Source organism: Eubalaena glacialis, chromosome 19, assembly GCF_028564815.1.
Source record: "Eubalaena glacialis isolate mEubGla1 chromosome 19, mEubGla1.1.hap2.+ XY, whole genome shotgun sequence".
Taxonomy (NCBI): Eukaryota; Metazoa; Chordata; class Mammalia; order Artiodactyla; family Balaenidae; genus Eubalaena; species Eubalaena glacialis.
This window is the reverse complement of record NC_083734.1, coordinates 10,486,258-10,553,538: the sequence shown is the minus strand read 5'-3', so window position 1 is coordinate 10,553,538 and position 67,281 is coordinate 10,486,258. Positions and strand designations below refer to the sequence as shown.

Genomic DNA, 67,281 nt, shown 5'->3' with positions numbered 1-67,281 from the left:
CACGCACAGCAACGAAGACTCAACGCAGCCAAAAATAAATTAATTAAAAACAAAAAAGATGTCAGTTCTCCCTAAATTGATCTATAGATTAACACAATACCAATAAAAATACCAGACAGATATTTTTAGAAATGGACAGGCTGAATCTCAAATTTAAATAGAAATGCAACGTATCTAGACTACCCAAACCAATCGGGAAAAATAAGAACAAAGTTGAAGGACTTATAATACTTGACTTTTAAGACTTACTACAGAACTAACTAACTATAAAGTCTGCCTACTCTATTATTACATATTAATATATATTAATTTATGAAATAGTAATATATATTATTAGCAGTATGATATTGGCATAAGGATAGACATATAAATCAATGGAATAGAGTACAGATATAGACCCACACATATATAGTCAATTGATCATGAACAATGATTCTGAGGTAATTTAGGATAGTCTTTTCAACAAAAGATTAGTCTTCTCAACAAAAGGTCCTGGAATAATTGGATATCCATATGCAAAAGAATGGATCTCAACCCTTACCTCATACCATACACAAAAATAACTCAAAATAAATTATAAACTTCAATATAAGAATTGAAACTATAATACTTTTAGACAAAAACATAGGAGAATTTTTTTCTTTATTTTGGTTTGGGTAAAGTTTTCTTAGGTGAGACATAAAAAATATCAAATGAAAAAATTGATAAATCAGACTTCATCAAAATTAAAAAGTTCAAAAGACACTGTTAAGACAATGAAGAACAGAGTGAAGTAAGTCAGAAAGAGAAAAACAAATACCGTATGCTAACACATATATATGGAATCTAAAAAAAAAAAAAAAAAAGGTCATGAAGAACTTAGGGGCAAGACGGCAATAAAGACACAGACCTACAAGGGAATGGACTTGAGGACACGGAGAGGGGGAAGGGTAAGCTGGGACAAAGTGAGAGAGTGGTAGTGTATATATGGACATATATAGACTACCAAATGTAAAATAGATAGCTAGTGGGAAGCAGTCGCATAGCACAGGGAGATCAGCTCTGTGCTTTGTGACCACCTAGAGGGGTGGGATAGGGAGGGTGCGAGGGAGGGAGACGCAAGAGGGAAGAGATATGGGGATATATGTATATGTATAACTGATTCACTTTGTTATAAAGCAGAAACTAACACACCACTGTAAAGCAATTATACTCCAATAAAAACGTTAAATAAATAAATAAAAATCCTCAAATTCTACGTAAAAAAAAAAAGACAATGAAGAGACACACCACAGACTAGGAGAAAATATATGTAAAATGTATATCAAACAAAAGAATTGTATCCAGAATGTATAAAGAACTTTTACAACTCCATAATAAGAAGACCAACAACCCAATAAAATAAAATAGGCCAAATATTTTAACAGACACATTACCAAAGAAGATATATGAATGGCAAATAAGCACATGAAAGGATGTTCAAGATCATCAGTCACCAGGGAAATGCAAATTAAAACTAGAATGACTAAAACTTAAAAGACTGTCAATACCGAACTGGAACATTGCTGGTGGGAAAGTAAAATGGTACAACTACTTTGGAAAACAGTTTCACAGTTTCTTATAAAGTTAAACATATAATTACCATATGACTCAGCAATTTCACCCCTAGGTGTTTATCCAAGAGAAATGAAAACATGTATCCACACAGAGACTTGATGATGTATATTCATAGAAGCAGTAAATCATGTTCAAAGCAGGATTATTCATAAAGCCAAAAACAGGAAACAATTCAAATGTACATCAACAGGTAACTGGATAAACAAATTGTGGTATTTCTATACCACAGGATATTACTCAGCAAAAAAAAAAAAAAGGGAATGAACTGAAGATGAAATAGATACACTTCCTCCTCTACTCCCCACTAAGTACAGCTAAAAACTATGGACATTATACACAAAACAAACGTAAGAAGACTCTAAAAGGTAGACATAAGAAGACAGACCAGCTAGGGACCTTGGGACCTCAGAAACAAGGCAGTGAGTTCCCTGGGTTTTCTTTTTCTTTTTTTTTTAATATTTATTTATTTATTTGGCTGCACTGGGTCTTAGTTGCAGCATGTAGGATCTTCATGCAGGATCTTTAGTTGCGGCACAAAGGATCGTTAGTCGCGGCATGTGGGATCTAGTTTCCTGACTGGGGATCGAACCTGGGCCCCCTGCATTGGGAGCACGGAGTCTTAACCACTGGGCCACCAGGGAAGTCCCTTCCCTGGGTTTTCCTTAAATTTATTTATTTATTTATGGCTGCGTTGGGTCTTTGTTGCTGCAGGTGGGCTTTCTCTAGTTGTGGTGAGCGGGGGCTACTCTTTATTGTGGTACGTGGGTTTCTCATTGCGGTGGCTTCTCTTGTTGTGGAGCACGGGCTCTAGGCGTGCGGGCTTCAGTAGTTGTGGCACGTGGGCTCAGTAGTTGTGGCTCCCACGTTCTAGAGCGCAGGCTCAGTAGTTGTGGCGCACAGGCTTAGTTGCTCCGCGGCATGTGGGATCTTCCCGGACCAGGGCTCGAACCCGTGTCCCCTGCACTGGCAGGCAGATTCTTAACCACTGCGTCACCAGGGAATTCCCCTGGGTTTTCTTTCGACCTCATATATCTGAACGGTACAGAAGCTGCCAACCTGGGAACACCAATGGACACAAACAAAATAATCCCCAAGAAATCTCTCTGGCCAAAGGCAGAGGAAAGGGGCTAGCCAGCAAGACAGAAAACTTTTAATCATAATCACTCTATCCCACCAAACACCACGGAAAGAGCCATAGCCCCATCACCACCCTCATCAGCAAATGCTGAATGGGGAGCCTGGACTTCCATTCTTGCCTGGCTGTAACAAGGCACCTCTAACTACCGCTGCTGGGCTGGTATCAGAGAAGACTGAGTGGAGACCAAGGACTTTCATCCCTACTTGGCATTGATGAAGCCTCCCTTCCAAAACGTCAGGGGAGATCACATGGGGATCATAGACTTCCATCCCCACCCAGCGATAACAAGGTGCCACTCTCCCTCCCCACCAGAGTCAGAGGAGGCTAAGTGCTTTGGCAGAGTGGATTAAGAAACATGACTCAACTATATGCAAGAACACTATGCTGAGTGAAAAAAAAAAGCCAATCTCCAAAGGCCATATACTGTTTGATTCCATTTATATAACATTCTAGAAATGACAAAATTACAGAGATGGAGAACAGATTAGTTGGTTGGCAAGGGTCAGAGATGTTGAGGGGAGGAAGGAGAATGTGAAACCAGGGAGATCTTTGGGCTAATAGAATAGTTCTGTATCTCACTTGCAATGGTGGTTATACAAAACTACACATGATAAAATGGCAGAAAACTATACACACCCATTGTATTAGTGTCAATTTCTGGGTTTTGATCTTGTATTATAGTTAACATTAAGATTGGAGCTCTCTGTCCTATCTTTGCAGTTTCCTGTGAATCTATAAATATTTCAAAATAAAAAGCTTTTTTAAAGGAATGAACTAATAATACCTATAATAAAGTGGATAAATCACAAAGACATTATGCTGAGTGGATAAAGCCACATATACAAAAGAGTATATGATATATGATTCCACTTATATAACTCTAGAAAAGACAAATCTAATCTATGGTGACAGAAAGCAAACCAGTGGTTTCCTGGGGCTAAGGAGGTTGACTGGTGTGGGGCACAAAAGAACGTTTTTGGGTAATAAAAATGTTCCATATGTTAATGTGGTCATAGATATAAGGTCAAAACTCATGGGAATGTATGTTTAAAATTAATGTTTTTTATCGTACATAAACTATATCTCACTAAAGTTGATTTAAGATCACTTCACAATAAAATGATAAAAGATCATCAAATCATATAACTTTATGAATAAGAAAAGAAGAAAACATTTTAATGTACAGTAAGATATTCAATTGTATGTTTTTGTTATAAAATATGGCATTCTTGCCCATTTGAGTATAAGATGGCTGAGAAAGTCAGATCCAATTGTAATACCCATATGTACACAAAAGCCTTGCTAACATCGACACTTTGCCTGTATATATCCTCCAAAGTAATATTCATACATTGTATACCCTCATATTATCCTCAAAGACTGAGGGCTGGAACCTTAAAGGCCCATTTGTGTTGATCAATTACTTCACTAACTGTGTAGAAGTGTATCCCACCTGAAACCAGAAAGTGACCACAGCTGCACAAATATAATGGAGGGGAAATGATGCTTCAATAGAAGGATTTCTTGATATAATCCACCCTGATTATGAGAGAGAGGGTGAGATCTAGCCACCTCCTGAAACAGTCAGCTTAGTCAGTACACAAAAGTACGGAGTCACCACCAAATAACCCCAGACAGAATGCCCAATTTAAAACTTTTCAAATTTCAAAATACTGACGACAAAATCTCTATACTATCTTCACAATTTTCCTGTAAATCTAAAACTAGTATTCTAAAATTAAAAGTTTATCTTTTAAAAAGGACTTACTCCTTTATAAAATAAATCACTGAATATATATATAGTGTTGACGCTGTGGCCTGAGCAGGAGTTGTGACATTTTTGGAACATGAATCGGTGAAACCTTCATGATGTTACCGGCTTTACATGCCACTTCTTGATGTTGGGTGGAGAACACAAAACTGCTCACAGATTAGTGCTTTAGAGTGGATTTGTGGAAGAGAGATTTAGAAAACCTCACTCAAAATACACCCCCCAAAACATACTGGTTAACTATTGTCACTGCCCACAAAAATGTTTCCAGATGCCAGGAACTATGGAAAAGATAACAAATATTACTATGAAATTAACATAAACTAGTTGGCCAGTGGACAGGTGTTCTCTACCTAGTGATGAAAAGATTTGGAATATTATCTGTGAACAAATACAACTGGAATGGGAGAGGCCACATCACAAAAAAGGAGACCTACTTTTTTTTTATTGAAGTATGGTTGATTTACAATGTTGTGTTAATTTCTGCTGTACAGCAAAGTGATTCAGTTATACATACATATATTCTTTTTCATATTCTTTTCCATTATGGTTTAATCACAGGATATTGAATATAGTTCCCTGTGTTATGCAGTAGGGCCTTGTTGTTTATCCATCCTATATATACTGGTTTGCATCTGTTAACCCCAAACTCCTAATCCTTCCCTCCCCCAACCCCCTCCCCCTTGGCAACCACAAGTCTGTTCTCTATGTCTGTAGTCTATTTCTGTTTCGTAGATATGTTCATTTGTAAGAAGACCTACTTTAAAGTAGTTCCTCTAGGACAGCTGGTGGACAGAACTGCCTTGCCACCCCTCCTAAGCTTAGCAGGCGGGCACCAGGACAAAACCTCACCACCGCCACATCCCCGCCAAAAACAAAAAACAAACAAACAAAAAACCCACCACAGGGCTTCCCTGGTGGCGCAGTGGTTGAGAATCTGCCTGCTAGTGCAGGGGACACGGGTTCGAACCCTGGTCTGGGAGGGTCCCGCATGCCGCGGAGCGACTGGGCCCGTGGGCCACAACTGCTGAGCCTGTGCGTCTGGAGCCTGTGCCCCGCAACGGGAGGGGCCGCGGTAGTGAGAGGCCCGCGCACCGCGATGAAGAGTGGCCCCCGCACCACGATGAAGAGTGGCCCTCGCTTGCCGCAACTGGAGAAGACCCTCGCACGAAACGAGGACCCAACACAGCTAAAAATAAATAAATAAATAAATAAATAAATAAATAAATAAATAAAGTAGCTATTAATTAAAAAAAAAAAAAAAACCCACCACAGTTGTCCAGAAAAAAAAAAAACAGAAAATTTCTACTTCCAGTTATATATAAGGGGGAAAAAAGAAATATTAACTAGTGAGTCAAAGTGAAAATATAAGGCCAGTCACTGGGCAGCCTTCCCATACCCAAATGCAGTGGCTTTTAAACTAACAGACTCACCCAGAGAGGTTCTAGAAATAGGGAAAAAGCCAGGAGATGCCAGGCTCCCACCCCTGAGAGGAGAAGGTCCCAGCAATTAAGAAAAGAGTACCATCTGGAAACGGACCCTAGGAAGATAGTGAGAAATCCACATCCAAACTCACACAGATCGTGGGCTGCCTGGGGAGAACACCGCTCACAGGCTGGCACATTGTTTTAAGTCACTATCTCTTAGACCCAGATCACAGGCACCCAGGTGCTCCAGCCTACAGACTGTGTCACTGCCTTACCCCTTGCATTTTTCAGGATTCTTTGTATCCATGTAACAGAAAGTCAGTTCAAAGTGGTTTTTAAAAAAGAAAAAGATGTGACTTCCCTGGTGGCACAGTGGTTATGAATCTGCCTGCCAGTGCAGGGGACACGGGTTCGAGCCCTGGTCCAAGAAGATCCCACATGCCACGGAGCAACTAAGCCCGTGCGCCACAACTACTGAAGCCCATGCCCTAGAGCCCGTGCACCACAACAAAGAGTAGCCAGCCCCTAGTCGCCACAAGTAGAGAAAGCCCGCGTGCAGCAACAAAGACCCAATGCAGCCAAAAAAAAAGGAAATGACAGGACTTCCCTGGCGGTCCAGTGTTTAGGACTCCATGCTTCCACTGCAGGGGGCATGGGTTTGATCCATGGTTGGGGAACTAAGATCCCGCATGCTGCGTGGTGCGGCAAAAAAGATAAAAAAGGAAAAGACATTGATGACATTGATTCGTTCCTGTAATTTGAAAAGTCAGGAGCAGTCATGTGGCTGGATCAAGGGGTTCAAACAATATCATCAGGTCTCAGTCTCTCTCTCTCCCTCCACGACCCAGCTTTGCTCTCCTCTATGTTGGCTTTATTCTCTGTTAGGCTTTCTCTAAGTGGAGCGCACTGCAGTCAACAGGCCTATAGTCTACAAGCTTGGGAGCCATGGTGGAAACACAGAGACTTCATTCTCTGCATTTCCATCCAAGTCCCAGAAGTAAGCATCTTTGGCTCTGATTGGTCCAGCTTGGGCCATGTGTCCACCTCTTAACCAATCACTGTCCAAGAGGATATGATACTCTCCTTGACTGGTGTTCAATGGGTCACTTATCAGTAGACAAGGATCAAAATCATTAGGCAACCTGAGATTCACCAGCAATCCACAGTTGATTAAGAGCAACAACAGTCAACACACACACACACACACACACACACACACACACAAACAAAACACACACCCAGGAATCTCTGGCAGACTGAGCAGACTTTCAGATTTTGCTCTCCTCAAGATAATAATAACAAGTACTAACCCATTACACTTAAAAAGCTTCCCTGAGGAGTCTGGAGTTATCATGAGCTAATATATGTAAAAAAGCACTTAGAAGAATGTCTGGCCCAAAGTAAATACTACAGAACTGTTAACTGTCATCTTGGAAGAAGGATCCTGGAGACGGAAAATCATCCTAATAGGCAGGGTGGAGGTAAAGAATAGTTTAATCTAAATATTGAAAGGAGGGACTTCCCTGGTGATCCAGTGGTTGAGACTCCACACTTCCACCACAGGGGGCACAGGTTCGATCCCTGGTCTGGGAATAGGATTCCCTGGTCCAGGAATAGGATCCTGCATGCCATGCAGTGGCGTGGCCAAAAAAAAAAAAAAAAAATTGAAAGGGGTGTAACCTAATTTTGTAACAAACTTTAAGAATCACAAGACTGTTTTAAAATATCTTTTTGGTCATCGCTACTGGGGGATTTGGTAGAGAATAAATACCCAATACTGATTACAAGATGATGGACTGATAGATGCTGGAGTCCACCCTCCTACAGCAAACTCAACCCATAATGGAAATGAATCTGAAAAAGAATACACACACACACCCCTGAATCACTTTGCTGTATACCTGAAACTAACACAACATTGTAAGTCAACTATAGTCCAATTTTTTAAAAAAAGAATAAATAAAATAATAGATAATTAAGAAAAAAAGTCAAATGGCTCCAGGGTATGTATGAGGCAATCAGCACAGATCCCCAGAAAGGCTCAGAAATTAGAGTACCAATGATCCCTGAAGACAGGGGTGTAGGTAAGACTGAACACAGTAAGACTGACTGAAAATCTGTATGAGAATCAAGCAAACGGCCCCCATTAATCCTGGGTTGGGTATGAGGGTACTGGGGGTCAAGTTAGCCAGAGAGAAATTTCTGGTGGCAGAAACAATTGCAAAAAATTTTCAGGGGACTCCCCTGTTGGCGCAATGGTTAAGAGTCCGCCTGCCAATGCAGGGGACATGGGTTCGAGCCCTGGTCCAGGAAGATCCCACATGCCATGGAGCAACTAAGCCCGTGCATCACAACTACTTAGCCTGTGCTCTAGAGCCCGTGAGCCACAACTACTGAGCTCGTGTGCCACAACTACTGAAGCCCACGCCTAGAGCCTGTGCTCCACAACAAGAGAAACCACCGCAATGAGAAGCCTGCGCGCCACAACGAAGAGTAGCCGCCGCTCCCCGCAACTAGAGAAAGCCTGCGCGGAGCAACGAAGACCCAACGCAGCCAAAAATAATAAATAAATAAATAAATTTATTTAAAAAATTTTTTTCGGAATATATGTAGATGCCTAATATTAAGTCTTACAACTGATCCTGTCTTTATTTAAAATTTTAATATTTTGTTGATTGTGGATTTTTTGCATTAATTTTGATTTTTTCAAATATTTCATTAAAATACTATTTACCTTGATTACCGGGTTTTGGAGTGCACCTTAAATGTTGCACCCAAGGTACATGCCTCACTCACCTCACCCTAGTCCCTGCCCTGGCTATTGCCTTTTCAAACCCTCAGTACAAATCTGTTACATGGAACAGCTTTGGGTTAGTGATCACTTTATTTATTTATTTGTGTGTTTATGTATTTGGCTGCACTGTGTCTTAATTGCGGCATGCAGGATCTTTTAGTTAGGGCATGTGGGATCTATTCCCTGACCAGGTATGGTACCCAGGCCCCCTGCACTGGGAGCGCAGAGTCTTAAGCACTGGACCACCGGGGAAGTCCCTAGTGATTGCTTTTAAATATGGTTCAGCACAGGGTAGAGCAAAGAGCTTCATCAGCAGTAGATAAGACATGAAAATTATCTGGAAATCAGTGTGATTAAGAGATCTGAATACTACAGGATTATAAGGTAAACATTAGAACAAAGAGTTTAGGCTGGTTTAGGGGTGTTGGCAGGGATCCCACAGAAGGAGTAGAATTTGTGTATCCCTTGTACCCTCTGATGAACCCCACAACTCATTTGTCCCTTAACCTTTGTTTCTCCAAGATGGAGTGAGAAGTCCGAGACTCCATGGGTCTGGCCTTGCAGTTCAGTCCTGAAAAGAGAGGCCAGGGGTTGGAGATTGGATCCCTGAGAAACAGAGATTAGCAGTGGGGTCTGGAGGAATGCCCAGGATTAACCTCTCAACCTCTTTACAGAAATGTTGAGAAAAGCCAGCTTCAGAACAAGTAAATCCAAGTAGTTTCAAGATGTCAATCTCATGGAAACGGAATCTAGGAGGCCTTTCTTAACACCATGTTTACGTAAAATGCTAATTGGTAACATACAAGTGTGGGTCCATACCTGTTCTACCACTGATGTTGGGGAGATAAGAACGAGAGAAGGGCTCACGTCAGCCTCTGCCAGACGGAGCCTCAGAATAATGTTCTGGATCATTCCAACCTTTGATTTTTCTTGTATCAGCAAACAAGCAGAGTACTGCTAGGGAAATCACACCCCAAGTCATGTCTCTGTACCTTTTTTTCTATGATTGCCCCTTTACAAAGCCTTTAAGACACCTTTTTTTCCTAATTGCTTTCTGCCCCTACTACATGAGATTTTAATACCTTAGTGTATCTGTTTATGTATGTGGCTCTTCGAAGGGCCACACGCCATTGTAATGTCTACAGTGTTGTGGCCCCACCCCCTGTGAGCATGCATGATCCACAGCCAGTTCCTCCCCACGTTTTCTGGATTTTATTTCCTCCCTCGGGGTCTTCCCCTCATCACTTAACAACCCCATTCTCCGGCATCTCAACTTCTACCTCTCACGGTCCCTACTGGTGACCCATCTCCAGCCGTGGCCCCCTCTCTGTTCCCTTCCCGGCCTTATTTCTCGAAGGGCACGCCACACTCTGATCTGCATTCTGCCTCTGTCTCTACCGAATCTGTTCTCCATAATATCATAAATGAGCTCTGCGCCCCTCCCACACACATACTCTTCCACCCAGCAATCCCATGTAAAAGAAATCTTACCAGCACGTGCCTAGGAAATACCAAAACTGAATGCTGTGTTTCACCACAGCTCTTTCTAACCAGCCGAAGATTTTAAATGGTTATGAATATTGAGTAACACTGCTATGCCCAAGCCTTAGTGAACCTAACTTAAGACTCCCTTGGAATGATGGGACTTGTCTTCAACAACCGTGTACAAACCTGTGGACTCTCTCCAGTCTCTCCAGGGTACAAGCTTGCAACTTTTAATCAGCATAAACATTATGAACAGCCCCTTTCTAGCAGTTAGAAATCCCTGACTTATGCCCCTCCGTGAACGAGTCAGTCAGTGTCTCCCCTGGTGGGTTCTTCTGCCTGACAAGAAAAGACACTCGGCTCTGTGGACTGCTTTTATCTATTCGTTTTATTTTGTTCTTGTTTTTGTTTTTTTATTTGGTGGTATTTTATCCTTTGTACCTTTTCTTGGACTCTAACCCATAGAAATAAAACCACCAAGTAGGGCTTCCCTGGTGGCGCAGTGGTTGAGAATCTGCCTGCCAATGCAGGGGACACAGGTTCGAGCCCTGGTCTGGGAAGATCCCACATGCCGCGGAGCAGCTGGGCCCGTGAGCCACAACTACTGAGCCTGCGCGTCTGGAGCCTGTGCTCCGCAACAAGAGAGGCCGCGATAGTGAGAGGCCCGCGCACCGCGATGAAGAGTGGCCCCCGCTCGCCACAACTAGAGAAAGCCCTCGCACAGAAACGAAGACCCAACACAGCCAAAAATAAATAAATAAATAAATGTAAAATGTCAAACTATACAACTTTAAAAACAAAAAAAAAACAAACCACCAAGTACATAAGGATATAAGTACAAACATGCCCTCTGTAGCATGTATCATATGTCAAAAAAAGTGGAAACTGAATGATCATCAGCAGAGGAGTGGTTAAAACCACTGTGGAGCACCATGCAGCTGTTAAAAGAACGAGTCCAAGGAATTCCCTCCCTGGCGATCCAGTAGTTAGGACTCCGAGCTTCCACTGCAGGGGGCACAGGTTTGATCCCTGGTCGGGGAACTAAGATCCCACGTGCTGCACAGCACAGCAAAAAAAAAAAAAGAATGAGTCCAAGGTATAACTACTGAACTACAGAAATGTCCATGAAACAGATCTCTTAAGTGAGAAATGCAAGCTGCAGGGCAAAGTGTACAGTATGGCACAGATTTTTTTAAACAACCAGAGCCAGCCACTCCTAGAAGTGTATTCATGATTGAAGATGATTCCATGAACCCACAGAAACTTGAGCAGACTCTTTGGGCTTGACTTGGGATCGGGGCGGCAGAGGTGGGAGGGAGAGGGGGACAGACAGCAAGGGGGCAAGGCTCTGCCAGTTTTCTTCTCTCTGTAGGTACATGGCTCCCTGGGAGCAAACCTTCTTTGACTCTCCTCTGAGACTTAAGTGTCCCCTCTCCAGCACCCTTTGAGGTCCCACAAAGGCTCTCTCCTCCCCATCACACCCTCCCCATCTCCCACCCCTACCCCAATACTCCCTTGGTCGGCAGAGCTGGTGGATGAGGAGGAGGGGGCAAATGGACCTCAAGGGCCCAAGACACTACCTGGTAGGAAGGAGATTGAGACTGGAATTCTTTTTCACACTGTTTAATATTAAGTAAGTTCTCTCTGAAAGACTGAGAAGGTTCTAACAGAGATCCAACAGGAGGAAAGAACCCTAAAGTTCCCGAAAGGGAAGCCTCTGTGAGCAAAGTCATCTGGTCAAATGACCAGGCTCAATACCAGTGCCTAAAGGTTTAAGGGGCTGAGGCTGGACATGGCCCTAACCCAGGCCCCTGGCACCACAGTCACAGTGGAGGACCTTGCCCAAACCTGTGTGAACTAAGACACGGGTCCCCAGCTCCCAGGCCATGGACCAGTACCTGTCCGTGGCCTGTTAGGAACCAGGCCGCACAGTAGGAGGTGAGCGGCGGGCGGGCGAGCGAGCGAAGCTTCATCTGTATTTAGAGCCGCTCCCCATCGCTCGCATTACCACTTGAGCTCCGCCTCCTGTCAGATCAGCAGCGGCATTAGATTCTCATAGGAGCGCAAACCCTACTGTGAACTGTGCACACGAGGGATCTAGGTTGTGCGCTCCTTATGGGAAATCTAATGCCTGATGATCTGAGGTGGAGCTGAGGTGGTGATGCTGGCGCTGGGGAGCGGCTGCAAATACAGATTATCATTAGCAGAGAGGTCTGACTGCACAGAGACCATAATAAATCAATTGCTTGCAGACTCATATCAAAACCCTATCAGGGAGCGGCAAGTGAACATAAGCTCAGGGCTCCCACTGATTCTGCATCATGGTGAGTTGTCTAATTATTTCATTATATATTACAATGTAATAATAATAGAAATAAAGTGCACAATAAATGTAATGCTCTTGAATCATCCCGAAACCATCTCCCCACCCCGCCACCCCGGTCCGTGGAAAAATTGTCTTCCACAAAACCGGTCCCTGGTGCCAAAAAGGTTGGGGACCGCTGAACTAAGAGTTGGGAAGCCCGACTGTGCATCACTGTTGTGGCCTAGGCAGTGGTCCCCGTGGCATTAGAAAATGACCCATCAGATTGTGTAGGAACAATGTTTCCCTAGTTCCACCAGTGAACAAGAACAGAAGCAAGTAACAGCAGTCAGAGCGGGGGGCGGGGGGGGTGAGGAGTGCTGGGCTTCCTGCACATAGGGGCAGGGGGTACTCAAATTACTAAGTGGAAAAACATGTGATATGTCTACCCTGAAATCAGAGCCTATGTTTAGTTTAAAGTTACACAGTTTATAATGCCGTGTTTGTATGTCCAATTTGTCCTCAAGGAACAAACACAAATTTCTCTAGCCCCGTGCCAAATATGGGCTCCAAACACTCATATAGCGGGGACAGTGGAGTTATCCTCGAGCCGACCGAAGTCTGAGCCGCACTGGCACAGGAGGAAGGAAGGGGGTGAAATTATTCTTGTGTTTAGAAGAACACTTTAACAAGACTTTGCGGCTATGAAATGCAAGGTCCGTCTCCCTCACCCACAGCCCCTGGGGACTAACCTAGTGAGAGAAGCTTTGATCAAGAAGTTGAATCTGGGACTTCCCTGGTGGTCCAGTGGTTAAGACTCCATGCTTCCACTGTAGGGGGCACGGGTTCGATCCCTGGTTGGGGAACTAAGATCCTGCATACTGCAGGGCACGGCCAAAAAAAAAAAAAGGTATTAAATCATTTTGCAAAGAGAGGTCATGGGAATGTGGGATGAAAAACAGGGCCTTGGAAGTCTAGAAGAAGAGGAAAGTCTAGCTTTGGGGTGCACACATGGGCTTCCCTACTGCAAAGGGCCCAGCAAAACCCAGCCCCTAGTCCTTCCTGTGGTAAACAGAAGAACAAACTGGTAATTGTACGGACCAATAAACATTTTAAAATAAGAGGCTTAATTCTCCCTGTTGAAAATAAGAGACTTCTCCCCCCACCCCTTTCTTAGAGCACTAACTTTAGAAAACTTGTAAGCTCTTTCTCTGCCTCTTTGAAACGTAAGTCTTTTTAGAAGCTAAACCAGCCTCTTGCAGCTTTAGGACCCAGGGATGTCTCTCCCAAGGCCCTGGGAGCCATCTCTTCGAAATGGAAATATCAGGAGAGAGAGCATCCTTATCTCCCAGTTTCTATGGGAGGGTAGGACCCTAACTGAGGTGGGCTCCTTGCTCCAAGTTGCAAAACACCTCCTGTCATAAAGATACTTTGTTTTTCCTGCAATTAAGCCTATTAATAACACAAAGGATCACCAATTACCGTAAAGTTAGGATGAACGAGAACGGTGTGTGACAAATGGTGTTCTCAAGCCTCTTACTTGAGGACTAGTTACTGCTTATCTTGAGAACATGCGTGTAATGGCTGTATCTGTTTGGCTCTATAACAGGGTGAGATACTTTATCTTTACAATCTCTTAGCAGATGGCCTGTGACGCACATCACATTCTGGTAATGCTTATTCAAATATAAAACTGTTTTCTCTCCTCCACTACCTTTGTGGAGAGGTTTTCCTGGGTTGGGAAATTTTGTTTTTAATTATATTCCTCAACATAATGCATGTGCTTAAAACGGAAAAAAAAAAAAAAGTGGGAAGGTCTTGAGATGTAAGACCCCTAAATGGGACAGACATGGAAAAGCAGTGGGGAGAGACAGAGGAATTTCTAAGAGTGACGCTGACACTCCACTGAAAATTGTTTCCAAAATGTAAATAATAGCATAATAGCAGCAAATACATACAGACACTACTGTCAGGCATCGTTCTAAGTGCTTTACACATTAACTTAATTAGCTATGTAGTAGCTTGGATTATTGTTCTTAATTATTCACCCCCCACCCTGCCTCTGAGTACTCTCCAGTGGGCAGAAAAGGTATCACGGAACAGCAGAAAAGCAGGCTGAAGTTTGGACTGGTTTTGGAAGTAGGTATGATGCAAACTCTCTTTTCTAGCTAAAAGTGACCCTTGAAGGGCATGTGTGGAAAGGCCAGATTCAGCTACTACATAAGATGGGAATGTGAGCCACTCTATTTGGATATTACAGGATATCTAAAACTGGAGGAAATTGGGGGCCAGCATATGGCAGACACCAGCCCTGAGCACTGAGGATGTAGTAAGCAGGAGTGGGCCCAGAAGATAAGAAGGGGAAGGGCACTCAGTAAGGATCAGACACTTCCATAAGGTTTGGAGGCTGGGAGGCAGGACTGGAATCCCTCATTCCCACCAATGACCAACATGTCATTTTTGAGGGTCTGGCTCAAGAAAGCAGATTTACCTTGCCCTGGCCTAGCCCAGCTGCCAAACACATCCACTGTGAGCCAATGCTTAAAATGACTTGGGTCAAGAAGACCTGGAGAGGGACCTGCAAGAGGCTTCCTGGGTGGGTGGTAAAGCCTGAGCTCTGAATCATCCTTCTCACATTTACAAAGTCCCTAACCAGCACTGGCCCCACCACTGCTCCCTGGTTTCCTGCCCTGAGAGCCACAAAGGACCAGGAAATAGCAGGGGCGGGGTGGCGGGGGCAGTGAGCAGTATAAAGACAAGAGGGAAGATGAAACAAGTAGAATTTCATGACTAATAAAATCTTTACACCTAATTTTTTAGAAGGAAATTGAATTCTGGTGGGGAAAGCAGACACCACGGTCGGTGAGGCCGGAATAAAAATTTACCTGGAACATACAGAAGGGAAAGAGGCTGCATTCATTTGGAAGGGACAAAGTCCATGGGAATTGCCCACAGATGCTGGGTCCCCTAAGTGACTCTATACTGCAGCCTAACACCTGGTCCCTAACATTCTCAGCAGCCACTATGAAGGTTGGACAAAAGGAGGCTTTCACTGCCCTGCCTCAGTTAGGCCTCCCTCAGTATCTGGTGTGCCCAGGATCCTAATCCAGCCATGTTTGATATGAGGTTGGGGGTGGAGCTGAGGGGGCAAGTCTTTCAGCTGTTACTTTTCCAGGTTTTAGGCAGCTTGGGGCACCTCTGGTCATTTATTGAAGGACTGGGCTCAAATGAGGTATAAATCAGGAACTGAAGACTTACTGGGCTGCACTGGGTCCAGAGCAGGACATTCCTCATGGGCCCATCACAGCCTAGCAGGCCGGCCTTCCAGGGCTCAGCCCACGGTCTTTCCCAGGTCCCAGCCCAGAAAAGCGGAGGCTTTCTCCTACGTTTGGAAGACTGACTCACCCCCTCTTCCTCCTAGCTCTCCAAAAGGCCGGGAGACCTCAGGAAGTGTCCTCATCCTGCTCCCTTCAACTCCGAGGCGCCTGGCCCCAGGCCTCCCCCCGGAGGTCCAGAGAAACCCCGGCGCTTCCAGGCTCTCGGCCTCACCCAGGCGGGGGCCCCTTCATCGCCCCGCAGCTCCGCTCGGCCCGGGAGGGACGGCCCTTCCCCACAAACGGCTCTGCGGCTCGCAGGTTCGGGCTAGTCTGGGGCGGGGACTGGGAGCGTCTGAAAGTGGTGAGGAGGGCGGGGACGCGGGCCCCTCTTTAAAGGCCCGGGACCTGAGGCGCCTCGATACCGGCCGGCGACCCGGAGAAGCGCGCCCCATCCGGCTCCCTTCGCCTAAGCCGCCGGGGCTGCCATGGGCCGCTACCGCATCCGCGTGGCCACCGGGGCCGCACTCTTCGCCGGGTCGCACGACCGCGTGCAGCTGTGGCTGGTTGGGGCGCGCGGGGAGACGGAGCTGGAGCTGCAGCTGTTGCCGGCGCGGGGCCAGGTCAGCGGGCGGAGCGGGGACAGACCCCGGCCGGGACGCGGGAGGACGGCGAGGGGCGGGATCCGAGGGCGAAACGACTGCGGAACCGTGCCTGCTGGGACTTCCAGGTGTTGGGACGCCCGGGCGGCTGGGCCAGGAGAGGATCGGAAGCCAGGACCCGGGCTGAGCGCATACCCCTTCTCCCTTCCCGCCGGCCCTGGTCCTCGCAGCCTCCAACTCCTTCTCCAAATGACCCCAGGCCAGTGTCAATATAGGATCAGAAGTCAAGTGGGACGCTCCTAGGAATGAGGGAGCGGGGAGAGCTCAGTTAAAGAACCGATGAAGGTGCTGAGACTCAGACATCAATTCAAGACACTGCGGGCCACGCGCCGCGCTCCCTCTTCCTCCCGGTGCGATGGGGCGTCAGACACACCGCGCAGATGTCCGGAGGACGGAACGAGGGAGGCTGTCTTTGGAGGCCTTGTCAACGGAGGCTCCACAAAGGTCCCCTCCTCTCCTGTCCCCACCGCACCTCTGACCCCCAACCCCACCCCCGGCAGGCAAAACGGCCTCTCCTGGGACCCTGCTACTAACTCTCCGGGTTCTGGTCCCACAGGAGGAGGAGTTTGAGCATGACATTCCCGAGGACTTGGGGCCACTGCAGTTCGTGAAGCTGCGCAAACACCACTCCCTGGTGGACAACGCGTGGTTCTGCGACCACATCACGGTGCAGGGCCCTGTAGCCTTCGAGGAGGCCGCCTTCCCGTGCTACTGCTGGGTGCAGGCCGACAGCGTGCTGTGCCTGCCCGAGGGCACCGGTGAGGGGCAGTGTCGGGAGAGGGGATGCAGGGCCTGGGGAACTGCTGGGGAAGGGGCGGGGGAGGGCTGCGGGGGGTCAGAGGGCCTTGAAGAAAGTGAGTGTTCAGCAGGTTAAGTGTGGAGAAGACAGGACATGGGAAAGAGTTATAAAGCACCAAATTTATACATAGAATAAAAAAGCCTGCAAGTGGGGCTGGACAGGGACATAAGTGATGTGCAGATCCCACCCTCCAAGAAGATGAGGACACAGGATGGGAGCCGCAGCAATGATGGGAAACAGAAGTATGGGATGAGGAACAAGTTAGGGCAGGGCAGGTAAGGGTAGCACATGGAATAGGGGATGGGGGTGACCCCTAAGAGGAGACAGCTAAGGGAAACAATAAGCAATATGACTTGGAGAGCTGGTTTGGTTGGGAAAACACGGAAGAGAACCACGAGGGACAGGGTGCACACTGACAGTGGGTAGGGATGAATGAGGACAGCAAATACAGAATTTGTTACCGTGGGAAATAAGTAAGAAAGATGATTACAGAGGCAAACGAGGGCAAGGGCAAGTAAGGATGGAAACATGAAATACATCACTTTGAGACAGGTGAGTAGAAATGCGGATAAGAACAGGAACAAGTTGATAATATAGACTCTGATGGTAAATCTCAGAAGAGTGAAGTCAGGGAAAGAAAGCAAACAGCTGTTCCTAAAGCCTTTTGAGGACGGTTGAGGTGTGGTAGGTGAGGTTCAGGAGATGTGAAATTAACCAAAGCAATATATAGTAGAAAACAGATACCGGCATATGAGTGATTGAGATTTTATCACCTTTTTTTTTGGCCACGCCACATGGCTTGCGGGATCTTAGTTCCCTGACCAGGGATTGAACCCGTGCCCCCCGGCACAGTGGAAGCACAGAGTCTTAACCACTGGACCACCAGAGAATTCCCAAGATTTTATCACCTTAATTAAGGTGATTTTTTTCCAACCATAGATACTGATGAAATAGGATCAGGTGGCGAAAGACGAGTTAAGGGACAAGAAAGGGTGTCAAACATGAGACTGTTGTCTCGAGACAAGAGACGAGGGTTGAGATTAGCGAAACCCAGAGTGCAAATTTGGCAATGATAAGATAAATGTGTCTCAGGAATCAATGGAGTGAGGCAAGGCCAGAGATAAAAGCAACAGAGCGTGACTGAACACATGGCCTATGACGGCAAAAAGGAAGATGAGGACAAGCAGAGGAGAGCACAGGACCACACAAACCGTGGCCAATTGTCTTAATGTCTCCCCAGCCTGCCTGGCAGGAAACAACGCATTGGACGTGTTCCAGAAACATCGAGAGAAGGAACTCAAAGAAAGACGTCAGATATACTGGTGACCACCCACCTACAGGGCCTCTCAGTGGTACCCCCCATCACTGACCTGGACACCCTCCCTGAAGCCTTGTCCCCATCTCCTAGCTGGGCCACATGGAAGGAAGGGTTACCCCTGACAATGGCTGCGGGCTGTGAGGACGATCTACCTGCAAATATGAGATTCCACGAGGAGAAGAGGCTGGACTTTGAGTGGACACTGAAGGCAGGGTGAGAACAGGCCTGGAGCTCAGAGTGGGGAAAGGGCTGGGAGATCCAAAAATGGTGGTCAATGGTGAGCGGCTGAGGGATTGGCAAATGGGTTCATGGCTCGATTCCTGTCCTAGGGCTCTGGAGATGGTCCTCAAACGCGTTTACACCCTCCTGAGGTCCTGGAACCACGTGGAGAATTTTGATCACATCTTCTGGGGCCAGAAGAGTATCCTGGCTGGTCAGTGGTTCCCCAGGTCTCCATAACTCCTTGATGGCCCCTTTTGATGACCCAACCTTCACACTCCACAGCCCCTCACGAGACTTCCCAGATGAGAATATATTGTGCTGGGTCATTTCTCAAAGGCCCCAGATGAAAAGGCAGGGGCTGGATATGGGATGGTCACGTGCCTGGATCGCTGGGGTAGGGCCTGGAGGAGGGACATCCCGGCTGTGTAAACAACCTCCTCCTACACTCCACCCCGACCCCACAGAGAAGGTTCGCCAACGCTGGCAGGACGATGAATTGTTTGGCTACCAGTTCCTCAATGGCGCCAATCCCATGCTGCTGAGACGCTGCACCTCTCTGCCCTCCCGGCTAGTGCTGCCCTCGGGGATGGAGGAGCTACGGGCCCAGCTGGAGAAAGAACTCCAGGTACCCCTCCCACCCTGTGCTGTTCTCTCCTTGGCGGTGTGGCCAGAAGTAGTGAAGGGCAGGGACCAAAGATGAGTCAAGGAAGGGAGGCTGTGGTAACCTACAGCCCCTTGGTCCAGACTCCAGTGCTAGAAAAACCTAGAGGTGATAAAGTATGTAGGGAAAACTATGAGGAGCTCCCGGTGTGGAGGGGAAACAGGATGGATTCCCAGGGTGCAGATGGGGCCAGAGGTGTTAGCAGGGACAATGACATTCCCTGGCTGACGTCAGTGCTCTGGACACCAGTGTTCACGGGCAGGGAGAAGGGTAGAAAATGTGCCATCAGGTGGGGAGAACTGCGGGGGTTACTTGGGTTTGGAAGAAGTGAGCTGCATGTGAGGAGGACGAGCAAGGCGGGATGTGAGCGTGCCCTGTGCATGTGTGCGCTGGACTCGGCGGCAGGGCTGGGCAGGGGAACCTCCGTGGATTACTTGGCAGAGAAGGTGAGTTTTAGGGAGTGAAAGAGTGTTTGCTGAGCTGGTGACAGCTGAACACAAGGTGTTCAGATCATCGAGGGATAGTGGGGAAGGGGCCTGGCCATCTCGACAAGGGGACAGCTTGCACACTGGACTGAGCAGGCCTGGTTCTAAAATCGGATCTGCCACCACACATCCCTGGGCAAGATGTCTACCCTCACTAGGCTGTTTCTTCACTTAAAATGAGAGGAATCGGGCCAGATGCTCTGGTTCTGCCGATAGGACTCTGCAACCGACGTAGGATGATGGCAAGAATTCAGATAAAGGTCTTGAATGTCTTCCGCCTTTGCCCTGGCCCTCTCGGGTTAGACTTTGAACTCTAACGATGGATACATTCCTCCTTTCCCCAGAACAGTTCCCTGTTTGAGGCTGATTTCATTCTCCTGGACGGAATTCCAGCCAATGTGATCCGAGGAGAGAAGCAGTACCTGGCTGCCCCCCTCGTCATGCTGAAGATGGACACCAGTGGGAAGCTGCTACCCATGGTCATCCAGGTGGGGCGCCCTGGGCATCCGCCTCCCAACACTGCTTTCTGTTCACCTCCGCCTCTGCTCCCAAGGAACCAGCGCCCTGGTTCTTGACTCCCAAACTCCATCCTCACACAGTGAGACCTGTTCTCGTGTCACTCCGCTTACAGCCTGGTTTCTCCTGACTCACCCAACTGGCAGGACTTGTTCAAGAGTCATAATGGCCTTTTGGAGTTCTCATCCTACACCCGATGGTTCTCGAACTTTAGTGTGTATCAGAATCACCTAGACAGCTTGTTAAAACACAGCTTGCTGGGTCCCAGCATGAGACTTTCCAATTCAGTAGGTCTGGGATGGGGACTGAGAATTTGCAGTTCTAACAAGTTCCAAAGTGATGCGGATGCCACTAGCTTGGGAACACACTCTGAGAATCACTATTTAATCTCTCAGTCCCCTCTATCTTTTCTCCCACTGGTCTCAATAGTTAGTTAACAAATACTGTCAATTATCTCACACACCCAGCTTCCCCTTCCATCCCCCACCATAACGCAGACCCCCATCATGTTTCTCCCAAACCACTGTCAGATCTCCTCCCTGGACTCCCTGCTTCAGACTCCCCCGCATTCAACCCAACAATCATGGTGCTCGCACAGTGCCACAGCTAGTGAGAGGCACGGTGGGAGGGGCCTCATTCCTCCTCCTAGATTATACCTCCTGGATGCGATAATCGTACTTACTCATTTGTTTCCCCAAGATTGCTGGCCATAATGTCACACATAAAGTGGGAGTTCAATGAAGGCTTAATTTCTCTTTTTCCCAGATCCAGCCTCCCAGCCCCAGCTCCCCGACCCCACCACTGTTCCTGCCCTCAGATCCTCCACTTGCCTGGCTCCTGGCAAAGTCCTGGGTCCGAAATTCAGATTTCCAACTGCACCAGCTCCAGTATCATCTGCTGAACACCCACCTGCTGGCTGAGGTCATTGCTGTGGCCACCATGAGGTGCCTCCCAGGGCTGCACCCTGTCTTCAAGGTACAACCTCTACCCTCCATGTCCCCCTTTACTCAGACCCTAGAGAAAGGAAACAGCCCAGTATCAAATGATATTGCAGCAGCAAAAAAAAATTTTTATCACTGTGAAAGAAAGAGGTGAGAACAGAAGGAAGACTGCATCAATATTTTGAGACTTGTGTTTCAATTAAGTCAAGTCACTTAAGGTTTCTTCAAGACATATTACTAAGGAAACCCTCTGAAATTCTCAGAGATCTGACAATCTAGCAATGGGCCTAGAGTACAGCCGGAATATTGCTAGTAAAACAAAAGCCTTGTTCCTGCTTTAGGAGATTTACGATTTAGCCAGAATGACAAGTGGTGCCCATAAGAACTACCCAGAGAACAACAGCTGGATCTAGAATCTGAAACCACAAGAGACAGCTGATAAACACTAGAGTATTGATGGAGTACGTTCCACCCCAACTGAGTTTGCTAAGTAGGAGCAGGTCAAGAGGCAAGGAGAGCGGCCCAGCAGGCTGCTTACACCCGCCCAGGAGAGAGGTGGAGAGAGACATGCGTTTGGCAAGGTGGTGACGGGAACGAAAAGGAAAAAATCAGAATTGGGGAAGGGATGGAATAGTAGCTGCAGCAAGCCTGGATATCAGAAAGGTCAGAGGTCTAAGCTCCCGCAACACCCAGAAGCCCAAGGGTGGGTATTGCAGACTGACCTAGAAATCCTGTAATTTTATGAAAGAGTGAGCTCAGCATCTATTGCTCGGCAGAAGGCAGCGACATAAGGCTTGTGCTTGAGTAAAAATGTCCTCAAAATCTTGATGACACTTTAGATATAGGGAACAAGACAGAGAAGGGATGAAACTGATACAAGCTTATGAACCAGAGCAATTGTCAGAAACAGGGAAGCCAGGAGAGAAGCCAGTTGGGAAGCAAAGATGAGGTTCAGTTTGAGGTACAGGGAGTCGGAAATGTTGGTAGGACATGCAGGTGAGCACCTGGCAAGGAGAACGACTGAACTGCGTTTCAGCCGGGGGCCCCGCCCGACCCCCAAGCCTGGCCAGCAGTAGCTGTGGCCTCTCGGAGTCTGGGGTGACACAGACAAGATGGAGACCAGTGTGATGAGCAGAATCTTGGATTTTACTGATCTCAGGGCGCTCCTGCACCACCGTCTCCTGCTCACCTTGAAGAGGCTAAGCCTCTAGGCACACTGAAAATCCCCCTTTACGAGTTCAGCCCTCTGCCCAACTATCTCCATTCCCACAGCGACGTCATGGCAAACAGCTGTATTGTTATCAGTACACGCAGGAGAGCCAGGCCAGCAATGTCCCAGAGGTGACCTGCACAGGCTCTGGATTCGGACTGCCGGGGTCTGAATCCTGAATCCTAACCTCTGTACTTCCCAGATGTGAGCTCAGTGTCCTCAGGTCTAAATGGGGATGACGGGAGGCCCATCGTGGGGTTGCTGAAGGCTGAAACGACCTAATAGTGTGACACAGGCTAAAAGCTAGAAAAAATTAGTTCCTGCAATGATTTATTAAGAGTTGTTTGTCCCAAGGTATCTCTGCTCCTCATGTGGACTTTGGGCTTTCCATGACACTCAGCACCTTTCATGAACTTTCTGAAAAGTTTCAGTCCAATGTGAGCTGCTTTGACCTCTTGGCACCAGAGTTATCTCTGCCTCATGCCCTGTGTCCAGCAACAACTCAGATAAATACCAACGCTACGTGAAACCTGTAAATAAACTGGGTGGAAATGACAAAATAGTCTGAGATAAAAAGAAATGCATGTGAGGATGAGATGGCCTTTTTTAATAGCTAAGGAAAAGCTATTTCTTGAAAAGCTATAAAAATAGAGGGGACCTAACTGCCTAATTGGGGGTGGGGGGAGATTTGACGACAGCCCCTCTGCTGCTTACGTACATAGCTCAGTATGGCTCCTCTATCTCACTAAAGGTACCCACCCCCCAAAAAACCAACAGTGAAGCGACCAGGGGATGGAGGCGTGGCTTTGGTAACGAGTAGAGAGGCTAATTTAAGCTGTGAGATTGTAAATGACAGAGTATAAAAGCAAATCAAAAGGGGCTGATTCTCAAAGGCCACCTACACCCCAGGAGGAAATCATAAAGATAAGCGATAGGGCTTCCCTGGTGGCGCAGTGGTTGAGAGTCTGCCTGCCAATGCAGGGGACACGGGTTCGAGCCCTGGTCTGGGAGGATCCCACATGCCACGGAGCAACTAGACCCATGAGCCACAACTACTGAGCCTGCGTGTCTGGAGCTTGTGCTCCGCAACAAGAGAGGCCGCGACAGGGAGAGGCCCGCGCACCGCGATGAAGAGTGGCCCCCGCTCGCCGCAACTAGGGAAAGCCCTCGCACAGAAGCGAAGACCCAACACAGCCAAAAACAAATTAATTAATTAATTAATTATTTAAAAAATGGAGCAACTCTATATGATTGCAATTAAAAAAAAAAAGATAAGCGATAACAGCTAGTATTCAAGGACTTCTGTGTGGACTAAAAACTCTTCATACATCACTCACATAAGCATCACCGCAGCCTCCTGAGACAAAAGACCCTATTATCACCCGCTGTTGACAGACGAGGGGCTAGACAGGAGATAGACAGATCAACACTTAGAAGGTCTGGTACCTTGGATGAGTATCAAAGTGAGTGCTGAAGTGTAGAGTGAAACCCAGGTCAGTCTGGCTCCAGAGCCTGACTCACAGGGGCGAAAAGATCACGAGAGTGAGTGATCACAGAAGCAGGAAGAGACCAGCCTGTCAAGGGAGGAAAGCATCAAGAGTAGGCACCATGCTGCCTACAAGGAAGGACCCAAGCATGCCCTCCATAAACCACCCCCTCTAATCTCCCCCATCCCAGCTCCTGATCCCACACATCCGCTACACGATAGAAATCAACACCCGGGCACGGACCCAACTCATCTCAGACGGAGGTATATTTGATAAGGTAAGGAGGGGATGGGGCATGGGGCTGCCTCACCGTCTGACTCTCTATGATTTCCTGCCACTTTCAAGATCCCAGATCAACCTGGGTGAATGTCCTGACCCTTAAACCCATGAGCCCGTCCCTTTATATCTATGTCTCTAAATGTGAAAATGCCACATCTGAACCGCTTATATAGTGTGTGCTGGCTTCTTCCTCAAGGCCTCACATCTCTCTTGTCCCAGGCTGTGAGCACCGGTGGAGGGGGCCACGTGCACTTGCTCCACCGGGCCCTGGCTCAGCTGACCTACTGCTCCCTCTGTCCTCCCAACAATCTGGCTGACCGCGGCCTGCTGGGAACCCCGGGTGCTCTCTATGCCCACGACGCTTTACAACTCTGGGAGATCACTGCCCGGTGGGTGAGATGGGGAGCCGAGAAATGGGGCAGGGGAGAGGGCGAGTGGGGCTCTGGCCTGAGGTCAGCATGGGGCAAAAGGAACCTGAAAACAATAAGGTCCAGACAAGAGGAGCAAAGGACTGGATCCTGGGGAGAGATGAGGAAGCGTGAGTCAGTGCGTAGGGCCTGAGAAGGAGGAGGCTGGGGACAGAGAACCTAAGTTGGGAAAGCTGTGGACTGGGAGGCTGAGGGATCTGGAAAAATCAGGGATTTTGTCAGGGAGAATGGCTGTCAACCATGTATGGGGATTCCTAGAACTAATGACCCACGTGTCCTTCCTCTCTAGACTAGTTTGTAGAAAGAGTTGGGAATGACCCAAAAGGCAGGCCTTGAAGAATCTATACTCAGACACATTGAGAGTCAGCTGGGCAGAGACCATGGAAAAGTGCAGGGGTCAAAGGCCGAAGCTTTCTCCTCTCAAGGAGCTCACCTCCCTTCTCCCCTGGGCAGGTACGTGGAGGGGATCATCCACCTTTTCTACCGCGGGGATGACGTCGTGAGAGGGGACCCTGAGCTGCAGGCCTGGTGTCGGGAGATCACTGAGGTGGGGCTGTGCCAGGCCCAGGACCGAGGTGAGAGCCCTCCCCAGGGACAGGAGCTCCTTGGACACTCTGCCCAAGTAGAGTCTGGGTTCAGGACCCCAACCCCTCATCCCACCCCCTCTCCCTCCACACGTCAAACATCTGAATCCCATTCCCACCTCCTAAGACTCAGGACAATTCTAGATACCCCAGGATCATCCTCCTCAGAGACCCTGGCCATCAACCTTTACTTCCACCCCATCCCCTAACCTGCCACAGCATGGGACCCCACAGGGCCAGAACCCCAGCCGGCAAGGGATCTGCCCAGGCCCTGCTGGGGCTCACGTTCTCTCCTCATGGTTGTCTATTCCTACTTGAGGATATAAATGGGAAGATTTTTCCACCAAAGCCCGTAATGACCCCTTCTGTTCTCCCTCTTCTCCTCCTGCCTGCTACTGTCCAGCACACACATAGAAAGCCCAGGCCTACTACACACTGACCACAGTGCGAGGTCATTTCTAGATGCAAACACAATGCTCTACGTGCTTTGGCTCAACCCTGAACTCGGTGCCCTGCCCCTTGGGGCTCACATTTCTTTGGCCAATCCAGCCTCTCCCCACCGCTGCTAGGATCCAGCCACCATCTTTAGCACCCCCCCCCCCCGCATTCTAACCTCTGGGGAAGAAACAGCCTTTCTTGAGCTCTTCCTAGATTCCTCCTCCTCTTTCTCTCACACATGGGCCAGCCTGGACTCTGCTCCAAATTGTCCTTCCGTCCCTGCCCCTCACACTTTGCACCAACATCTCTGCCTCTGTGGGACAACTACAAACATTTACTGGGGAGCCGCTATGGCCGGCCTCTGAGGGTGCCGTGAGCACTAACGCAACACCCGCCCTCTGGAGGGAGCGTCTCCCTAGGGAATCTGTGGCTGCACCACCCCGCTTCCAGGACCAAACTTTCTCTAGTATATCTCGGTATGTCCCTTGGGCTCCACGTGCTCCCGGGAGACCCCTCCTCTCCCTGGCCATCTTTTCCCCAACCAGTATCTACATTTGGAAAATGAAAATAAACATCCACATGTGAACTTTAACCTCCACTAAGTGCCTCTCATTCTCTCTTCCTCCACTCTCCTTCAGTTCTCATAGCTCACCTTCGCCTCACTTTCCCAACAGACTTTTTGGAGAAAGTGTGCCAAAATAAAAAACGGCCTGAGATTAGCAGTCAGGAACCCGAGTTCAAGATCAGCCTCTGCCTTTTCCCAATTATGCAGTCCTGACAAGCAGTTTAATCTCTCTGGTCTTTGTTTTTTTTTTAATCTACAAAAGGGAAGTGATTATATTTGTTCCACTTAACTGACAGGATTAGTGGGTCTCTGAATCCCCCACCTCCACTGTGAATTGAGTGGCCTGACATAATCTTTGCGGAAAGCCTCTCTTGGCTATGACCCTATAAATCTATGACTTCTCTTATCCGTCACATTACAATTCAGACACTTGTAATTCCCTACCTGGGAATAGGAGGAAGCATCCCTAAATTCTCAACCACTTTTTGAGGCAGAGGATTTTTGATCACTCAGAACTTTTCAGCCCCCAACCCTTCCAAAATAACAATACTTATTATTTATTGAGAACTTGTTCCACACCAGGTGATTACCTCATTTATAAAATAGGTATCATCTACACTTTACAGGTCAAGAGATTGAGGTTCAGAGAGGTTAAGTAATTGGCCTAAGGTAACCCAACTATATTATTTGAATCTGAAGTGAAATCCATGTCTGATGCAAATATATTTGAATAAATGAACTAAACAAACAACCATCAATTCCAAAATGTAGACATCCCAAGTCTTCAGCCTTTCTCTCCTCTCAGACTGTAGCCTCTAAATCCTGTTTCCTTCCTGCCCAGGTTTCCCCATCTCCTTCCAGTCCCAGAAGCAACTCTGCCATTTCCTTACCATGTGTGTCTTCACGTGCACTGCTCAGCATGGGGCCATCAACCAGGGCCAGGTATGGAGAGCTGAAAGCCCAGGTCCCTGAAGGCAAGTGTCTGGACCTTGGGATGCCCAAGGGAGAGATGGGGTTTCAAACCCTAAGTACCAGGATCCTAGGGTTGCAGTTTCTTCCCCCAGCTGGACTGGTATGCCTGGGTCCCTAATGCCCCATGCACAATGCGGATGCCCCCACCTACCACCAAGGAAGATGTGACAATGGCCACGGTGATGGGCTCACTACCTGATGTCCGACAGGCCTGTCTTCAAATGGTCATCACATGGCATCTGGGGCGCCGCCAGCCAGACATGGTAAGAGAGGACCCTGGGGAAAGGGAAATGACAGTTGGAAGCGAAACATAAGAGTGAAGGGCTAGGCTCTAGATGTGTCTGACTCAAAACTGACTGATCCTTTGTTCTTTCTTAGGTGCCTCTGGGGCATCACAAAGAAAAGTATTTCTCAGACCCCAAGGCCAAGTCTGTACTAAACCAATTCCAAACAGATCTGGAAAACTTGGAAAGGGAGATTACAGCCCGGAATGAGCAACTTGACCTGCCCTATGAATACCTAAAGCCCAGCCACATAGAGAACAGCATCACTATCTGAGCTCTGGGATGCCCCCACCGGGAAGACTGCAGATCAGCTCTGGGACTGACAGTTCCATATTGAGTTTCATGGTTTCCTAGTCTCTGCTGCAGAGGCTCTATTTCCTCCCCCAATTAAACCCCCTACATCTGCATCCCATGAGCCCAAAGGCCTTTACTTTTCTGTAAAGGGCCTGATAATATGTTAGGCTTTGTAGGCCACACAGTCTGTCACAGCTACTCAACTCTCTTGTTGTAGCACAGAAGCAGCCACAGGCAACGTGTAAATGAATGCTGTGTTCCAATAAAACTTTATTTACGGAGAGTGAAATATGAACTTCCTGTGTCACAAAATATCCTCCTTTTGGTTTAGTCAACCATTTTAAAATGCAAAAACACACAACAAAACCCTGTGCTTCGCTACAGGGATGTGCACAGGCTGCAGGCTGGATTTGGCCCTGGATTTGGGGCAGTACCCGTACAACGGTACCCTGCGGTAGCCTGAGGCACTGACCTTACTTGCAAAACATCCAGAGAATGGTGGGGTGGGTGGGGAGGGTGAGGAAGATTTCTTGGAGAAATCGACTACCTCAACTAATTCTCCTTTCCCAGGAGCTTGACTTCACGCTTGGCCAACTTAAAAATTCCCGACTCTTCTTTGGCAACTTTCCCTCCACCTCTATGTCTCCTATTCACACACATACCCTAAAAGTCCCTGAATGAGAATGGTGCCCCTAAGGCAAAATAAAAACTTTCACCCCAAAATGGCTTCCTTCCAGACAGTCTCAAACAAAAGAGACACGAAATAATGTCTCAAGGCTACTATCGCAGGCTCTTCAGTACCCTGGGGTCTCTAAGTGTTTCCCAGGTTCCAAGTTCTCTTTCACGACCCTTTTAAGAACAATCTGCACAAAATAAATGGAAAAATACCACCAAGTTATGCTAACCACTGACAGTGTTTGTCTGGTTCTGGGGTCTTGGGATCAAAATGACCCCTCTCAATTATGCTATGACCACTGTCCTCACTAGAATGGGTACAACATACTCAGTGCAAAATTGTGTTCTTCAAACACCACTATTTCCCTGAATAATTATTACAAATCTGTTTTTCACCAGTGAGGTATACAAACTTTTTCTTTGGAGGGTATGATCCATTCATATTTTTTAAATCTTGTACTCTACCTTGTTCAAAGGACCTATGATCAGTTTCCTTGGTTTACAGTAGGGAAGAAAAGTGACATTTGTGTGTACTTATTCCTTGTTCCTCCAGAACATTTGGCAGGGCCACTCACCTTAACAGCTTGTTCATTGAGTCTGCTTTCCCTGGACTTTTCCTAACGCCCGTATTTTTCCTGGATTTGGCAACCACGACTCTTCAGTATTCCGTGTTTGGTTAACAAAACGTTACTTAAGTATTTCCAATGCCAAGAACCCTCAGCAATTTTAAAGCGTTCTAGCCAGAACAGCACCCTTGGGCTCGGGAAGGGGCTCCACGTCTTCTTTTACTGTGTCAGTGTCTATTTTAAAGGGTAGGGACGAGTAGAGAGGAGATAGAGGCGTTCTCTCTCGGTGTAAATCTCTCTGTCTCACTTACCACATCTCCATCACAGGATACCACCCGAGACTAAGGTATCTGAGGGGAAAATGACATAATTTCAATCCTCGGCTGCTGAGAGCGCATCACCAAGGTTACCAAGAGCTCCGCCAGAGATAAAAGCTTTCCTGAGGCCGGGCTACCGTTTCTTCCTCGTCACGTGACTTGACAGACTTGGTCACATGATATACTGGCTCCTCCCATTCCAATCTGGAGAGGGGGGGAAAGCCAAGAAACCAGAGAACTTTGCTCCTGCAATACTCGCACCCCAGCTACACATGGGTCAATAAGGGATTCCCGAGGGGCTGCTACGGTTTCAGAAACACCGCCCTTTCCCGCCGAAGTCCGAGAGGTCCCGGAGGCGCCAGCGTTCTCCGCCTGGCGCTCCCCAGCCCGATGGTTGGGCCCGGAAGCCACGCCCCCTCGGTCGCTCTCCCTGCTCTCGATCCTCCGCGAGTCCCCAAGTCCAGCTCTCTTTCCCCCCCGCTCATCGGGGCTTCCTCTCACCGCCTTCCTATCTGGCCCACATCTAGGCGATCCCCGACTCCCTTCTTCATGGCGTCGCTTCTGTGCTGTGGGCCCAAGCTGGCCGCCTGCGGCATCGTCCTCAGCGCCTGGGGAGTGATCATGTTGGTGAGGGGACTGCCCGGCGACAACCGGAGAGGAGAGGGCCTGAGGGGCCCGGGTGTTGGAGGGCTGGAAGGCTAGGAGACACCAGGCGTTTGAAAGCGGCAGACAGGCCGGAGGGGGTGGTTGATTAGCCGCTGGAGAACGAGACAGAACTGAATTGAGAAATGGGGAATTGGAAGGGAGAGGGGGAGCTGAAGCTTGGAATGGGCCCCGGGGCTGGTCGATTTGGAGTACCCTCAAGGTAAGAGGAAGAAGAGCTACGTTCTTGAGAGATCCTTGAGCTGAATGGAGGGCAGTGGGGAAAGGGAGAGCTTGTTCCCGAAATGGATAGCTGGGCGTTGTTTCCCGAGGACTCTACCCGACCCACTTCAGGAAGAAGTAATATGGAGAAGTGCCGATTCCCTCTGACCCCCTCCTCCCTGTCCCGTGATAATGACGCCTCCGGAGAGGATGATAATCTGGTTCCTGGGTTGCTCATTATTCCTAACCCTTGCCCCAGCCAAGTCTTCTCTATGTCACCATTCATGCCCTGTTCCGGGTGACTGGAGTCCAAATTCGGCAACAACCAACCCTAATCCCAGCTCATTCTGGTGATTCCCAAACCCAGATGTTGTGGCAACATTCGAAGTGGGAGGAGTTCAGGCAGTGACCAGGTCAGGTGCCTGAGTTCAACAACCTACCCCTTCCCTTTTTGCAGATAATGCTCGGAATCTTTTTCAATGTCCATTCCGCTGTGCTAATTGAAGACGTTCCCTTCACGGAGAAAGATTTTGAGTAAGTGGAGAGGTGGGGGAAGTGGTCAGAATCACGGGCGGGGAATTGCAGGAGGCTGGATGCTTGGGGCCCAGAGGCTAGGGAACTGGCTGCTCTGTTTAGCACACAGGAGCCGTCTTGGGAGTCAGACCTCAGCGGCCATCCTAAACCCACCTCTTTAGGTGTGGCTTCTTTAGGTATTTTCCTTGACTTCTCTGTGCCTCCTCCACCTATGCAAAGTGGATGCTATAACAGAACTCACCCCATAGGGTTATGAAGATTAAGATAATACACGTAAAAGCGTTTAGAACGGTACCCAGCACATAGTAAGTGCTGTGTAAATGTTGGCTGCTGTTAATAATGTTTCCGATATTTCTCTGCCTAATCCCCACCCCTAGGAATGGCCCCCAGAACATATACAACCTTTATGAGCAAGTCAGCTACAACTGTTTCATCGCCGCGGGCCTTTACCTCCTCCTCGGAGGCTTCTCTTTCTGCCAAGTTCGGCTCAATAAGCGCAAGGAATACATGGTGCGCTAGAGCACCGTCGCGTTTCCCCTCTCCAGCCCCCTCCTCTATTTAAAGACTCTCCCCACCCAGTCACACCCGCCCCACCCCCAGTCTGGCGCCCTCTGCGGACTGGGTTTCCCTGGCGAGAGACTGAATCCCTTGTTCTTCAACCTCTGGCGCCCGGCTCCAGTGGAGGGAGGTCGGGGCTGGCCGTTCCCTGTCCCTCCGGCCCCCTCGCCTTGTCCCGTTCCACAATAAAGAGAAACTGCTCTCTTAAGCCTCGTGTGTGTGCATGGGTTGCGGGGCAGGCATCCGGGCTGAAGATCGGACTCCAAATAGGGAGTCCCGACCCCTCGACGGAAGTGGAGTGAAGCCGGGCCGGAAGCGAGGCGGTGTCTTCCACTCTCCTTCCCGCGCGCCGAGGCGGTGAGGCGGTGAGCGGCCGAGCTGGAGCCAATCAGCTGCGGGAAGAGGCGGGACTTCCTGCGCGGGGGCCGGAGCCGTTCGATCGCCCTGCTCTCCGTGGTCCCGGCTCCGAGGTAGCGGCGGCGGTAACGTCTCCGTGAGGAGGCGCGCGGGGCCATGACGTCAGCGTCTACAAAGGTTCGACCTCCCTCGCGGACAGCGCTCCCTGGCGGCCGCGGGAGGGCGGGCCCCCCAAGTTGGCTCCCGGCTCTTCCATCCCGGGCGAGGGGCGGGCGGGAGTCCAGCCTGGGGTGGGGCTAGGGGCTCCGGGCGGTCCGGCGCGGCGCTGTGCGCCGGCCCCCCGTAATGCTGCCCCGCCCCCCAGGTCGGAGAGATCTTCTCCGCGGCGGGCGCCGCCTTCACGAAGCTCGGGGAGCTGACCATGCAGCTGCATCCCGTGGCCGACTCTTCCCCCGCGGGGTACGTGAGCCCGGGCTGGAAGATGGACGCTGAGAGCGGACGCTGGGTCTCGATCACAGACACCGACACTCTCTAGGGCAGGGACAGATGTTAGTTTCCCTTTGTGCCTGGCACAGCGCAGAGTAGGTGTTAATAAATGATTGTTGAATGAATGAATGACAGATAAACCGCAGACCGAGGCTCATAATCCGGACTCATTTCACAGCTCTACCCTGCTGCGAACTGGTAGACCATAGACCGCCACCACTACCCGCACCACCCCACCCCCCAAATCATGTGGAATTCCGTCAGACTGCAGCAGACTGTGTTTAGAGGCTCTGTTTGTAAGACCCCCACTTGTTGGATGGGTTTCAGTGGGCTGTTTATAGCAGCTGTTTCACGTTGATGGGGGAGAAGTTTTCTTCTAAGGTGGCGGTTGTTACAATATCGTGTGGTTGGGGGTCCTCAGGGTTCCCACGGCGCCTTAAGAATTTTGTTTTTTGCTTTTGTTTTTGTTTTTTTAAGGAGGACCTCTTTATGGAAGGGGCCCCAGGCATTGCGGGGAGGAGGCTGGTTGCTGTGGAATGCGTAGCCTGTGGGCTGGCTCCACACCCCTCTTCCTCCCACTTTCGCTATTCCCTTCTCCCCTTCTGACAGTGCCAAGTGGACGGAGACGGAGATAGAGATGCTGAGGGCTGCTGTGAAGCGATTTGGGGACGATCTTAATCACATCAGCTGTGTCATCAAGGAACGGACAGTGTGAGGGAGGGTTGGCTGGCAGAGAAAGGGCGGGTGGGCAGCTTTCTTCCTCCATACCCATTGTTCCATCTTCCTCAAACTCCCTTCCAGCTCAACATCTTTCCTACTTTGTTGCTAGTTTTGTTAGCAACAAAGTCCCTCGAGAACTGAAAGAATAAAAGAATTGTCACAATTGGTCAGAAGTTACTAAAATGCTGTGGTAATCAGGACCTTACAAGAATTTGATTTTAGGTTGCCAAAGACACCCAATAATTGAATTTGGTAATAGGAAGTCCCTGGTTATTTATACAGATCTTTTGAGACTCTACTGTGGTGTTTCCAGGGGTATTATGATTCTGAGCTAGTGGATCAGGATCTATTAATAAGTCTCAATCTCCCGGTAGGTCACCCAGGCTTACCTGGTAGCCTTCCACATTCATACATCTCTCCCAGAAGAGAAGTAGAAGACGGACTTTTCCCACTCTCAGTTGGACTCCACTCTTCAGGCTCCATTTGCCCTAAGTGGCTGCAAGGCTTCAGGAAAACGAGAACCCTAGCAAAGAGTCGGGGCCCTCACCTGGATTCTTATGAAGGGGCTCCCCCGTGTTCTTTCAGAGTGGCCCATTGCCCCTGCCCTCCCCTCCCTTCTTCCCTTAGCCTCTCTGATGACTCCCTTCCTAGCTTGCTCTCTCTTCTCTTCAGGGCTCAGATAAAGGCCACCGTGAAACGCAAGGTATATGAAGACTCCGGCATCCCCCTTCCAGCCGATTCACCCAAGAAAGGGCCCAAGAAGGTGGCATCTGGTGTCTTGTCGCCTCCTCCAGCTGCCCCTCCACCAAGCAGCTCCAGTGCCCCTGAGGCCGGCAGTCCCCCCATAAAGAAACAGAAGGCTGGTAAGGGCTGTGGAGTTGCTGCCTGGGGATTAAAGGTCCCATCTGAGGTTCAGTGAGAGTTGGGCTTGGGTCAAAGGACAGATCTCTTTTCCTCTCCCAGTGAAGGTTCCCAGAGAGTGGCTGGGGTAGGGGAGGGAGGGAGGGAGAGCTTGAAACTTGGGGAAGTGGGCGGGGTGGGGGGGGGTACCATCAGGGAACCTAGAACCTAGGTTGTGCCCCCCTCCCAGATGTGACACTCGGTGCTCTGAACGACTCGGACGCCAACAGTGACCTGGTGGATATCGAAGGGCTAGGAGAAACTCCTCCAGCCAAGAAACTCAACTTCGACCAGGGTAGGAGTCCTCCTCCTCCCACAACGGCTGAAGGGGTGGGGGAGGGTCTCAGCAGGCTCCCCCTCCCAGGGGCTGTGGAAGAGAAGGTTCCCTCCTGTGCATGCAGGGGATTGGGTCTGCAAAGAGCTGGTGCTCTAGGGAGGTGGGAGTCATACTTGGGGCTCGCCCCATCTCGGCCCATTTTACTTCCTGTTCCAGACAGCCTGACCCTGGATTCTGGCCTTCTCTTGACCTCCGCTGATCCTCCTCTGCTCTCTTGCTGAGCCTTCCACCTCTCACCCCTCTCACTGTTCACCCTGGACCTGTGGACCGGTTGGGACTCTGAGCAAGGCCTGCATGAGAGAGGGTGGAAAGGCTGCCAGGTGGCCCACCTTGCTGTTGCTGTATGAGCATTTTCCTCCAACCCCTTTGACGCCCAACTGATGGACATTTTTATACCGAAAACAATAAAGATCTCCCTCTCAGCTTGGTGCCTTCAGCCTGACATTACTGGAGTGCAAGGGACACCTCCCTCTCTCCTTAGCCCCTGGGGCTCAGCCCCTCCTCAGCGGCTCTCACCACCCTGCCTGGAGCAGCACAGCCAATATTGGCAGGCTTTCTTCCCGGTGCCAATATTTCTGTGCTGCTAGAGCCAGGGGAGCTGGGCGTGGGCAACAAACGCTCTCCACTTTGCTCTCTGGAGGCAGCACTTACTCCGGGGTCTCTGGCAGGCAGTACTCCTGAGACTACCCTGGGGATTTCAGAAGGGCAGCTTCCAGTGATTTCACACCTCCATTTCCACCCTCACCGTGCTCCCGCCCCCGCCGCCACCTCACCAGAAGGCCCCAGATGTTTTTCGTGTCGCTTCTCCAGGGTGGCTTCCCCGGCCAAGCCTCAGCGGTGCCTCCCCCACCCTCGCTCTAACACCACAGTGTGGTTTGGACGTGGCCACAGTGCCGTACAAACCACAGTGTGCTGCTGGGGCGGGAGCAGGACTGGGGTGGGTTGAGAAGAAGGGAGCACGAGGCAGTGCTGTGAAGACCCCTACCACCAAGGGTGGGAAGGCTTAAAAGGCAAACATGGCCCCAAGAAGCGTTGGGGAAAACAAGAAACCAGAGCTAGGAGCTGAGCAGGCAACTGGAGGGAGAGGGGCCTAAGGGGTGAGCTCGCAGTGTAATAAGACTGGAACCATCTTCCTTGTAGGAACTCTGCTCAGGGGATCCCTAGGGTGGGGTCAGAGGCAGAGGAAGCAGGGAATGACTGGGGGGACCAACAGACTGCCTCTCGACTCAGCAAGGGCAGGGACCCAAGGCTTCCTGTGTCCGTTCCTCCCCTCCCTGGGTCAGAACCCAAGAGAAAGCAAGGAGAGACAGAAGGCCAAGGACAGCAGGGTTGGGAGTTGGCAGTCCAGAGGTGGTGGGGCCGGAACATGGTCGGGAGAGGGGGGCCGGAAGTCGCCCTGGGCCCTGGGCCTGCCACAAGATGGAGGCCAAAGGCAGGAAATGGAGGCCAGGGGGAAAGGGGAGCAGCAGGGCACAGGAAGAGGGCCATCTGGACCTGGGGGCCAGGTAGTCAACCCCCAGCACTGTCCCCACTCCCCGTGGACCCCCAGGACCCAAGTCCCACCCCCCGCAACAACCCCCCCCCAGCCCCTTCACCAGGCCCAGGAAGGCGGGCCCACCCCAGAAAGCCACGTTTAAGCTGAGACAAACATGCCTCTCCCCACCCCCACCCTAGGCCTTCCCTCAGCCTTTTTCTACTGTCCAGGACTTGATTTTTAAAAAACACCCCCCAGAAAGCAAAATCCAAGGGCCAAGATCCCTTCCGCAAATCAAAATAATATCCCCTAAAACCCAAAAGTTATCCTCCCACCTCCCATCCCACCCTTTACCACCCCCACCTTCCGACACACCCCCCAAAACTCTTAGCAATCAAAAAGATCTAAGATGGTGGTGTAAGCAGAGTTTTTAGGCCCCGGGGGATGCCGGACCCCCTCGGTCGAGACCCCTATCTGTCCAGCATCAAATCCTGCCAAGGCCTCCTGCTCCTCACGCCACCCTCCGTACCCCCCAAACCGAACAGCTGCCCCCAACTCCCATCCTCGGCAGAGCCTTTGTGGGGATGAAACAGAAATCAAACACTATACTAACGGCTGGGGATGTTGGGGGGCCCTCTGGTCTGTCTTTGGTTTCCATCTGGGGGACTCCAGTTTCGGGGTGTAAGAGAAAGCCTCTCCAATCATCCCCCCAGTTTCAAGACTGACAAAGCCCAACCCCACCCCAGCACGCACCTCCAAACCTCCCCCCCAACCGCCACGTCTCTCCTGAAAACAGGGGACACTTTCCTCCCCACTTACCTCAGCTACTCTCCCCTGAGATCCTGGTCCCCTATTTTGAAGGGAACAAAATTTGGGGTGCATCCCTCACATTTGGGGTGCAGGAGAAAGGAGCCGCCCCAGTCGCATCGCTGGCCTCCTTCCTCTCGGCTGGCTCAGGGAGTGGGGAGTGCCCTAGGGAGGGGGGACCCCCACAAGAGAGCACATGAGGGGGCTCCTCCACTCCCAGTCAGAATTGGGGACACCCCCCCCCCAAACCCGTCCCAGCCCATCCGTCTCCAACTCGGCGGGAGAGGCAGCTGCAATGCCCCAGTCAGATTCCCCCAACACTACATTCCTCACCCCATCTAGAGGGGTCCCGGGGGCCCCAAAAAATCCCAAAAAAATCTAGGATGTTGGCTGGACGGTTCTGGACTAGCTCCCCAAATTTGGGGTCCTCAGATCCCCCCGTTTTTTCAGGAAAATTCCGTCTTTCACCTGCCTCCCGCCAGCCCTGCTCTGTCCCGATGCCAATTTTGGAAGTCACTCCCTCCTTCCTCCTCCCCGTCTCTCCAGGCCCCCCCCCACCCCCCCGCTCGGGGGCTAGGGTCCAGGACACCTGGCTTCCAGGCCGGGGGAGGGGGGCACTCCTCGAAGGGCTAGGGGCCAGGAGGTCAAGCTCATAGCCCCAGTCTTAGGGAAGCAGGAAAGCCCGATCCTCCCTTCCCCTCCCCCCTGGCTGGTCTCCGTGGTGGTTTAGGAAAGCCTGGAGGATTGGAATCTGCCATTGCTGTTGCACAGGCAGTTTTTTTCCTTGGGTTGGGGGGGTGGGCGGTGGGAGGGAGAGAGGGGAGGAGAGCCAAAGAGAGCAGGGACCGGGGTGTGCAGAGCTGGCCTGGATTACCCCCCAGCCCCTGCTGCCGTGGGGAACCCCCCCCATCTCACCCACACTCCCAGTCCTCTGTCTGCTTTCTGTTTGGGGCTCTTATCCTAGAAAATCAGGGTACAAGATTCCCCTCCTTGTACCTCACTACCACCTCTCCTTGCACAGTTCCAACAGACTGCCCTAGTCAGGGGTGTCCACTTTACCACAAGACACCCCGTTTCCCCCCCATCTGCCCCCAAGCCGAGGTATGTGCCCTTAAGAAATTGGGGTTCAGAGCCTGAAACCACCTTTCCTCCCTCAGATCTATCCAGGCCACATAGAAATAAGGGGAGATACACTCCCTTTCCAAATTTCATCCTTCAAATCCTGGGAATATTTGGAGGTTCACTAAAGAAAGAGACTTCTAGAATCTGGGGTTAGCGGGAGCTATAAGCAAAGGACATCCCAAAGCAGCATCGTGCTCCAAATTAAGTGAACCCTAAAATCAATCTCACCTCATGATCCATCACTCAGTTACACCAAATGCACCCAAAGAGTGGCAAAACACCCCAAAATAAGGACACCCCAAAACTTTAGTCTCCTACCCTGGGCCCTCACCTTGTTTCTCCCACTGGGAAAAGCCTCCTGGCTCTCAGTGCATACACAGAAATATCCCCCTCCTCAAAGTAAGTTTGCACAACATTCAAATATAAAGCTTTGCTCCCTGGCAAGGACCCACAATCACAGAAGGCCTTCAAACTTGCTCCCAGGTTCCTATTACGTTCCACCTCAAGCTAATAAAAACCCCAAATTGAATTTCATGTCCCCTCAAATATAATCTGAACCTCAAAACTTATCTGGCACCCCAAAACAGACTGCACCCCAAAACCAGCATGATTACTCCACTTGAAATCAGATTGTCCACATACACCGATGACTATGAATCCCCAAAACAAAATCCTCATCCACCTCTGAAAAACACCTAGCAGGTTCCCCTGATATTCCAAGATGACAAACTCCAAATTGTGGGTGTCAGAATCCCTAGAACTAATGTAGCTTCAAAATCAGCTCCATACCTCAGACTTACTACTGGCCCTCAACCCTGAATGCAGCCTTCAGGACCCAGAACAATCAAACTAACTCAACACCCCATAGTAAACATGCACCCCACAATTGACAAATTGACCAGACAACACAAAAGTAACTCCATCCTGATACCAAAGGGTGCCCCCAGTCTAACTCCCACCTCCAACTGGGCAGAGACCAAAGTAACCCTCATTTGCAAAAGCCACCTCACCACCGTGAATCCCCAGTGGTTCCCCATTCCCAGTTTCTCAGCAGTTCTTTCGTGCACCCAAATAAAGACACCCTCACATCTGAAGGGGAGGGCCCCAGGCCTCGATATGCAGCTCCACGGATAATGGTCAGTCATTACTGGGCAACGGTAGACTCTCCTGAGCCCAAATGCAAGTCCTGCTTTGCAGCTGAACTCAGCTCTTGCCCCCCTTCTCCAAATGAACCTTGCCCCACCAACGTCTCCCCAAACAAAATACGAGGGTGTGACCCGTGCTTATCTTCCAGATCAGGGACTTAAATTGGGGTTATCAGCCCCTCCTGCCCTCTCTCCCTTCTTTTACCCTGAGACCCTCCCTGTTTCCCCTCTGTCCACTGCACCCAACTTTCATATTAATGTTCACTAAAAATTCACCTCTAAAGACGGATAATAGTATCTAGCTTAATAAGAAAAGAAACCCTGGGCTCCCAGGACTCAGATCCCGCTCCTTGTCCCACTCATTTCCCTTGTTCCCAAAGCCCGCGGATTTCTCACCCCAGATAGGAAATCCATCCTCGGAGGAAAGTCCCCTCTGTCGCCTAACTCTCCCTCCCTCCGCCCAACCCTAGTCCCCTGGACAAAATAAACCAGAGCAAAGAGGGGGAGAACGAAGGTTTCAGCCGCTCAGACCTAATCGATCCTGCGCCCCCGTTTGAGTGGACCCCCAGCCGGGTGGAGAAGACGGGCGAGGCGAGGCTAGTGCTCGTCCGCCCCCTCGTGGAAGGAGCCAAACATTGCCGAGCTTTGCCTACTTGCCGCGCTGGACCCCGGCGTCCCGCCAGCCTCCAAGCGTAGCCGACGGGCGGATGCCCGAGGCCCTAAAGATCTGGGACTGGGGGAGGGCGAAAGGGCTTTGGGCGGGAGTCTGTCTCGCTGGATCCCTAAAAGGATTCAAAAGAGAGTCGGGAGCGAAAGACCGGACCCTAGGTCTCCTGAGCGTCTCTCTCGGCCCCCACCAGGGGCTTTCCCCACCTCCTCGAGGGGAAGCAGCTGGCGGAGCCGTCCGGTCGCAGGACAATGGAAGGAAACGAACTAGAAATCATATCCGCCCCCTCCCTACCGCGCCCGGTCAGAGCCCCTCTTTTGCAGGCCCCGCTAGAGAAGCCTGTTGAATGACCACACCCTCCCGCTGTCTGAGACCCCACGGGAGCCCACTATCACCTCCCCAAACCTGGTTCCTCTTTGGGCTCCCCTTTATCTCCCTCAATACCGTACACTGGAAGGGGGAGTTTTGCTGTATTCACTCTCCCGTAACAGGCTCCTTCCTAAAGCCAACACACCAATTGTCGCTGTCCCAGGCCCCCCGACGACCCAGGTCACCCATATTTCCAATCTCAATATCCCCAACCTCCTCCCCAATTCCAATGTCCCATCCTCAGTTCCACTTTCAGTGGCCCAAGACCCCTTACGTTACGACCACCCAGTGTTTCTGAGGTCCCGCCCTGGAGCCGGAGACCCCGCCCCGGGTTCGCCATCTGGAGAGCGAGGGAGGAAGGAAGGATACAGACCCAGGCGTTCACCCCACCTCCACCCCCGCCCCCGACATCCCGGCCAGATAAAGGAGCCGAGGCCAAGAGGGGAGAGAGACCCCGCCCCCCTTGAGAAGAAAGCTGAAGCCCCTGCAGGACGGGGGTAAGAACCAGAGACTGAGGGAGCCAGACTCCTGGGTCCCCCTAAGAGGGTTGGGGCTTGTTGACGGTAAGAAGACCGAGGCCCAGAAATTGAGCTAAACTAGGGATCCGGGACTAGAGAATGGAATTTCGTGATTCGGGGAAGGGAGCTTCGATTAGGATTTGGAGGGGTGTTGACCACGGGTCATCTGGGGTCTCCAGGCAGGATCGGACTCCTGAGACCAGGAGCGCGGTGGGGCAGAGGGGGAATGGGGGTGCTGGAAGGGCACTGGGAGTCTAAGTAAAGGCGCTGCGGGCCGGATTCCTCACACTTGCCATCGACGCCGCGGTGTGGGAACCTTTAGCTCGCTCCAAGCGCTGTGGAATCTAGAGGAGGAAAGCGAGCGATGCCGTGGTTGAGGGTAGAAAGAACAAGATGAATTAAGTGAGGCTGCGTGAGCCGGGGCCGGGGGCTTGGCTCTAGCTGCACCTCAGCAGGAAGAGGCAAACTGCGGAAGGGCAGGCGTCTTAGGACGGCCTGGATCCCTGAGCCCTCTCCTTGGCACCCGCAGGCCTGCGTCGCTATGGGTTCCACCGCTGCCCCGGAGGGAACGCTGGGCTACGTCCGCGAGTTCACTCGCCACTCCTCCGACGTGCTCGGCAACCTGAATGAGCTGCGCCTGCGCGGGATCCTCACTGACGTCACGCTGCTGGTTGGCGGGCAACCCCTTCGAGCTCACAAGGCAGTTCTCATCGCCTGCAGGTTCGAGGGGTGGCTCAGGGGGTGGGGTGGGACCAAATGGAAAAGGGGCGGAGCCCGAAGGTCTTTGGGAGGGAACCCGAAGCCAAGCCTTCCAGAAGCAGGAGGCGGGGCGTCCGCGAATTGGGGGCGGGGTGAGTGTGGGGGAGGCGGGGTTTTGTCCAGGGGCGCGTGTCTGCCCCGGTTCCCCAGCCCCTAACATGACCTATCTTCCCTCTCTCCAGTGGTTTCTTCTATTCAATTTTCCGAGGCCGTGCAGGAGTGGGGGTAGACGTGCTCTCCCTGCCCGGGGGCCCCGAAGCTGGAGGCTTCGCTCCTCTTCTGGACTTCATGTACACTTCGCGCCTACGCCTCTCTCCCGCCACTGCACCAGCGGTCCTTGCGGCCGCCACCTACTTGCAGATGGAACACGTGGTCCAGGCATGCCACCGCTTCATCCAGGCCAGGTGAGAGAGCCCCATCTCGGTGTTCCTCATGGGTGAAGTGGCATCCCAGTTGTCAAGGGCAAAGGCCAAGATTAGGAAATAGCACTAATGTCCATCGCACTTTTCTCAGCTATGAACCTCTGGGCATCTCCCTGCGGCCCCTGGAGGCAGAACCCCCCACGCCCCCAACGGCCCCTCCGCCAGGCAGTCCCAGGCGCTCCGAAGGGCACCCAGACCCACCTACTGAGTCTCGCAGCTGCAGTCAAGGGCCCCCCAGTCCAGGCAGCCCAGACCCCAAGGCCTGCAACTGGAAAAAGTACAAGTTCATCGTGCTAAACTCTCAGGCCTCCCAAGCAGGGAGCCTGGCAGGGGAGAGGAGTTCTGGTCAACTTTGCTCCCAGGCCCGGCTCCCCAGTGGAGATGAGGCTTCCAGCAGCAGCAGCAGCAGTGAAGAAGGACCCATTTCCGGTCCACAGAGCAGGTACAGAAACTGGAACCCCCCAGAATTTGTAGAGGCAGCCTCAGCTCAGAGGCACAGCCATTGGGCCTGGGTGGTCAGGAACAGGGAGTGAAGGAGTGGGCTTCAGAGACACCAGCTCACCTTAGGGAGTTGGCCAGAGGTCAGGCTTACTCTGTAGGGTGGGACTTGGGCAGTGAAATTGGATATGGCACATTGGTCCATAGTGGCTCACCTCCAGAGGGTAGGCCTATGGCAACAAGTCTTCCAGGGGAGAACCCCACCACCACCGCCGCCATATATTCTCTCCTAACCCTTTTCTCTGGGCCCTGACATCTGCCTAGGCTCTCTCCAACTGCTGCCACTGTACAGTTCAAATGTGGGGCTCCAGTCCATACCCCCCATCTCCTCACACCCCGGGCTCCAGAGACCACTGGGTCACCCTCTGGGCGGGCTCATCCACCACCAGGTAAGAGCCCCTCCTTCTACCCCCTTCTTGGATTTTCTCCCATGGCTGCTCAAGGCCAGTTTAAAGGCCCAGTCCATTTCCTGCAAATTAGAATCACCTAGGGAGCTTTTAAAAATCCCATTGCCCAGGTCACACCCCATAGATCAGAAAGTCTGCAAGTGGGAGCCTGGCATCAGTACTTTTTAAAGCTCCCAGTGAGCAGCACTGTTTGGGAACTTCTGGCCTATTTCCATCCAGGGCTGAGTGGTCAGCCCAGGGCTTGGCAAGGCCTCTCTGGCAAGCTGTCATCCAGAGTGGTGCAAGAGAGGAGAGAGAAACAGAAACTTCCACCCACGAGTAGGGGCCTCCACCTACCACCGCCGCTATTGGAGTGATTAGCAGAGTACTCTGGAATCAGACAGACATGGAGTCAGATCTTGGCTTGTCCTCTCAATAACCATGTGACCCCAAGCAAGTCAAATGAGCCCCAGAAGCCTTGACAGTAAATTGGGAAAAAGAGAACCCGCTACCGTGTGGTTTGAGGATTCACTGGTATTGTCATTACCCACCACCCTTCCCAGGAAGTGAATTTTTCAGCTGCCAGAGCTGTGAGGCTGTGGCTGGGCGCTCATCGGGGCTGGACCCCTTGGCTCCTGGGGATGAGGATAAGCCCTACAAGTGTCAGCTCTGCCGGTCTGCCTTCCGCTATAAGGGCAACCTGGCCAGTCACCGCACGGTGCACACAGGTAGGGGAGGAGCAGGGAGAGGGCCCTGGCCTTGGTGCCCACAGCTGTCCTCTGGTAGAGTCCCTGACCTCCCTCCCTCCCTGCCTCCAGGGGAAAAGCCCTACCACTGCTCCGTCTGCGGAGCCCGCTTTAACCGGCCGGCTAACCTGAAAACGCATAGCCGCATTCATTCGGGAGAGAAGCCCTATAAGTGTGAGACGTGCGGCTCGCGCTTTGTACAGGTACGGCGCCAGTTTCAGAGACGGCTCGCAGGCCAATTTCCAAGAGGGCGGGGTGGGCCGAATGGGGAGGGTTCTGTCCCTCCCATTGGCGCGGTCTGAGGTCCCCTCCTCTCCCAGGTGGCGCATCTGCGCGCGCACGTGCTGATCCACACCGGGGAGAAGCCCTATCCTTGCCCCACCTGCGGGACTCGCTTCCGCCACCTACAGACCCTCAAGAGCCACGTTCGCATCCACACGGGAGAGAAGCCTTACCACGTGAGTACCCGACCTGGCTTGGCCCAAAGCCTTGGAATTACCTTCCGTTTACCGAGGGGCGGAGCTCTGAAAGGAGCCGGCCCGGCGGTTCTAGACCTCTTCGAGGTGGGCGGTGTCCTTGTGAGTAAGGGGCGGGGGCCGAGGGTAGGGGTGGCAGGTATAGAAGTTAGTCTCCTGGACGGGGCGCTACCCTCCTGGAGAGGAGCTGACGATGGAAAAAGCTTTGCTGAAGAGGGCGGGGCGTAGCTCCTAGGCCTTCCCCTGAGGATTTGGGAGCATGTAGGGACTAAAGAGCTTCTCTAAGGTAGAGTGCTGGGCGGTTCTCCCTTGCTCAACACCTAAAAGGTGGTCGTGGTTGGGGAGGGACCTGACTCAGCTGTCCTCCGACAGTGCGACCCCTGCAGTCTGCATTTCCGGCACAAGAGTCAACTTCGGCTGCATCTGCGCCAGAAACACGGAGCTGCTACCAACACCAAAGTGCACTACCACATTCTGGGGGGCCCTAGCTGAGTGCCTGCCCAGGCCCCACTCCCTTCCTGGAAGACAGGAAAGCTGCGGCTCACGCCTGGGTTCGCTGTCAGGCTTGGGCATAGGGGTGTGCAAGGCCCCTCGATGTCAGCGACTGCCACCACCTTAATTTCTCACTGGGGAGAGCAGGGGTGGCAGATCCCGGCTTGATCTGCCTTTGTTTTGCTGGTCAAAACCTCTTCCCCACGATCAAAATTGTTTCTGAGGAGAGAGCAAGCTAGGAGCTGGAGGATGGGAGAGACTGGAGGCCTGGTTTTCACCTGCAGCCCCCATCTCATTCGGTTTATCTGTAAATATAATTTATTGAGGCCTTTGGGTGGCACCAGGGCCTTCATTCTATTGCATTTCCCATGTCCCTCTTCCACAAGTGTGATCAAAAGTGACCTGAAACACAGAATGTGAGGTCATGGCTCTGCTGGCAGAGATTAACACTTGGCCGCCTCCTTTGGCGTGAGTGTTTTATATTATTATTGTCATAACTTTTATCTTTAGAGTTGTTCTTTTTCTATTTGCTTGTTGGTTTGTTTCAAATGGAGAAAGGGGTTCTCTGTGTCCTACCCCTCCAATTCTAGGTCTGGAACCTTTCTTTGTTCTAGGGCAGCTCTGGGAACATGTGGGTTTATGGAATTGGGTCAGGAACCCTCTCTGGTATTCTGGATGTTGTAGGTTTTCTAGCAGGCCAGCACTGGATATAGACTTTTTCTGTTCTTCAAGGGTTACAGGAACCTATGGTGAGCCTGAAGTGGAGGTAATAAGTACCTCCTAGAGGCAGTGGGTGTGGGGCCTTTGTCAGTCTTGGAACTGGGGGGGTGATTACAGAGGCTTTCTCTTATGTTCCTAACTGTCCCACTCGTCTGGTCACCTAGGTCTGGCTCCACTGTGTCTGTTTGATAGAACTCACCCAGGAGCTTGAGTTGGGCCCACAATCCTCCCACTAGGGCCCGATCTTAGCACTGAGTTGATCCCTCCACGCAGGAGAGATCTGAAATTCCTCACCAGAGATGATGCAATCTTTTCTGATTCTGCCCAGTCTCTAAGAATGTTATGACCTAGGGGAGAATTATGAAACCCTTTATCTTGACTAAACAGTAAAGAGTATGACTCATCCTTTACTGCAGAGGTGTCTGGGTTTGAATGTTCCTTGGGGTTCTACCTGAGATGAACCTCTTCTTCCTTTAGTAGGTTTTCGGACATCTTCTGGCAAGTGTCCAGATTCCAGAAATTTCTTTGCCTCTAGAAGTCACAGCTGCTTGGTAACTTTCTTACCTTAGAAAAGCTGGGTCTGTGACCTGGTCTTCCTGTCACTGCATTCCTGTCTGGAACCAGTGAAAGCACTAGAACCTTCCACAGGGAGAGAAAAGGGGCTGAGTTCCACTATGGATTTTCTGTATTTTGGGATTATGATTGGGATTACTGTTGGGATTAGAGATTTAGAAGATTTAAAAGACCGACTGATGGACCCTCTAGTTGACCAAGTATCCAGGTAGGATTAAGAGGTTGGTTGAGGGGCAAAGTCTCTGGTGTAGGCCAAGTAGGTAGAAGGTTAGGAATGGGTTGCTTCTTAACTGTGTGGAATGTCTGGAATGTTAGATGATACTCTGAAGCCTTGATTTACAGTCCTGCCCCTGTTGCCCTGGGGGATTAGGGACATGGGGTGGAAGGTAAAAAGCACTTTGAATTTGCAGGGTGGAGGTTCCTCAAGACAGGTCAGTACTAGTGGCTGTCACTTGGGGACTGGTGAGACAGCTACTCTTCTCCCTCTTTGCCTCTTACTCCCCACTGCAGAATTGAAGGAGGTAGGGAAAGCAGAGGAGAGAGCTGAGAAGGAACCATGATTTTTTTTTTTTTTTTTTTTTTACCAGATTGGATGGGCAGGTGGAGAGTGCCAAGGGGTGGAGATGTTAGATCTTGCAAGATCAGAATCATGGAATAAAGAAGCCTCTCTGTGCTGCCTGTTGTGTCCTGGGTTCTTGCCTGTGGGGATCTAGGGACTGAGGGTTCTGAAGCTGGGGAAAGAGGGTATCCTATCCTTCCTGGATACCATCTTGGATTCTGTGCCCATCCCACTGTCCCATCCCACCAGACATTTTAAGTGGCCCTTGTTCTCCCCTTCCCTGCCCTTGCCTTCCGGCTCATTGTGTAGGAACCAGTGACTTCATGAAGTTTCTCCGGAGCCACCTGCATCCTACTGCTCTGAAGTCACTTCCTGCCTGAGGTGTGGAGGCAGCAGGGAGAAACCAGGAAGCCACTAATAATACCAACATGTTGGGGGATGCATCTGTGCAGGGGAACTTAATGCCTGGACACCCTCTACCACCACCACCACCACAGAAAATGGATAGGACTTGGGTGCCGTAAGGACAATAGGAGCTGGAGGTGGCAGTGAGAAGGCGGTGTGGTTAGAGCCAGCGTGCCGGCTCTACCCCTCCCCCAGCAATGGTGTCTTGGAATCCATCCAGTGCCTAGTACCCGCTTCTCTCCCACCCTTTCCCCTGTCCTGTGTGTGTCATGGGTGCACAGCTTTGTTCTGCCCAGAGGTTAAGGGGTCACTAATTCTGATAAGTGGACTTAAATTTTGGACTTAAATTCCTTTTGGACTTAAATTCCTCATCCATGAAATAAGTCCATTAGCATGGAAGGAATAAGTTCCTTCCAACATTTACAGTTTGTGGTTGTGCTTCTTAATCTTTTAAAACCCATGACCTGGGTTAGATTTTTTTTTTAAGCACAAAACAAAGAAACTAAACTAAAACCTTCCTTCCCCTCCCACTGCAGCTTATCCCCTGTTTAAAATAAGACCAGCTTAAAATAAAATAAAATAAGACCAGCTAATATTACTTAACTCCTGCTACATGTCAGGCCCTAAACTAAACATTTTAGTGTATAGATTTTCTAATTCAACTCCCCTGACAACCCTAAAAGTAAGTACTATGATTAGCCCCAGTTTACAAGTAGGGAAACCAGCTGAGAGGTTCAATGTCTTGGCCAAGTTAAGAAGTGATGAAGCCATCATTGGAACTATGATTTGATTCTAAAGACTGCGCTCTTAACCACTCTGTTATACAGCCACACCAATTTCTACATCTTTGGTATAGTCCCCACCAGCCAAAGTTCTGACTCCACTTAAAAAAAAAAAAAAGCTTCTTGGGTATGATCACTTTTATTTCCCACGTATAAAAGTATACGGCTCAATATGCTTTTTTAAATTACACAGCCTCCCTCCCCACCCCAGCCCCACTTGTCTGGGTATGACCCCTTGAGTTCAAATTTCAAGGTCAGTGTCCTAAGGATCTTGAAGCCAAGTCATTAGTGCTCTATAAGGCTGGAGGAACTGGGTACTGGTTGGGTAGGAGGGGCTGATTGCGCCAGTGGTCATGGCTTGTCTCTAGTCTATACCATCATGAGATCAAAAGCTGTGATTAGGAAGTGGTTGTTACTAGAGGGCAGAGGAAAATGTTCCAGCCCCACTGAAGACGAGGGCTGGTGGGGCTCTGAGTGAGCTCAGAGCTGCACTTCCTCTCCCCAGTTATTTTTGGTCTCTGTGACCCGTAGGTTTCCTGTTAGTAGGAACAGAAGGGACAAGAACGAGTTCCCAATACAGAAATCAACGCCAGGAGTCCAACAGCCCAGTCCCCTCTCTCTTTCCTTGGCCTTTGAACCCACTCAGGAATCCAGGCATCTAGATTCTAGTGGCCTCAGGCGCTTGGCCAGGTATTTTACCTTATCTTATCATCCCTCCGCACGCCCCACCCCACCCCCGCCCCGCTTTTCAGCTCCTGGGCCCTTAATCAAGCAAGTATGTGTTTTCCTCTCCTGAACCAGTTTACCCACTACCAACGCCCACGGACTCCTTACGTGCGCATCTCCGTGCTGAAATCTGGTCGAATTGGCCCGCTAGTTGGACAGGAGAACGAAGCTGCCTCCTGGTTGGTTCCTGTGTCACCTAGGGCCCGTCTATTTAGCCTCCTAAAGTCCCCTCCTCACGCCTGCGCCCCACTCACTGCCCCAAAACAGAACAGGTTCTAAACCCCGCCCTGCCCTTCTGGCTCCACCCCCTTCTGAGGAGTCCCGCGTTCTCATTGGTGAGCTACAGACAGGGATGTTGGCCGGGCTGGCCAGGTGCAGATACTTCCAGTGATAAGATAGATAATCCACCCGGAGACCTCAGGGATGGGGCCCAAACTCAGTGCTGCCCCCTGGCTCCTAGACCGAAAGTCAGCCCTCTCCTCCGTCTGTCCCGCCCAGGCCTCGACTCTCGACTCACGGCCGGCGGAGCCACGCCCCCCGGCGCTGAGCGCAGGGGCAAGCGCCCGCCTGGTCTCCCCACCTATATCGCCCCCGCTAGGGGAAAGGCGCAGGCGCCTCACGCAGCCTCTCTGCAGCTTTCAAGCCCTGGTTGGTACTTCCCTCTCTACCATCCTCTCCTCCCCGCTCGGCTGCGAGTGGTCCGGCTGGGTGGATGGGCAGAGGTGGAACGTCCTGAGCCCTGCTCCGGAAGGGGCTTAAGGCGGCAGCCCTGTTACCTCCCAGATGGCACTTAGGCCCGAGCCCCCCGACGGGGGCTGGGGGTGGATGGTGGTGCTCTCAGCGTTCTTCCAGTCGGCGCTGGTGTTCGGAGTGCTCCGCTCCTTCGGCGTCTTCTTTGTGGAGTTTGTGGCTGCGTTTGAGGAGCCGGCAGCGCGAGTCTCCTGGATCGCCTCCATAGGAATCGCGGTGCAGCAGTTCGGGAGTGAGTGCTGCGCCTGGGTCCAGAGTCCTGTGACCCTCGACCCTCGGAAGGGAGAGGAGATGCGGGGACGGTAAAGGAGATGGTGGGGGTGGGGTCAGTGCTGGGGAAGGACGCCTGAGATCTTCTCTCAGAACGCTTCCTCTTCTCCAGGCCCAGTGGGCAGTGCGCTGAGCACCAAGTTCGGGCCCAGGCCTGTGGTGATGGCTGGGGGCATCTTGGCTGCGTTGGGGATGCTGCTCGCCGCCTTTGCTACCTCCTTGACCCACCTGTACCTGAGTATTGGGCTGCTCTCAGGTGAGACCCTGGGCAAGGGCGGGCAAGTCAAAAGCCTGAGTCTTTTTGGCCTCTGGACTTTTACCTTCTTCCTGCTCCTTCCAAAAGGCTTAGGGAGAGGCTGAGAGAAAGTTTTGGCTGGCACCTGTGCCCAGAAGACAATTCTTTTTTTTTTTTTTTTTAATTACATCGGTTTATTTATTTATGGCTGCGTTGGGTCTTCGTTGCTGCGCGTGGGCTTTCTCTAGTTGCAGCGAGCAGGGGCTACTCTTCGTTGCGGTGCAACGGGCTTCTCTTGGCGGTGACTTCTCTTGTTGCGGAGCACGGGCTCTAGGCGCGCGGGCTTCAGTATTTGTGCATTTGGGATCTGTAGTTGTGGCTCGCGGGCTCTAGAGCGCAGGCTCAGTAGTTGTGGCGCACGGGCTCAGTTGCTCCATGGCCCTTGCTCCTTCCCAGACCAGGGCTCGAACCCGTGTCCCTTGCATTGGCAGGCAGATTCTTAACCACTGCACCACCAGCGAAGTCCCCCAGAAGGGAATTCTTAAGAGAGGTGACTAAAGTGATAAACAGGTTACGGGAAATCAGGAAATTCAAAGATGCAAGCCCAGGGCTAGTGGGACTGGAGTGTAAAAGGAAGAATTACTGTAAAATTGTGTCCGATGTGAAAGCTGTGAAATAGATATCATTATCCTATTTACAGATGAGAAGAGGCTTTAAGCTTATGCAACTTGGCAAGTGAAGTTCACACAGCCAGAAATGGTAGAGCCCAGGTCTAACTCCAGAGTTCTATGGTAGTTACTTTGCAAACATTCCAGAGTCCCATAAAGTATATTACCCCCATTTTGCAGATGAGATTGAGGCTAGGAGATTAAATAGACAAGGTCATACAGCTAGAAAGTATCAAGCTAGGATTGTAATTTATGCCTGTGCTACATTCTGCTGTTGGGCAGTGTTGGGATGATTGTGTGCCCTGAGCTCCTTAAGGGTCCCTCAACCCCCATTTCTTCCTTTTTGACAGGATCTGGCTGGGCCTTGACCTTCACTCCCACCCTGGCCTGCCTGTCCCGTTACTTCTCTCGTCGGCGATCCCTGGCCACCGGGCTGGCACTGACGGGCGTGGGCCTCTCCTCCTTTGCTTTTGCTCCACTCTTCCAATGGCTGCTCAGCCAGTACGCCTGGCGGGGGGCCCTGCTGCTGGTGTCTGCCCTCTCCCTCCACTTGGTGGCCTGTGGTGCTCTTCTCCGCCCACTCTCCCTGGCTGAGGACCCTGTCGTGGGTGGCCCTGGGGCCCAACTTGCCAACCTTCTCCATCATGGCCCCTTCCTCCGTTACACCGTTGCCCTCACCCTGATCAACACTGGCTACTTCATTCCCTACGTGCACCTGGTGGCCCATCTTCGGGACCTAGATTGGGACCCACTGCCTGCTGCCTTCCTACTCTCAGTGGCGGCTATTTCTGACCCTGTGGGGCGTGTGGCTTCTGGGTGGCTAGGGGATGCAGTCCCAGGGCCTGTGGCAAGACTCCTGATGCTCTGGACCACCCTGACTGGGGTGATACTGGCCCTGTACCCTGTGGCTCAGGCTCCCACAGCCCTGGTGGCTCTGACTGTGGCCTATGGCTTCACATCAGGGGCCCTGACCCCAGTGGCCTTCTCCGTGCTGCCTGAACTGGTGGGAACTGGAAAGATATACTGTGGCCTGGGACTGGTGCAGATGGTAGAAAGCATCGGGGGGCTGCTGGGGGCTCCTCTATCAGGTAAGGGGACTGGGATTTCCAGGTGGGTGCGGGCTGCCACGTCATACGATTCAGGGAGGTAATTGACATTATAGTGTATGTGAATACTGCCCTCTGGTATGGTACATACACAGCCTGCATGGTCGATCACAGCAGCCCTGAAATGGGTCCAAAGTGCAAAGAAATTGGGGCTGTGGAAAGATTAAGAGGACCTATGTGGCACCCTTGGCAGGGTACCTACAGCTGGGGTTTTCAGAGGACCTGGTCAGACCCGGCCAGACATAACATGCCAGCGTCTGCCTTTTCCCTTGGCCCACTGGGCCCCAGGCCAGGGGTCTGAGCCATCTGGTCAAAGTTCTCCAGGCTCCTGATGCCAGAACCTTCAGACCCTTAACATTTTCCTCTTAACTATTAACCGAAGGCATGGAAGGGAAGGCCACAGCTACTGGAAAGAAAGGCACAAGTGTGCCTGACTCCATCTGGATCCCCAAATCCCCACTGGCTGGTTCAGAGATACTTTCTGAAAGCAGGAAGGTGGTTGAAATGGCCTTTTGAGGCCCCTAGGGAAGCCTGAGTTCTCAAGCTCATCCAGTCCTACCTTGAGAGTTCTAACTCTTCCAAGATGATGGGTTAAGGATTATTTTCTTCCCTCCACCCCAAAATGTGTCTGAGTCCCAGGAAACAGATCACCCATGTGTATTCTTTTTCTCTCTTGAATCTAGGCTACCTCCGGGATGTGACAGGCACCTACACAGCTTCTTTTGTGGTGGCTGGGGCCTTCCTTCTTGCAGGGAGTGGAGTTCTCATCACTTTGCCCCACTTTTTCTGCTTCTCAGCTCCTACCTCCAAGCCCCAGGACCCTGTAACAGAGGCACTGGATACCAAAGTCCCCCTGCCCAGGGAGGGGCTGGGAGAGGATTGAACTCCAAGAAGGGGCAGTCAGACCCAGAAACCCAGGGGTTGTTGGCTCCAGGTCTTCTCCTTCCCCATCTTGGCACCCACAGAACCACAGTGCCTTAAGCATCGTTATCTGCCTCCCCCCCCCACCCCAGAGCAGGCCTGGGGCTCCTGCGATGTGTGTGCCAACCCTTTGTATTTTGTCTTATCACTCCTTTGCTCTCACAACCTTTTCTGAAGGATCCAGGAGTTCAGCCTGCTCCACTGAGCTGTGAATCGACTGTGGAAACTCAAAGGCCAAGAGACTTACCATGTTTTACATGTGATCTCTAGTGTTGCCTCCTACATTTCTTCCCTGAAGACAGATCTTTGGGAAAGAGGGATGCCCCTTTGAGATAAAACTGAATAAGAAAACCGGACAATAATCAGAACCTCAAAAAGAATTGGGGCCCATATGCCTGGGTTGGCTGAATGGGGTCATGCTGGGGACTGGAGGGGAGGTATCCAGCAGCTCTGGTGACCCAGAGCATTTAACCCTGGACTCTGCTCTCTGGACCACAGTTCCTCCTACTTGCCCACTGACCTCTTTCCCACTATCCCCTGTAACTTAGAAAAGAAATCAAGAAAATGGTGAGGGACATGCGGGGGGTGCTAGCTGGGGAGGGGGAGATAAAGCTAAGAGAGCTGAAGTCTGGGTCTGGGATTCTTATGTTTTCATCAGGCCAGTAGAAGGAGACTGAAATGCAGGAAAGACTTATCTGGGAAATGAGGATGGGGCAGCTAGCACCCATGAGCACCCCCCTCCTCCAACAAACTGAAGCTGATAGGCAGTTTCTCAAAGATTTCCTGTTATAATGGCAAGAACTTGGGCAAAGAGAAATGGACTGACTGGACAAACACCCTTCCTGCCTCGCACGGCTTAGGGGGATCCTGTTCCTATCAACCAGCCTTTTTGGATATTTTAAGTAGAATGTTTGCAGCATCCTAGATTGCCTAACAATTGGAGCTTGCAGGAAAAGCAGATAGAAAGTCTTTATTGGGGGCGAGGCTCAAACAAGAAAATGGTCAACAAGTGGTGTCCAGAGTGGAGTGAGGGCCTCCTGGGGGGAGCAGGGCAACCTGAGGGTCGGGGAGCAGCTCCCCCCTCTCAGGGGGTGCGGTGCCTGGATGTGAGGCTGGACGGCAGGAGGGCAGCGCACTGGGCAGCCCCATGTAGATGAAGCTGCCAGAGAGGATGAAAGAGCCGCACACGAGGAAGGAGGCGGTGAAGTCTCCTGTCTCATCCCTTAGGAAGCCTGAGAGGAGAGGGAAAGGAACTCAGAGGCCTCCGAGCCCAGGTGCAGAGGAGGGTTGCGAGCGGATCTGCTGGCTCAGGCCCTTACCTGACAGGGGAGGGCCCAGAAGCCCCCCGAGGCTCATCAGCATCATCACCAGCCCGGTGGCCTGTACCACACCTCCGATGCCCACCAGCCCCGGGAGCACGCCAAAAACCAACGGGGCGTAACTTCCGGCGCTCAGCCCGTAGGCCCCAGCCGCGGCCAGCAGGGGGCCCCCCCAGCTCTCCTCGTTCCCCACCACCGGCACCAGACCCACCGCCAGCAGCCCTAGCCCTGTCAGGGCCCCGAACATCGCCAGCAACCGCGGGAGGGGCACCCAACCCTGGTCCGCCAGCCACCCGCAGAGCAGCCGGGCGCCCGCGTCCCCCACGGCAGCCACCGCCACCACCAGCACCGCCCCATACCCCCCCAGGCCCCGATCTAAAGCGTGAGGGGCCAGGTGCACGTAGGGGACGAAGTACCCGCCCCCCACCAAGGCCGTGCCTAGAGCAAAAACTAAGAAGGCCCGGCGTGTGAAGAGACCTAGGCCGAGGGCAGCTAGGGGGCTTCGGGGTGGGCCCAGGGGGTCTCCAGGTAGCGCCAGGGGTCGCAACAGGGCGCCACAGGGGGTGAGGTGGAGGGTAATGGCGCCAAGGAGGAGCAGGGCGCCCCGCCAGCCGAAATTATCGAGGAGGAGCTGCAAGGCGGGCGCCAGAAGCAGCGAGGAGGCCCCGTTGCCCGTGAGTGCCAGCCCCACGGCCAAGACTCGACGGCGGGAGAAGTAACGGGAGAGGGTCCCGAGGGCAGGGGCGAATACCAGGGCCCAGCCGGAGCCTGCGAATGGATAGGACCGGGTGAGGACAGGAGCCGGGGATGCCTGCCCCTACCATCCCAGCTCGGCTGCTCGCAGGAGGCCCTCGCGCCCTCGGCCTCCAGCTCCCGACACGCTCCTATCTCCACCATCACCCCTGAAGAACCCGGGAATCCCTCTCTCCTCACCAGCAAGGACGCCCAGGCCAAGGTAGAGGTGCAGCAGACTGCGGGCGGAAGCCGAGAAGACGAAGCCGAGCGAGGTGAGGACGCCCCCAACCATCACCACGGGGCGCGCCCCCCAGCGGGTGCTCAGGGCGCTGCCCACTGGGCCTGGGAGGAGGCGGAGTCAACGGAAGACACGCTCCTGGACCCCCAAACTCGCTCCAACACTTCTCATTGGCTGTTTGCCTGGCCTAAACTTCTCCCCCTGCCTAACAGCCCCACCGCCTTGACCTCAAGACCCACTATATTCTAGAACTTAGGTACACTGGTCGACCTTTCTTAGGTTGTCTGGTAATCAAGCAGGTGTGTCCCCCACCACTGCACTCATGGCCCCTCCACCCCGGTTCCCGCCTCCCACCTCGGGGGCCCCCCTCACTGGCTGCCTGCTGCACGGCCAGGGCCAGAGCGCTGACCCACGCAGTGTCCTGAGCGCTTCGGTCAAAATGCTCCGCGAGGTCAGGGAGGGCGAGGCCCAGGGAGCGTAACAGTCCGTAGGAGAGCCCATTCACCGCGAAGGCTGCGGCCGCCACCACCCAGCCCCAGCCCCCGTCCGGGGGTCCGGCTGGCTTGGGGGTCATCACCGCCTGGAGGAGGGGGAACACCTGTGAGAAAAGTCTCCAGGTCTGTGCCTCCTTTAGGGACCTGGGCATCCCTGAGATCCAGCTTCTGGCTCTTTGCCCAGGGTGGGCACGTCACCCTGAGCACGACAGGACGGAGGCGGAGGAGCCTAGGGACAGAACTCCCGGGTTCGCGCGATCCCGGGACGGGATGACAGCCGGATCCCCCAGGCCTGAGACTCCCCTTCCCACACACCCGTTTCCCTTACCCGACCTCTCCGGGCAGTGCGGGGAGAGGAAGGGCTCGGCCCGCTTTTCTCCCTGCTTCCGGGGCGGGCGGGGCCCCAGAGGGAGCAAACGTAGAGATGCAGCCCAACTTGGACGGGCTCTCAAGGTAAACAGAGAGCGCCACAGGGGTGCTGAGCCACCTGGGACGCGGGGGGTACGGAGGGCAGGGGCGAGCTGAGACAGCCAATCCGCCGAGCCGCGGGTGAGGCCAGACGCCGAGTCCCACGGGGATTGAATTATCCACTTACACCCCCAACCCCGGGGAAGGGAGGGGCGAGGAATGAATGCCGCCACGCCCACGCACCTGCCGCCGGCTGCGCACCCAGGAGACGCGTGGATTGCAATCTCCAGCCTGCCCAACGTCGGTAGGCAACGCACGGAAATAGGGGTGGTCCTCCCAAAGCCTGAGGGTATGAGTAGTTTCGTTCCCAGGGAACGTTGCTGGAGAACCTGGTAAAACCTCGGATGTTAAATCACCTCCACGGAGTGTATGTTGCGTGCTCAACAATAATATGCCCTCAAGGACGGAGGGGAAGGAAGAGGACTTCCTTATGATGGGCCAGGGACATGTACACATGTCATCTTTCATCTTCACAATCACCCTGTGAAAAAGGTGTTCTCCCCATTTTACAGACGAAGTAACTGAAACTTAGGGAGGTTAGGTGACTTGCCCAAATCACTCAGATTAAAAAAAAAAAAAATGGTGGAAATATTTGAATTTCGGTCTGTCCAACTGCGGAACCATACAAGAAGAACAGACCTAGGACTGAAATAGAATCTGCCACCATGGAGGGAAATGGCCTGGAGACAGTTTGATGCCAAACTGACCTGGAAATGGTAGAGCCTTTGCAGAGCCAGAGAGTTTATGATTCTGAGATAGGGGTTACTGGGAATAGAAAGGATTCTTGAGGTCAGAATCGCTGAAGATTTAGATTAGAATTTTAAAAACAAAGTTAAGAAATCCGATAATTGAACCCAGGTATTGATTTCTTGAAAAAACTTTCCTTTTTACATTAGGATTAAGTTTATCATTAATTTACTTCAGCTGTTTGATCAAGGTTTGGTTTAATTTTTCAACAGTATCAGAGAAATTGGCAGTTTACAGTTTGGCGTATGCAACATCCGAAAGCCACATGGTGGCAGTGTTTCCTAATGGTTGAGAACGTTTCTACAAATAAAGAAAAAAACAGCTTCTTAATCAGTGAAACTATAAACCTAACAACATGATCTTCGAGGGCTCTCCACTGCCTATAGGAGGAAAAAAACAACAAAATTCTCTACTTTGGGCATAGGGCCTTTCACAATCAAGGTAGACTATTTTTCCATCCCATCTCCCTCCCCTCTCTCCTACACCCTTCCATCAGCCGCCTCTATGGACATTCCTAGCTTTTTCTCACTCCTAAATTTTTGAATATGTCATGCCCTCTGCTTGAAATGGCCTGGATGGGGTACAGGAGCCCTGCCACACACACCTTAGGAAAGTGGTCTCACCGGTTTCCCTAGCTGGGTGTGCTGTTGTGAAAGGCACCTGGGAGACAGAGGCAGCATATCCTCAGCCAAGGGGAAGGCAGGGAGCCCACTTCCCGACATGGCCGGTGACGATTCTGCTCCAAGCTGAATGAGGCCAAGTGAAACAAATCACTCCCTCTCCATGGTGAAGTAGAAATGCAGGGCAGTCAAAGAGGAGACTGGGTCCTCAGGGTCTGGGAGTGACACTGAGCACCTTTACAGGATACTTATGAACCAAGAGGGCATCCCAGAGCCTGGGGCTAGGGCACATTCATCTTATACCTCATGTTCCCTGTATTCTTAGCCAAACTTACTATCACTACACACATCTTTTGCTTATGGAGCTGTGAATGAAAAATATTGCCTGCCATAGAGTAAACAAAGGATATTGCAGCCATCAAGCCATCACATTACAGCCACCCCAACAGTGAGCCCTGAGGGAACTCACGATGGAAACAGGATGCCCCCTATCAAACCATCAGACACTGCAGCCCTCCACCCCCAACAGTTCACCCTGAGGAGACTCAGGATGAGAAAGCCCAGGATACTGGCCCCAGATGGCTGAGGTGCGTATCAAAGGAATGATTTCAGTGAACCCAGACTCTTGCATCTTCCCATACATGGAAAAGTCCTAAACTCCTTAAGATATCTGGTTTTCTTTAATTAACAGTAATCTTTTGACGTTCCGACTACCTGGTCTTTGTTGCAAAAACTCCTGGATATCCTGGCTCCGCCCCTTGCCTCTTCGGAGCAATCTCTGAGTTATCTGCCATACTGTGTCCCGGGCTTAAGTCCTCAGTTTCGTCTGCTGAATAAAACATAACTCTCAACTTTTAGGTTGTGCATTTTTCTCAGTCAACAAGCAAATATAGCGGTGAGGTTGGGAGAATGAATTCCCAAGCTAGACTTCCTGGGTTTGAAGCCCATCTTTGCCACTTATTAGCTGTATTACTGTAAGCAAGTTATTCAACCTCTCTGTGCCTCGATTTCTTCATCTCTAAAATGGGGATAATAATAGTAGCTACCTGATAGGATTGTTATGGGAATAAAATGAGACACTGTGTATACATGTATGAATAAGGGACTTAGAACAGTGCCTGGAACATGATATATGTCAGCCCCTCTTGCACCCCTGCCCCTTCCCCACTGGCTACACCTACTGATGCCTCAAGGTTAAAGAACCACATTGGTCTGGTGAGTTCTCAGTAGAACTACACAGCTTTATAAGTAAGACGTGAATGGCTACAAAGAGAGATTAAATGGATTTTTTCTCTTAGTGGTGAGTGGTTTTCTTAGCATTTTCCAAAGTTTATGAGAAAATGCTGGTCTCCCTGTCTCAACTCTAAAAACAAATGAGAAGAAAAGGAGTCAAAATAAGTTTTGTTCATTCGCTTCCTCATACAAAATATTTATAGACACCTACCATGCCAGATGCTCTGCTTAGGGCTAGGGATACAACTATGAATGCTACAGTCTCTCCCCTCCAAGCCCCCACAATCAAATTAGAGAAAAAGTGAAATAAAGACATCTCAACACAACGAAAGGGACGCAGACACCATAGAGTGGTGCATGGGAGGAATTGACTCATTCTGCTTGGGCCTGCTGGGAGGGCTTCACAGAAGAGGAGCTCTTTGAGCTGGGTCTTGAAGGATGAGTAGGAGTTTGCCAGATGGCTGTGTGGGCAGGGGCATTCCAGGCAAAGGGAACTGCCTGTGGAAAATCACAAAGGCATGAACCAGCTTGGCACATTGTTTACTGTTTGGGGAGCTGTAAATAGCCGCTGTGTGGAGAACAGGGAGTGTGTAGGAGAATAAGGTAGGACGAAGCTGCTGGGGCAGAGGGTCCCATCATGAAAGGCCAGGCCAAGGAATTTAGATGTTTTCCTGGAGACTGATTCTTCTCAAAATTTCCCCTGATGCAGCAGTCACTAATATTCACTAATACTGGAAGCTGACCACAGAGGGGAGAGGACTCATACCAGAGTCAGAAGGGTCAGGAGAGTCTGGGGTGTAGACCTTTTGTGTGGGGGACATTTCTTTGAACTATCTTGTTTTACATTGAAAATTTTGCATCCTGCTTCATAATCATTGATGCATATTTTCATAGGAAAATTATGCTTTAAATGACTAGATAAATTATTTAAGTTTTTCTTCCCAAGTCCTCCTCTGGGCAGAATCCACCTCTGGGAAGTCATCCCAACCACTGATCTGCGTTAGGTGCCTCCCCCTCTGCCTACTCACCCCATCTGACCACTTCTCAGCCTGCAGTGACATCATCCATTTTGCCCTCCACCCCTCACCCCTACATTGCCCCTACACCCTGAGGCCCAGGAGGTGGGACCTTGCATTACTGATCTCTGGATCTTTGACACCCAAAGGTGCCAAAGGTGAATACAACTCACTGCATGAGAGAAACACTGAACACGGGACTCATTGAATGTGTGGACTCGGGGCCTCGCGCTCCATCAGATGTGGCGAGATCACAAGTGGTTGCTGATGGACCAAACTGGCAATGTCTGCCCATGCAGAGAAAGCTCCAGAAGCAGATGGTGATCCAGGTCGGGTCTAGGGAGATCAGACAAGAGGGGCAAGGTCTGTCCATAATTTGCTTTGGGGACCACGAGATCAGGGAGTGTGTCTGTGTCTGTGAACTCTAAAACTGCTCTGGGGCTTTCTCCTGGGAGCCCCTGTGAGAGGTTCTTAGGTCCTCTGGGGCCTGCAACCTCTGGGTAGCCCTGAGCTGAGCCCAGCCATTGCCTGAGGACACCCACTGGCGGCTCCCTCTGCAGAAGATGGATGGGAGGGAAGGGGCGGACAAGGATGGAGGGCATCACCCATAGGAAATATGGCTCTATTTGAGGTACACAAAAATATGAGGCTTTCCCGTGTTTGGCCCAGCTGATCTTGGGCTTCTAAGTGCCTAATACAGCTGCCTCTCACCCCTCGCCTCCCAGAATCTTCTCTTATCCCAGCTCACCCAAGACCAAGCCATGGGAAGTCAGCATAGACCTCAGAGTGGAAGAAGACCATGACCCAGGAAGGGGCCAAGGACACAAAGGTCAGGGTTTGTGGTTCAGGCCAGGGGAGCACATCTGCTGAGATACTCTGTAATGGGGGTGAGTCATGAAACAGGAAGATGAAGGCGCCCACTCAGGACAGTGGGGCTTATGATGTGCAGGGAACAAATTTGCTTGGATGAGCACACCTGAATGGGGAACTGGACCAGGTCCCCTGAACCTTGTGCTGGGGCTGGGACTGGGTAAGTGGTTGCTGAGTCTGAGGCCAGGGGAGGCTGGTGGTGGGCTTGAAGTTGGCACAGATGAGACAGAGCTGAGGCTGGAGCTAGGTTGGGGCCAAGACCTAGGATGGGACGGGAGTCCCAACCCCACATTACTCCTCTCTTAGCCCCTCTACCAAGTTTGTCTCTGGTGCTTCTTCAATCCAGTCCCCAATCCCTTCCCTCTGTCACCCTCCCGCCCCCCACCTCCCCAGCCCTACTACCTGCTGAAGATCTGGAGCCTCTGGCTTTTGGATCTCTCTCGACAGCCCAGCCTCCAGGACAGGAGATCAGGATGGTGGAGGAAGCACCTAGCTAAAGTCTTTGAGCCTGGTCTGTGTGTTTAAATATCCAAATATGTCTTATTCCAGCATTTCCTGCTTCTGGGACTTTGCCCAACATGTGTGTCAAAGTCCTTAGTTGTAAGCCACAGGCACCAACTCTGACTTACCTAAGGAGAGAAACGATCGATTACAGGATAGTGGGTAACACTCAGAATTACCAAGAAGACTCCAGAACTAGGTTTGGCAGGAACACAGACGGCCACAAGTCTAAATGAGGGGCCAAGGCCACTGCTGTCGCCATCGGACACTAGATGTCGCTGCCGGTCTTTTGCGGCCACTGGACCTAGACACTGCGGCTGCTGCTCAGAAACATTCTCTGCCTCATTCACCTCTAGCTCCAAACTCGAGTCCAGGGCCGTGCTTCTGACCACCTGGGCCTTGGTCATGTGCTCTCATCGTAGCTGGAAGGGACACCAGGAGAGCGAGTACCTGGCGTTCTCAGTGTTGACAGGTACATGGGTTCTGCTCCCCATCCGAAATAATCAGGTGGGACATGTCCATCATACCTCAGTAGAGTGGAATCATCATCATCATCACAGGAATTCCTCAAACAAAGGAAGGGTTTCAGATGTGAGACAGCCCAAAATGTCCACTAAAAACTGGTCATCAGGATGGGAATGGGATTCGAATTGAGGCAGCAGGGTGTGTGCATCCTGCAAAAACAACTTGGACACGGTGAATTGTTAAAAACATGGTTCTTGATTCCCAAATCCAACATTTTCTAGGCATCTATTAAAAGGTGGTAATACTTCAAAGCATTGTTGGTGAAACTTCAAAGAAATAAAGCTTGGAAAGGACCAGCACAACCCCAGGCAGGCACGTGGTAGGCACTCTACAAATGCAGGTTCCCATCCATTTCATTTCCTCCCATTTTCTGGCCACAGACAGCCACCCCTTCATCTCTACTCCCGTCCAATCTCTACTCTAGTTCCCTGTGCTCCCATGTCTTGATCTGAGAGGGGGAGTCACACCAGAAGGGGCCAGTGATGACATCTGTCTTTTCCCCTCTGTAGTACTATATATATATACCTGTACACCTGTACACATATATATGTGTGTGTGTTTCAGGTTTACAGGTATACTATATATATATATGAATGTTTCCGGTGTACAGCATTATGATTCAACATCTGTACACACTACAAAGTGATCCCCACCACAAGTCTAATTACCATCCATCACCATACAGTTGACCCCCTGCACCCACCCCCTAACCCCCTTTCCCTCTGGTAACTGCTAATCTTGTTCTCTGTATCTATGAATTTGTTTCTGTTTTTTCATTTTGTTTATTCATTTGCTTTGCTTTATTTTTATTTTTACTTATGGCTGCGTTGGGTCTTTGTTGCTGCACGTGGGCATTCTCTATTTGTGGAGAGCAGGGGCTACTCTTCATTACGGTGCACAGGCTTCTCATTGCGGTGGCTTCTGTTGTTGCGGAGCATGGGCTCTAGGCATGTGGGCTTCAGTAGTTGTGGCACGTGGGTTCAGTAGTTGTGGCTTGCGGGCTCTAGAGTGCAGCCTCAGTAGTTGTGGCGCACGGGCTTAGTTGCTCTCCGGCATGTGGGATCTTCCCCAACCAGGGATGGAACCCGTGTCCCCTGCATTGGCAGGTGGATTCTTAAGGACTTTGTCATGCTTTGCTTTTTTAGATTACACATATGATATCATATGGTATTTGTCTTTCTCAGTCTGACTTATTTCACTTGCATGTTGTCCCAAATGGCAAGATTTCATTCTTTTTTTTATGGCTGAGTAATATTTTATTGTGTGTATACCACATGTTCTTTATGCATTCATCCATCGATGGACACATAGGTTGTTTCCATATCTTGGCTATTGTAAATAATGCTACAGTGAACATAGTAGTACATATATCTTTTTGAGTTAGTATTTTCATGTTCTTCAGATAAATACCAGAAGTGGAATAGCTGGATCATATGGTAGTTCTATACTTAATTTTTTGAGGAATCTCCATACTATTTTCTATAGTGGTTGCACCAATTTACAGTCCCACCAATAATGTATGAGGGTTCCCTTTTCTCCATATCCTCGCCAACACTTATTATTTCTTGTCTTTTTGATAACAGCCATTCTAATAGTGTGAGGTGATGTCTCATTGTGGTTTTGATTTGCACTTCCCTAATAATTAGTGATGTTGAACATCTTTTCATGTGACTGTTGGCCATCTGCATGTCTATTCAGATCCTCTGCCCATTTTTTAATTGGGTTGTTTGTTTTTTTGTTGTTGAGTGTATGAGTTATTTATATATTTGGGGTATTAACCCTTTATTGGATATATGATTTGCAAATACTTTTTCCCATTCAGTAGGTTGCCTTTTCGTTTTGCTGATGGTTTCCTTTGCTGTGCAGGAACTTTTTAGTTTGATGTAGTCCCATTTGTTTATTTTTGCTTTTGTTTCCCTTGCCTTTGGAGTCAGATCCCCAAAAACATTGCTAAGACCGATGTCAATAGGTTACTGCCTATGTGTTCTTCTAGGAATTTTATGGTTTCACGTTTTACATTCAAGTCTTTAATCTATTTTGAGATAATTTTTGTGCATGGTGTAAGATAGTAGTCTAGTTTCATTCTTTTGCATGTGGCTATCCAGTTTTCCTAATGCCATTTATTGTCCTGTCCTTTCTCCGTTGTATGATCTTTGCTCCTTCGACGGTTTGTGAACTAAAGACGCTGTGACTGGCTCCTGTTACCACAGACCTCTTCTTGTCTGTGCACAGGATGGGTCTTTCCCCTTTCAGTTCCCTTGCTTTTGAACAGAGTTCTGCTTGTCTGCCTTGAATCTCCTTTGCCCCTGCTTGCACTTCAATGTCATTTCCTCTGCAAAGCCTTCTCCCCTACTTTCAAAGCATTTTAAATCATGCTTAAAGGCTACATGCTAGGTAGCCTTTCTTCCTAAGGGTTCCTTTCCTCTATCTCATTCAGACAAATAGCTTTACCCAGCTTTACCCACCTTTGTCTCAAACTCTGATCATATCTCTTTCTTGATTCACAACCAGGAGTCTCTCACAGTGGGACTGATCCTGGTTTAAAGCAAGTTTGTGAGTCTGATGCCTACTGTGTAGTTTGAAGACTGTGGTGGCAGGGTCTGGCCTGGAGGGAAGTCACATCTGAGTAGGCCTAAAGAAAGGTGAGGGCAGCTGGTTGACCAGCTGCCTTGGAGGAGCGTCTTTTTTAAAAATTTATTTTATTTATTAATTTATCTTTGGCTGCATTGGGTCTTTGTTGCTGCGCGCGGGCTTTCTCTAGTTGCGGCGAGCGGGGGCTACTCTTTGTTGCGGTGCAAGGGCTTCTCATTGCGGGGGCTTCTCTTGTTGCGGAGCATGGGCTCTAGGCATGTGGGCTTCAGTAGTTGTGGCTCGCAGGCTCTAGAGCACAGGCTCAGTAGTTGTGGCGCACGGGCTTAGTTGCTCCATGGCATGTGGGATCTTTACGGACCAGGGCTCGAACCCGTGTCTCCTGCATTGGCAGGCGGATTCTTTTTTTTTTTTTTTTTAAGTCAGTCATCAATTTTATACACATCACTTTATACATGTCAATCCCAATCGCCCAATTCAGCACACCACCATCCCCACCCCACTGCAGTTTTCCCCCCTTGGTGTCCATACGTTTATTATCTACATCTGTGTCTCAACTTCTGCCCTGGCAGGCGGATTCTTAACCACTGCGCCACCAGGGAAGCCCTGTAGGAGAGCTTTTGATCCCTGAGGGTTTGCTTAAGTCTTTAGGAAAGTTCCATGCCAGTTCACCTGGGCTGGTGAACCAAAGGAGAGTGTTGTGTGCAGCCTTAGGCCACAACAATGAGAGGAACCATGTACACCTGGGCTTTCAGGATGGAGACAGAGCTAAAGGAGCCCCAAGGAGAAGGGAAAACTTGGACCAGAGAATTGCTGCCCAGTTTTAGTGCTTCTCCTACCTGGGCTAATCCATGGAGTTTCGAACTTGGTTTTATTAAGGAAGCTGTCTTCCTAGTCCCTCCCAAAGCTAATTAACCATTTTGGCACTGACTTGCTGGACCCTTGAGCAGCCTGTGGCTCCGCTGACCATCCCTACCCTACACAATACGTACACCTCCTTGACACTCTACCTGTTACCCCTCCAGTCTCTGATGGTCTCTCTCACTTTCACCTTAGGCTTTGTCTCCAGTTAGGGGTCCAACTTCCCATAATGCCATTTGGTATTGGGGATGCTGATGAGAAGTGGCAGTGCCAAGAAAGCTCAGTGGATAGCAGTTCCTGGTAGTACTGTAACGGAGAAGAGCTAAATCGGATTCCACGTTGGATCTCTTTCTTTGACTTTAACCTTTGCTTTTCGTTGCTTTTGTTATTATAATCATACATAACCGCCTGCCTCAGGGAACCCTGCCCACGTGTGAATGGCTGCAAGAAAAAAGAAACTAACACATACCCTCACCGAGGCTGGTCATTCTAGGAAATGTTTTGCAAGACTGATGGCCCTTTCACTTTACTTCTTCACCGCCTCTCCCTCTCTGATTCTATAAAAGAAACTGGCATGCAGACCCCGGTAAGATGGTCTTTCAGAGACACTAGTCTGCCGTCTTCTCGGTCTGCAGGCTTTCCGAATAAAGTCGTCTTCCTTGCCTCAACACCTCGTCTCTGATTCATTGGCCTGTCATGCGGCGAGCAGAGTGAGCTTGGGCTTGGTAACAATACCAGCCCCAGAGGGAAGGGAAGATCATTGCTGGCTGCGAGTCATGAGCCCTTCTGGAGAGCATACGCGGTGTGCTCACTGGCAGCACAAACCATCTCTATTAGTTATGTTTCTGGCCACAAGTAACAAGAGTTCAACTCAACTTGGCTTGAATAATAACAAAGTATATTATCTCATGTATCAATAAAACTAGAGGTAGGAATACCCAAGCCTAGCTAATCATCATCGAGGAATCAGTTTCTTCCTATGTTTTCAGTCTGTCACCCTCAGGGTTTTAGTTTTTTCCTCTTAAGGTTGCAACATGGCTTCACCAGTTTTAGATATGGCATCCAGCCATAACCATGTTGCGGAGAAAAATGAGCACAACTCTTCCAGTGTGTCCCCCTTAGCAGTAAAGAAATCTTTCCCTACAGCCCCCAGCAGATAGCTCCTCATCTGTGGCCAGATCTGTATCCCATGCCCATGATTAAACCAGCCATTGGCAAGGGGGATGGGACCACCACAACTGACTTATTCTCATCCTGGAGCTGGATTCACCTGAAGCACATGACTGTATGGAGGAGGGTGGATTCCTAAACACCATTTAGGGTCAGTTAGGAAGGAGAAAAAAGAATCACTGTTGCATAGGAAACCAAGAGTGTTGGCTAAACCATCTATGAACTCCCTGTTGGTGCCTGAAGGGACTTGGGCAGGTTGGAAAGCCAAAGATTACTCTGGAGGGGCTATTCCTCTGGAGGAGTAATTCCTATTACTATTCCTGGGACTCTAATGGGGATTTTTTGTTTGTTATTATTAATGTGATTTGTTCCCTCTCATGATTACCACAAACTCCTTCCTCCACCACACATATACACAAGGAGCAGGAAGAAACACCTATACTCCGTGTAAAGGATCTGACATAATGTCTGTCATGAAGTGGGCATCGATACAGCATGTCTCGCCTCCCCCAGTCTCAATGATGGAACCCATATCCTAACTGGTCTTCCAGCCACCAGCAATTCATTCTCTTCACTGCGGCAGTGATTTTTTTCAAAATTCAAATCTGATCTACCCACAAAGGCTCCTACTGCCCTCAGGACAAACTCAAGACTCCTTAGCCAGGAGCACAAGGGCCATTATCATTTGAATCCAGCCTGAAAATCATATCTTCAGAGCTCTCTCTCTCTCTCTCTTTCTCTTTGTATCCTCAGCTTCAGCCTGCTAGAGGGGTGAATGAGTGAAGCATGAATAGGCACAGCATGGTTACAAATTGGATGTAGCATCACACCAATAAATTCTAAGAAGACATTGGATGTGCTGCAGCAGCCATTTTCTTTTCTTTTTAAACTCTAAGTAAAATAGAAATATAAGGAAACTTCTTAAATTTAATAAAGGCCATTTCTCCAAAAATAAGCAGTTATTCTAAAGAGGAAATCATTAAATCTATTTCATTAAAAAGCATTATCACCATTATTACCCAATGGTGTACAAAGGTTTTAGCAGGCACAAAAAAGAAAGTAAATACTGATAAGACTGAGTACCTAGAAGACACAACAGGCTCTAGCATAAAAAATTTTCAGAATTAATAAGAAAATTTGGCAAGGTGGCTGGATACAAAATGTATAAATGTAAAACAGTAGCTTTAAGTTCTTTTTTTAGCAATAGGGCAGCTAAACTCCTACTACAGAATACCTAAAAGTGCTAGATAAAAATACTTTTAATTCCTTTTAAATTAGTGTCTTAGCTAGAAAGAAAATAAGAGAGATTCTTACAGCTGAGCATAATAAATCCAGAGATGTAAGCAACGGTTAAGCAGATAACAACCCTAAAGCTGAATGTAATGTGGAGTTTCAAACTGAACACCCGTGTGAGTGGCAAGTGTCGAAGACTTGGGCCCACATGAGCTGGGGAGTCAGATCATAATAGCAGCCTCAGGAAGGACCACAAAAAAGATGTGAGTGAAAAATATCGCCTGCCATATCAGTAAACAAAGGATGTTGCAGCCCTCAAGCCATCACTTTACAGTTGCCCCCAGCAGTGAGCCCTGAGGGCACTCAGGATGGAAACAGGATGCCTGCCATCAAGCCATCGGCCATTGCAGCCCCCCCACAACGGTGCACCCTGAGGAGTCTCAGGATGGGAAAACACAGGATACTGGCCCCAGACAGCTGAGGTACATATCAAAGGAATGATTTCAATGAGCCCAGACTCTTCCATCTTCTCATACATAGAAAAGGCTAAATTCATTAACTTGAGATGTCTGGTTTTCTTTCATTAACAGTAATCTTTTGATATTCTGACTACCTCGGTTTTGTTATGAAACTTCTGTATATCCTGGCTCCTCCCTTACCTCTTCAGAGTAGCCCCTCAGAGCTATCTGAGAGGCTGTCTCCCAGGCTTGAAGTCCTCAGAAAGCCTGCCAAATAAAACATAATTCTCAACTTTTAGGTTGTGATTTTTTTTTTTTTTTT

At 50.5% G+C, this 67,281-nt stretch overlaps 6 protein-coding genes and 1 long non-coding RNA gene across 18 annotated transcripts; 5 read left to right on the top strand and 2 right to left on the bottom strand.

Moving 5' to 3' along the window:
- The first annotated feature begins 16,091 nt into the window (after positions 1–16,091).
- Positions 16,092–28,243, top strand: ALOX12 (arachidonate 12-lipoxygenase, 12S type). 5 transcript variants are annotated; one of them, XM_061176759.1, is made up of 15 exons: positions 16,092–16,148; positions 16,660–16,933; positions 17,046–17,247; positions 18,529–18,610; positions 18,697–18,819; positions 18,936–19,039; positions 19,293–19,453; positions 20,319–20,462; positions 21,256–21,465; positions 24,319–24,405; positions 24,627–24,796; positions 25,289–25,410; positions 27,264–27,364; positions 27,487–27,657; positions 27,773–28,243. In XM_061176759.1, the coding sequence occupies exons 2-15, from the start codon at positions 16,769–16,771 to the stop codon at positions 27,950–27,952; spliced, it is 2,022 nt and encodes a 673-aa protein (XP_061032742.1). In that variant the 5' UTR covers positions 16,092–16,148; positions 16,660–16,768; the 3' UTR covers positions 27,953–28,243. The 5 variants fall into 5 exon arrangements, with proteins under 5 accessions (XP_061032742.1, XP_061032738.1, XP_061032741.1 ...); XM_061176758.1 differs by lacking the exon at positions 16,092–16,148 and adding an exon at positions 16,362–16,450; XM_061176755.1 differs by lacking the exons at positions 16,092–16,148; positions 16,660–16,933 and adding an exon at positions 16,163–16,450.
- LOC133079770 (uncharacterized) lies at positions 21,326–29,665 on the bottom strand. Of its 2 annotated transcripts, none has more exons than XR_009698301.1 (3): positions 29,525–29,665; positions 27,590–27,670; positions 21,326–21,504 (listed from the first exon to the last, which is right to left on the bottom strand). It is a non-coding gene; the product is annotated as an uncharacterized LOC133079770 (long non-coding RNA). The 2 variants fall into 2 exon arrangements; XR_009698300.1 differs by lacking the exon at positions 29,525–29,665 and adding an exon at positions 29,223–29,502.
- Positions 29,666–29,946: 281 nt separating this feature from the next.
- RNASEK (ribonuclease K) lies at positions 29,947–31,694 on the top strand. Its single transcript, XM_061175945.1, has 3 exons — positions 29,947–30,157; positions 30,852–30,928; positions 31,306–31,694. The coding sequence occupies exons 1-3, from the start codon at positions 30,080–30,082 to the stop codon at positions 31,445–31,447; spliced, it is 297 nt and encodes a 98-aa protein (XP_061031928.1). The 5' UTR covers positions 29,947–30,079; the 3' UTR covers positions 31,448–31,694.
- A 97-nt stretch (positions 31,695–31,791) lies between these two features.
- Positions 31,792–34,708, top strand: C19H17orf49 (chromosome 19 C17orf49 homolog). Of its 4 annotated transcripts, none has more exons than XM_061175941.1 (6): positions 31,859–32,020; positions 32,208–32,302; positions 32,939–33,040; positions 33,722–33,912; positions 34,140–34,244; positions 34,443–34,708. In XM_061175941.1, the coding sequence occupies exons 1-6, from the start codon at positions 32,000–32,002 to the stop codon at positions 34,505–34,507; spliced, it is 579 nt and encodes a 192-aa protein (XP_061031924.1). In that variant the 5' UTR covers positions 31,859–31,999; the 3' UTR covers positions 34,508–34,708. The 4 variants fall into 4 exon arrangements, with proteins under 4 accessions (XP_061031927.1, XP_061031924.1, XP_061031925.1 ...); XM_061175942.1 differs by having other exon boundaries at positions 31,867–32,020; positions 34,447–34,708; XM_061175944.1 differs by lacking the exon at positions 32,939–33,040 and having other exon boundaries at positions 31,792–32,020.
- A 5,555-nt stretch (positions 34,709–40,263) lies between these two features.
- Positions 40,264–46,120, top strand: BCL6B (BCL6B transcription repressor). 4 transcript variants are annotated; one of them, XR_009698451.1, is made up of 10 exons: positions 40,264–40,367; positions 40,918–41,108; positions 41,330–41,551; positions 41,661–42,011; positions 42,332–42,456; positions 43,017–43,181; positions 43,272–43,402; positions 43,520–43,657; positions 44,048–44,635; positions 46,048–46,120. XR_009698451.1 is itself a non-coding variant. In XM_061176180.1 (9 exons), exons 2-9 carry the CDS (start codon positions 40,930–40,932, stop codon positions 44,165–44,167), a joined length of 1,431 nt encoding a protein of 476 aa, XP_061032163.1. In that variant the 5' UTR covers positions 40,264–40,367; positions 40,918–40,929; the 3' UTR covers positions 44,168–46,108. The 4 variants fall into 4 exon arrangements, 3 of the variants coding, with proteins under 3 accessions (XP_061032163.1, XP_061032165.1, XP_061032164.1); XM_061176180.1 differs by having other exon boundaries at positions 44,048–46,108; XM_061176181.1 differs by having other exon boundaries at positions 40,269–40,433; positions 44,048–46,108.
- Positions 46,121–48,486: 2,366 nt separating this feature from the next.
- Positions 48,487–53,109, top strand: SLC16A13 (solute carrier family 16 member 13). Its single transcript, XM_061176091.1, has 4 exons — positions 48,487–48,914; positions 49,065–49,208; positions 50,206–50,943; positions 51,645–53,109. The coding sequence occupies exons 1-4, from the start codon at positions 48,716–48,718 to the stop codon at positions 51,842–51,844; spliced, it is 1,281 nt and encodes a 426-aa protein (XP_061032074.1). The 5' UTR covers positions 48,487–48,715; the 3' UTR covers positions 51,845–53,109.
- SLC16A11 (solute carrier family 16 member 11) lies at positions 52,855–55,387 on the bottom strand. Its single transcript, XM_061176090.1, has 5 exons — positions 55,320–55,387; positions 54,547–54,754; positions 54,135–54,278; positions 53,202–53,969; positions 52,855–53,114 (listed from the first exon to the last, which is right to left on the bottom strand). The coding sequence occupies exons 2-5, from the start codon at positions 54,746–54,748 to the stop codon at positions 52,885–52,887; spliced, it is 1,344 nt and encodes a 447-aa protein (XP_061032073.1). The 5' UTR covers positions 54,749–54,754; positions 55,320–55,387; the 3' UTR covers positions 52,855–52,884.
- Between the last annotated feature and the right edge of the window lie 11,894 nt (positions 55,388–67,281).

Excerpts from the sequence above, each read along its gene's own strand:
- ALOX12 (XM_061176759.1), top strand. The coding sequence starts at position 16,769 with ATGAAGGTGCTGAGACTCAGACATCAATTCAAGACACTGCGGGCCACG. Across the intron at positions 17,248-18,528 it reads GTGCCTGCCCGAGGGCACCG|CCTGCCTGGCAGGAAACAAC; the intron begins GTGAGGGGCAGT and ends ATGTCTCCCCAG. Across the intron at positions 19,040-19,292 it reads CCAGAAGAGTATCCTGGCTG|AGAAGGTTCGCCAACGCTGG; the intron begins GTCAGTGGTTCC and ends CCGACCCCACAG.
- SLC16A11 (XM_061176090.1), bottom strand. The coding sequence starts at position 54,748 with ATGACCCCCAAGCCAGCCGGACCCCCGGACGGGGGCTGGGGCTGGGTG. Across the intron at positions 54,279-54,546 it reads GGCCGTGCAGCAGGCAGCCA|GCCCAGTGGGCAGCGCCCTG; the intron begins GTGAGGGGGGCC and ends GCCTCCTCCCAG. Across the intron at positions 53,115-53,201 it reads TCTGGGCCCTCCCCTGTCAG|GCTTCCTAAGGGATGAGACA; the intron begins GTAAGGGCCTGA and ends CTCTCCTCTCAG.
- BCL6B (XM_061176180.1), top strand. The coding sequence starts at position 40,930 with ATGGGTTCCACCGCTGCCCCGGAGGGAACGCTGGGCTACGTCCGCGAG. Across the intron at positions 43,182-43,271 it reads TCACCGCACGGTGCACACAG|GGGAAAAGCCCTACCACTGC; the intron begins GTAGGGGAGGAG and ends CCCTGCCTCCAG. Across the intron at positions 43,403-43,519 it reads GCGGCTCGCGCTTTGTACAG|GTGGCGCATCTGCGCGCGCA; the intron begins GTACGGCGCCAG and ends CTCCTCTCCCAG.
- C19H17orf49 (XM_061175941.1), top strand. The coding sequence starts at position 32,000 with ATGACGTCAGCGTCTACAAAG. Across the intron at positions 32,021-32,207 it reads TGACGTCAGCGTCTACAAAG|GTCGGAGAGATCTTCTCCGC; the intron begins GTTCGACCTCCC and ends CCCGCCCCCCAG. Across the intron at positions 33,913-34,139 it reads CATAAAGAAACAGAAGGCTG|ATGTGACACTCGGTGCTCTG; the intron begins GTAAGGGCTGTG and ends CCCCCCTCCCAG.
- RNASEK (XM_061175945.1), top strand. The coding sequence starts at position 30,080 with ATGGCGTCGCTTCTGTGCTGTGGGCCCAAGCTGGCCGCCTGCGGCATC. Across the intron at positions 30,158-30,851 it reads CCTGGGGAGTGATCATGTTG|ATAATGCTCGGAATCTTTTT; the intron begins GTGAGGGGACTG and ends CCCTTTTTGCAG. Across the intron at positions 30,929-31,305 it reads TTCACGGAGAAAGATTTTGA|GAATGGCCCCCAGAACATAT; the intron begins GTAAGTGGAGAG and ends CCCCACCCCTAG.
- SLC16A13 (XM_061176091.1), top strand. The coding sequence starts at position 48,716 with ATGGCACTTAGGCCCGAGCCCCCCGACGGGGGCTGGGGGTGGATGGTG. Across the intron at positions 48,915-49,064 it reads CGCGGTGCAGCAGTTCGGGA|GCCCAGTGGGCAGTGCGCTG; the intron begins GTGAGTGCTGCG and ends CCTCTTCTCCAG. Across the intron at positions 49,209-50,205 it reads GAGTATTGGGCTGCTCTCAG|GATCTGGCTGGGCCTTGACC; the intron begins GTGAGACCCTGG and ends CCTTTTTGACAG.